The following is a 72089-nucleotide window of genomic DNA, read 5'->3' on the forward strand; positions in this document are numbered from 1 at the left end:
AAGTGCACCCACACAGACACACATTTAATACACCCTACATGGCACATACACTAGAACACAAAACTACCAAAACTAACACAAAACACAAGAAATAAAAATACACACGACCCGGGAACACTGCTATCAGCGTCTACTATTAGCGTTCTATTGTTTCTGGTCGGCGTTCGTGCTCACGGTTGGTTCGGTGTGGCTGCGGCGTTATACGAATCCAGTAGCCGGCGTCGAGGCGGCGTTCGACGTGCTTGGGCTGGCGTCGCTGGTGGCGTCGTATAAGCTCCCGGTCCAAGCACCCGTGGAGGTGACACCGGTGTTGTTGGCGTTGGGGGCACCACCCGGTGAGGGTGGCAACAGCGCTGGAGACAACCCTGGCCGTAGCAGGGGGTAGCGTCCTCCGTTGATTCCCCGGAACGGGCTGAGCACAGCAGGAGTTCGACGATGCGAAACCGTAGAACGCGAGCTCACCGGAGCAGTAGCCGGCGTCGCTCTCTTCCAGCCGAAGCGTCCCTGACCCGCCGGAGCCTCTGCTTCTCTGTTTTTATCTCCCGTGCATCGCTGTTCCTCGCCCTTTTATAGCCTCGGCGTTAGTCCATGTAAGCCATGTCGTCGTCTTCTCCTTTTCTTCTCCACCAATAATCTCTCTCCAACTCTCCGAATGCTTCTTCATCTTCTTTATTCTTCCGTTAAACCACGTCGGCCTCTTCACACCTCTTTCCTTCATAATGTTACTTTAGATTCTCTTTTATATGTGACAAGGGCCCCCTCTCTCAAAAATTTTTCCATGAAAAACTGCTCACGTAATACTCATCTTCAAGCCATCCAGCCAACCTACTATCTTCTGTGGCGATTCTCAACCCAGCACACAACACACTGCCGATCTCCAGCACACACCAAGAGCACACCACTAACATAGGACTAATAATAATATTAATTGGTTTTGGGGGAAATGAAATGGCGCAGTATCTGTCTCATATATCGTTGGACACCTGAACCGCGCCGTAAGGAAAGGGATAAAGGAGGAAGTGAAAGAAGAAAGGAACAAAGAGGTGCCGTAGTGGAGGGCTCCGGGATAATTTCGAAAACCTGGGGACCTTTAACGTGCACTGACATCACGCAGCACACGGGCGCCTTAGCGTTTTTCCTCCATAAATACGCAGCCGCTGCGGTCGGGTTCTAACCCGGGAACTCCGGATCAGTATTCGAGCGCCCTAACCACTGAGCCACCGCGGCTGGTCTAAAATAGCACTCCAAAGTGCGTTTTGAGAACACTAACACACCACTGCCGTTGTGCGTAGGGTCCTTAAAAACATGTTGGTGTTCACATCACACTCCCTTGAATAATCACATAACACCAACAACAGCAACAACAAGATAATGCCGTGATTCATTATCGCAGCAACAACAACAAGATACATCCCAGAGATACCTAGAGCTTTTCAGTTGGCTCTATTTGTATACAGGCCTAATTTGTAACATATGACCTCCATTTTGCCTGGCCTAACCGAAAACTTCTACCCCTTGATTTCGAGTAGAGCTGTGATCGTCTGTCTTCATTTACATTGGGCTTCATTAGTACCTCATCCCGTCCTGCATATTTCGTCCCACTGCACGCGGGCACCTCAGAAGTATCACCTGTCTCCTCGGCCAATACCGAACAAGCTTCGTTGGGGGCATACCGTTCGCGATCTCTTCGAATTTTTTCCACATATTTACATGGAAAACATTCTTAGTGTTGTTTATCAATAATTCATAGTCCATGTCATTTTTCTTCCGCGTCACAAGGTACGGGCCCTTGCACTGCATCAGTAACTTATTATAATCCGTGGGTAGCAGGATGGGAACCCTGTCGCGCGGAATCAGACTCCTGTGAGTGACTTTCTTGTTATAGTAGCCCTTATATCGTTCGCGTTCTCTTTAGAGGCCTTGATGTGCAAGCCTGCATGTTTCCTCCAACTTATCCCGCAACTCCAGAATGTATGTGTATGTTGTCTTGAGATCTGACGCAATCTGTTTATTGGCCCACAGCTCCTTGAATATTGTAAGTGGAACTCTAGCGGTTCTCCCATACAACCTCTTGAAGGACGAGAAATCAATACTCATTTGCTGTACATCACGGTAAGCGAACAAAAGAGCTGGAATATATCTATCACAATCAGCAGCTCTCTCCTGGCACATTTTCTTGATCATGGTTTTGAGGGTGGCGTTGAACCGCTCTACAAGCCCATTACACATGGGTTAGTAAAGCGTTGTCAGTAACTGCCTTACTGACAAAAGGCGGTTGTCCTCCTTTATTAGTTCGGATGTAAAGTTCGAGCCTCGGTCACTCAAAATTTTTCTCGGGGACCCATAACGCGAGAAAATCTCCACAAGACACTCAGCCACTAGGATTTTGTCAATAGCCTTCAATGGAATAGCATCAGGATAACGAGTGGCCAGGTCAACCAAAGTAAGCACATATCTATTGAGTCTGCCGAAAACTGGAGATATTGAGCCCACATTCTCAATAGCCACTCTTTGAAACGGTAGATCGATGGCTGGCATCTTGCCCAGGGTGAGTGACCAACTTTTTTCTTCCGAATTGTGCGCTGGCACACGTACAATGAGCGAACACAGCGTTTAACGTCACTCGGGACACCTGGCCAGAAGAACTGCTCGGTGATCCTAGACACCGTTCTTTGAACACCCTGATGTCCGGCCATAATGTCATCATGTCCTAAGTGTAACCCGGTCTCTCTCATATCTTTCGGTAATTCCAGCTGTTTAACCCGCCTTCCTGAGCTAAATAAGCATTCTCTGTGCAGAAGACCGTTTACCAATTGATATTCAAATGATGTAAGGCTCCTCCTTTTTTTTCACTTTTTGCCCGACACTTTGGAAGCAGGATTTTAAGCTCGGGCCTTCTCTTTGATAAATTGCAATTTCGCCCTCTGTTACGCTCAGGGACATCAGAACGGGAGTAGAGAGCGGACGCTACGTTGCCCGGGCTGTCACTTGAGCTCTTGTCTAGACTGCCGACGACAAACTGAGAGCCTGATCACCCGCCTGAGCTGCCGTGGCCTCTCCTCCTTTGGGTGGTCCTCAACGTCGATCATCCTCCTTTCGTGATGGGGGCCGCGACACTTCTTGCACCCGTAATGTTTCCCAAGATGAGATCGTAGACGGGTTGCTATGCGCAGTTTGCCACTATCTTTCCAGTACAATATGGCGTGGACACTAGAATGCTGGCTTCAGGAAGGTACCTTACTGTGCTATCTGCAAGAGTGACGACCGACGCTTCCATTGTAAGATCCTCGTCCCTCACCAGGCTTCTCTTAACCAAAACTGTGTTGGCTCCGCTGTCTCCAAGCTCCAAGCACCAATATAGGACGGTCTCCTATTTGCCCAACCACCACCGGCATTGTAGCTTTAAACTTGGTTGTTCCACTCACCGCCTCATTTTCCAGGGGCGTTTGCTTTCCTTTCAGCTGTAGAAATTCAGGAGGTGTGACAAGTTATGCGCGAGAGTCCACAACGCATGCAGCTCGGTCCTGCGATCTGTATCGGTAGTCATCCAGAGTATGACCCCTCCTCTTACAACCTTGGCACACAACCTTTGTCTTTTGAACAACGCTACATGCGACAGTCAACTGCACAGTGTCGCACCTTGTAGCTGAGAAAACATCTTACCGAAGCCTGAGATGCACCGCCATATGCTCTTGGTTTTGTCGCAACTGTCTCTGGGACCTTTTGTGTTTCCTCCCCTACCTCACTCAAATTTCGTAGCCCTTGATCCTTCAGAAACTGGTCTGTAGTGTCAGCAAACTCTTCTAGTGAACACAACTTTCTTTCAGGAATAGCGCTAGCTTTGAGCTGCAACAGGCTATAAATTGCTCTGTGATCAGCTTCTGAGGCACCCTTCAAACTGTATTCAGTGTTTGACATGTCAAGCCTCCTATCAAAATAGTTGGTCAGCCTGCAGGAAAATTGCTTAGCGGTTTCAGAATCCTCAGGTTTCGCGGTGCGAAATCTCTCACGAAACCCATCTGCCGTAACCCTGATACTTTGGAGGAGTGCCTTCTTGACATTCTCGTAGTCCATGGATTGAGCAGCAGGCGTCCTTCCAAACACATTCAGAACCTCCCCGACTAAACACATGCTCAATGGCTAGGCCCATTCACTACGGTCCCAGCTTTCCCCCAAAGTTATCCGCTCAAATAGTTGCAGATATACGTACAGATCATCTATATTGTCATCAAAAGGAGCTATCAGCTTTCTTGGAAAAACTCTGACCGGTCTAGGATATCCTGTACCCATTAAGTAACCCTGATCATTGTCCGTTACGTCCTCATATCCTCCCGCGATATGCGCCTGTTTCCGCAAAAGAAACTTCTCGCATTCTGTATTTCTTTTCTCCTGTTCTTCTGCCTCGCCAGCTCATCTAGCCTCTCGCTCCTCTGCCTCTCGAGCTCTTCTCGCCTCCCGCTCTTCGGCTTCGCGAGCGTCTGCGCGTGCTTGCGCCCTTTCCCCTCTCAGCACTTTTGCCTCTTCTATTTCTTTCTCAGAGATGCATCGCCTCTTCCTTCCTTAACCCTAGCTTGAGCGTCAGTTCTAACGTTTTTGTCAAATCAATCCATTCTGCCGTCAAGAAATCGGAAAAATCCGAGACAAAGCAAAAAAGAAACAAGGAACTTAATCCTGGAACAAGCTCGCCACTTATCTTTGTCACGGATCTCCCCGGAGAACACTCGGACCAGAAGTATGGACTAGGCGACAGGTGTATGCACTGAGACGCACATTTATTACGCCCTACGTGACACACACAATAGAACCCAAAACTAACAAAACAATAAACAAGAAGAATAAAAATACACACGACCCGGGAACACTGCTACCAGCGTCTACTATTAGCGTTCTACTGTTACTGGTTGGCGTTAGTGCTCACGGTTGGTTCGGTGCGGCTGCGGTGTTGTATGGATCCAGTAGCCGGCGTCGAGGCGGCGTTCGACGTGCTTGGGCTGACGTCGCTGGTGGCGTCGTATAAGCTCCCGGTCCAAGCACCCGTGGAGGTGACGCCGGTGTTGTTGGCGTTGGGAGCACCACCCGGTGAGGGTGGCAACAGCGCTGGAGACACCCCTGGCCGTAGCAGGGGGTAGCGTCCTCCGTTGATTCCCCGGAACGGGCTCTGGCACAGCAGGAAGTCGACGATGCGAAACCGTAGAACGCGAGCTCACCGGAGCAGTAGCCGGCGTCGCTCTCTTCCAGCCGAAACGTCCCTGACCCGCCGGAGCCTCTGCTTCTCTGTTTTTATCTCCCGTGCATCGCTGTCCCTCGCCCTTTTATAGCCTCGGCGTTAGTCGATGTAAGCCATGTCGTCGTCTTCTCCATCTCTTCTCCACCAATAATCTCTCTCCACTTCACCGAATGCTTCTACACCAATCACCTCTCTCCAACTCACCGAATGCTTCTTCATCTTCTTTATTCTTCCGTTAAACCACGTCGGCCTCTTCACACCTCTTTCCTTCATAATGTTACTTTAGATTCTCTTTTATATGTGACAAGGGCCCCCTCTCTCAAAAATTTTTCTATGAAAAACTGCTCACGTAATACTCATCTTCAAGCCATCCAGCCAACCGACTATCTTCTGTGGCGATTCTCAGCCCAGCACACAACACACTGCCGATCTCCAGCACACACCAAGAGCACACCACTAACATAGCACCAATAATATGGTTTTGGGGGAAAGAAAATGGCGCAGTATCTGTCTCATATATCGTTGGACACCTGAACCGCGCCGTAAGGAAAGAGATAAAGGAGGAAGTGAAAGAAGAAAGGAAGAAAGAGGTGCCGTAGTGGAGGGCTCCGGGATAATTTTGAAAACCTGGGGACCTTTAACGTGCACTGACATCGCGCAGCACACGGGCGCCTTAGCGTTTTTCCTCCATTAAAACACAGCCGCTGCGGTCGGGTTCTAACCCGGGAACTCCGGATCAGTATTCGAGCGCCCTAACCGCTGAGCCACCGCGGCTGGTCTAAAATAGCACTCCAAAGTGCGTTTTCAGAACACTAACACACCACTGCCGTTGTGCGTAGGGTCCTTAAAAACATGTTGGTGTTCACAACACACTCCCTTGTATAATCACATAACACCAACAACAGCAACAACAAGATAAATCCGTGATTCATTAGCACAGCAACAACAACAAGATACATCCCAGAGATACCTAGAGCTTTTCAGTTGGCTCTATTTGTATACAGGCCTAATTTGTAACATATGACCTCCATTTTGCCTGGCCTATCCGAAAACTTCTACCCCTTGATTTCGAGTAGAGCTGTGATCGTCTGTCTTCATTTACATTGGGCTTCATTAGTACCTCATCCCGTCCTGCATATTTCGTCCCACTGCACGCGGGCACCTCGGAAGTATCACCTGTCTCCTCGGCCAATACCGAACAAGCTTCGTTGGGGGCATACCGTACGGGATCTCTTTCTTCGAATTTTTTCCACATATTTACATGGAAAACATTCTTAGTGTTGTTTATCAAGAATTCATAGTCCATGTCATTTTTCTTCCGCGTCACAAGGTACGGGCCCTTGCACTGCATCAGTAACTTATTATAATCCGTGGGTAGCAGGATGGGTACCCTGTCGCGCGGATTCAGACTCCTGTGAGTGACTTTCTTGTTATAGTAGCCCTTAAATCGTTCGCGTTCCCTTTAGAGGCCTTGATGTGCAAGCCTGCATGTTTCCGCCAACTTGTCCCGCAACTTCAGAATGTATGTGTATGTTGTCTTGAGATCTGACGCAATCTGTTTATTGGCCCACAGCTCCTTGAATATTGTAAGTGGAACTCTAGCGGTTCTCCCATACAACCTCTTGAAGGACGAGAAACCAAGACTCATTTGCTGTACTTCGCGGTAAGCGAACAAAAGAGCTGGAATATATCTATCACAATCAGTGGCTCTCTCCTGGCACATTTTCTTGATCATGGTTTTGAGGGTGGCGTTGAACCGCTCTACAAGCCCATTACACATGGGTTAGTAAAGCGTTGTCAGTAACTGCCTTACTGACAAAAGGCGGTTATCCTCCTTTATTTGTTCGGATGTAAAGTTCGAGTCTCGGTCACTCAAAATTTTTCTCGGGAACCCATAACGCAAAAAAATCTCCACAAGACCCTCAGCCACTTGGATTTTGTCAATAGCCTTCAATGGAATAACATCAGGATAACGAGTGGCCACGTCAACCAAAGTAAGCACATATCTATTGAGTCTGGCGAAAACTGGAGATATTGAGCCCACATTCTCAATAGCCACTCTTTGAAACGGTAGATCGATGGCTGGCATCTTGCCCAGGGTACGGGACCAACTTTTTTCTTCGGAATCGTGCGCTGGCACACGTCCAATGAGCGAACACAGCGTTTAACGTCACTCGGGACACCTGGCCAGAAGAACTGCTTGGTGATCCTAGACACCGTTCTTTGAACACCCTGATGTCCGGCCATAATGTCGTCATGTCCTAAGTGTAACCCGGTCTCTCTCATATCTTTCGGTAATTCCAGCTGTTTAACCCGCCTTCCTGAGCTAAATAAGCACTCTCTGTGCAGAAGACCGTTTAAAAATTGATATTCAAATGATGTAAGGCTGCTCTTTTTTTTCACTTTTTGCCCGACACTTTGGAAGCAGGATTTTGAGCTCGGGCCTTCTCTTTGATAAATTGCAATTTCGCCCTCTGTTACGCTCAGGGACATCGGAACGGGAGTAGAGAGCGGACGCTACGTTGCCCGGGCTGTCACTTGAGCTCTTGTCTAGACTGCCGACGACAAACTGAGAGCCTGATCACCCGCCTGAGCTGCCGTGGCCTCTCCTCCTTTGGGTGGTCTTCAACGTCGATCATCCTCCTTTCGTGATGGGGGCCGCGACACTTCATGCACCCGTAATGTTTCCCAAGATGAGATCGTAAACGGGTTGCTATGCGCAGTTTGCCACTATCTTTCCAGTACAATATGGCGTGGACACTAGAATGCTGGCTTCAGGAAGGTACCTTACTGTGCTATCTACAAGAGTGACGACCGACGCTTCCGTTGTAAGATCCTCGTCCTTCACCAGGCTTCTCTTAACCAAAACTGTGTTGGCTCCGCTGTCTCCAAGCTCCAAGCACCTTTATAGGACGGTCTCCTATTTGCCCAACCACCACCGGCATTGTAGCTTTAGACTTGGTTGTTCCACTCACCGCCTCATTTTCCAGGGGCGTTTGCTTTCCTTTCAACTGTAGAAATTCAGGAGGTGTGACCAGTTCTGCCCGAGAGTCCACAACGCATGCAGCTCGGTCCTGCGATCTGTATCGGTAGACATCCAGAGTATGACCCCTCCTCTTACAACCTTGACACACAACCTTTGTCTTTTGAACAACGCTACATGCGACAGTCAACTGCACAGTGTCGCACCTTGTAGCTGAGAAAACATCTTACCGAAGCCTGAGATGCACCGCCATATGCTCTTGGTTTTGTCGCAACTGTCTCTGGGACCTTTTGTGTTTCCTCCCCTACCTCACTCAAATTTCGTAGAGCTTGATCCTTCAGAAACTGGTCTGTAGTGTCAGCAAACTCTTCTAGTGAACACAACTTTCTTTCAGGAATAGCGCTAGCTTTGAGCTGCAACACGCTATAAATTGCTGTGTGATCAGCTTCTCAGGCACCCCTTCAAACTGTATTCAGTGTTTGACATGTCAAGCCTCCTATCAAAATAGTTGGTCAGCCTGCAGGAAAATTGCTTAGCGGTTTCAGAATCCTCAGGTTTCGCGGTGCGAAATCTCTCACGAAAACCATCTGCCGTAACCCTGATACTTTGGAGGAGTGCCTTCTTGACATTCTCGTAGTCCATGGATTGAGCAGCAGGCGTCCTTCCAAACACATTCAGAGCCTCCCCGACTAAACACATGCTCAATGGCTAGGCCCATTCACTACGGTCCCAGCTTTCCCCCAAGGTTATCCGCTCAAATAGTTGCAGATATACGAAGCGTTCTGACCCGCCGGAGCCTCCGCTTCTCTGTTCTCCCCCCCCCCCCGTGCCTCACTCTCCCTCGCCCTTTTATAACCTCGGCGTTAGTCCACTTAAGCCTTGTCGTCCTCTGCTCCTTCTTCACTTCTCCACCAATCGTCTCTCTCCACTTCAGCGAATGCTTCTCCACCAATAACCTCTCTCCACCTCACTAAATGCTTCTTCTTCATCTTCTTTATTCTTCGGTTAATCCACGTCGTCTTCTTCATACCTCTTTCCTTCATAATTTTATTTTGGACTCCCTATTATATGTGACACATGTACCTTAGGCGCAATATCTGCTGCGAACTTTCTTTAACATTTTTAACTTTTGAACCTGAATGGTTTAAAAAGAAGGCAGAAATATACAGATGATTTCTGATTTCTGCACGTTTTATATGCTTCAATTAAAGCTGCATTGAATCGGTCACAAAGATCGAACAGCATTAAGAACTAGAACTGGTGGAAATAAAAAAAAAGCAGAGATTAAAACTATTTTCCGACAATTCAATTCATACTAAAGCAAATCAAGAACACTATGTGAAACCGCCTCTAAAATGTGGTTCACGAAAACACCACAGTAGAGCACTACATCCTATAAATGCACACACGGTTGTGTGCTGGTACTCCTTTTTAGCAGATGTTATTGAAATGCGGAATAAACTGCCTAGTAATGTTACGGCAAGAAGTACAGGTGTCGATATGTTTTTGCAGAAATGGTGTGCAAATTTCTAATTCTGCTACCCGATTGAACATTTTTTCTAGAGATGCTGAAATATTGTCACGCGTGAAGGCGGGATATCACTGATTACAAGAGACAGCGTTGGGCTTCGACGAACGTCTTGACTGCAGCCCCAGATCGCTGTCACTTCCACTTCCTATTTTTGAGGCGGCGCGTGCTTGAGGTCAGAGCTAAGCGAATATGCGGAATGCACTGTGTCACTGCCCCCCTGAAAGAAACAGCATTATCCCGATGCGTAGCCACTGTGTTTAAAAAAGTTCACTAGGGGAAGCATGATGTGCGCGTGAAATTCCAACTCGACCGCTACCACTTGTAGTAAGGCTTGAGACAAACAACGTGTACCACCTGAGTGTCCAGAGATCGCCGAGACTTTTGAAAGCCGTCAGGAAGGACCTCATGGTTGAGGTCTCCAAATGGCCTGATGATTTTGTAGCGCCGCCTCTCCCTCGTGCGCCGTGTCGTCGCATCGCCAATGAATGTGGTTGTGGTCGTCAAGTGGACAGCAACCTGTAGCGCATTCTGGCGTCAAGCCTTCTGCTTAGGCACGTGGCCTGCGCTCTCAACGCGGGACGCCTTAGGCGCTCTAATTGCCGCCGCGTTCAGCCGCTACTCTCACTGCGTTCGCAACTTACCTTCAATATCTGAAGCGCCATAGTACTTGCCCGCTCTTCAGCGGAATAAGCCAGCTTTCGTGGCCCAGCACAACCGAATAAATGACGAGGAAAACGCTGATATCCGAAGCACAGTGGACGAGGCTACCAGTTACAACAAACAGTTGGACAGGCTACGGCGGTGGCCGAGTTTTGTAGCGATAGATACACTACGGTAGCACTTACAGCCTTCGGCGTGCCTGCGGCACGTGTACGTGGCGGCGCCGCCAGGGTCACGTGGCTGGTCACGCGGTTGGTCAAGTGGTGTGGAGCAGCTGCCGGCCGCGCTGCGCCGTGGCTGCTCACGTGGTCCGTCACGTGACCTGGCACGTGTTTGGTCACGTGGTGAGGAGCAGGTGCTCCTGCCGGCGGCGGGGCGCGCTGGCGAAACCGTGCTGCAACAGCTGTGCGCATGCGCCGTGTAAAGTGGGACGGATAATAAAGGAGGAACGCGATGCGAAACGGAGCGGCGAAAGACCGACTTTCCAGTTCGACTGAGCAAGTTCCACTCGGCCAGCTGCAGCTATCGTGTCACTACAGGTTTAACCAGAGCTAAACCACCACCAGTATTTGATGAGCGCATTCAATCCGGCCGTCCAGTGTTGACCACTGTATGGCTGCGGAAAACAGAAACTCGTCGTAGACCCTCTTTTGTGACAACTTTGAATGAAGAAGTTCTCTCCTCAGCTCTAGCAATATTCAACTTGCACCGCAATTGAAAGAGGTGCAGACATGATTGCAGAAAAATGCCGTAAAAACGTGATCGACCCTTTTTCGAATGAAATCAGCTGTCGCTTGCCTGCGTCAACCCTAATATCACTCTCTTCGTGTGTTGTCTTTTTACATTGCGGTTTTTAGATATCAACCTGTTTTTAAAGCCAGATCATACTTGTTGGATGTACTCGCCACGAGCCCGAAAAGACCTGTTGCCATATGAATCCGCAGATTCCAAGCCGGTAAAACGGGCCATTGCTACATTCTGCCTGAATGGAGCCTTGGAGAGGTCGTGTGTTCATCTGGAGCATGACAGCCTCAACAATCAGGTTGGTAGGTTGCTGAGGGCTGGGTTTCCTTTTTCAGTTGTCGCCGCTGTGGAGGAAAAGCTACTACGGAGGTTGAAAGCGAGAGCACCCCAGAATTTTGCGCAGTACCTTTATTTTGCGCAGTACCTTTACTCCATTGTATTGGTTTGGCTTGGTTCTGAAATTTTGGGGTTCGTTAGGAATGATTGGTGGTGTCCACGCTGGAAATAATGGCGGTCCAGACATTCAAACAGGCGGTACCCTATGATTTGTTTCCTGGTCGGCGTGCGAACTTGACGAGGTCACAAAACTCTGAAACGCATTGACAGATTGCGGGAAGCACTCATACCCCTAGAGGAGCAGTGCTGCAGGGGTCAGGCTATGCGCAGCTTCCCTGCAGGTGGCTATTTGAAACACAGCCACGAGAGGAGCTTGTGAAACCCAGGTTGCGTTTCCCGAGCTCCCGTGAGGCTCATGCACAGCGCCATGGTCGGCAAGTGGCACCTGCATTGAATCTGACAACGGTAGCTAGTTTGCTCGCAATCCACTGGGCAGGTTGCCACTTCCAAGACAAGCAGTTTTTAAGTACGTCATAGTATCACGTGATCTCTTTCGACTGTATAGGAAATTCCGTCAGCAATTGCAAATTTCGTGTTGCTGTATGATTGGTCATAATTAAATAGTTTTTAGGCGCAAAAAAGGACAAGACACATAGGGTAGGTAACAGGACGAAGCGCCAAGTGCTCTTAGATGATTGTTCAATTGGGATAACGTGACTAACAACCATCCTGTTCCAAGTATCTGTCCGTGTCTGAGTATAGCGCTAGTAAACGTGTTATCCTGAAATCCTGATGTCGTCCGCTGAACAGTCAGAGAATTTCGTTACAAAAAATCAGAAAACCGCCACACAAATCCAATCTTCTGTTATATTAAAAATTTATATTTAATTGACTACAATATAAATGCACTTTTTCAATTCAGGCGCCTCATTTTTTAGTCAAGTCCAGCACAGTACTGCTATTTAGGATCATTAGCGACTACTGTTTGGTCATACTTTAACACTGGAAGCTCAGATTGCGCAAATCAGCGGATTGAATGCTTGTGCACTGAACAGGTACTGTCACACCACAAGCAAGAACACCAAAGTCGTGATTCTACAGGGGGTACCAGCTTACAAAGTGCCGGGCGTAACAGCTTCGTAGTTGGCGCTGCAGGGGCCAGTGAAAACAGCCCCCTCAGACCGACTACCCACATGTTAGGGCCGCTGTACGATCGCTTTCTTTCCGCTTGCGCACGCGCCGCTGCGACAGTGCGTAAGGGCTGCTCAAGGCCCGAACAATGGGGCGCTTGAACGCATCTCCTTCTGCGCACGAAGTTGGTCAACTTCAACTTTTTGACGCTCGAGCGGATGGTCGCATCACGATATTGGCTGCTGTCCCGTGACGTGGCAGAGCAGCGGTGCCAGGCCCCGCCTCTTCAGCAAGATGGCCGCCAACGAAGCGGAGTGAGAAGCCAGGCCTAGTAGGTGGTAGCTCTGCCAACAGACACATAATATTAGCCTCATGCAACTATTACGAGTGTTGACAGCGAATTCGAGCTTCACTGTGTACAACAGCTGCAAGTGGCAGTTTATCCCAAGTGGTTTTGTCGCTGTCTACACAGGGTTGACCGAGCAGCCTTCAAACCTACGCTGTCTACGCAAGACGTAACAATGCGGGTGTCGCGAAATGTTTGTTTGGAACCGTTTGTGATAGTTACAAGTCTTCTTTATTCGCACGAGGATCTTCACGAGGAGCAGCGAGAGGCAGCTCCTCAGGGTGAATTTCCTGTGCATACAGAAAGCTTCAGAGCGCTATGACAAGTGTCAGTGTAGTGAAAGTGATTGCAGTCGCAACGAGTTTTTTGTGTCACTCATTTATATCGCCTGCAAGCATAATTACGTTTGAAAAGCTTACCACGCATGCCTTGTTTTCCGAGTGCTGAAATGAACTTAGAGCTATAGAGTAGATCTTTGTTCGCGTGCACGCGTGTGTACTTATTTCGAGAACTGCCGTGAGTGCGACGTGACGAAATGAACTTCGTGCTCTGCAGCGAGTCGCATTCGTGTCAGCGGTTGCAGTGATCGCGAGCACAAGACCTTGTGCTGCGGCGTAGCCATCACCGTTATCGATTGTAGTTCGTGTGTACTGTGTTAGAGGACAGCCGTGAGTGCGACGAGACCATTCTGAAACGCGTGTTTTTCTTATGCAAACCACCTCGCCTGCACAGCCGTTGGGCTGTTTTCTGCGGGTACTACAGAGCGTCGCCAGCATTGTGTGGTATTGTGGCCCTTAAAGTGCAGTTTGCGACTATGAGTGGCCGGATTACGATGGTATGCCGGCGGAACTGTGAAATTTGCGTGAAAACATTAGTGTGCATGGAAGCTCTCACATCTGGAGCGTCTTTTTTAATTTTCGGCCGGCTAAGACACCCCACATCTGCAATAAATATTTTCTTGAGAAATTGAATGATTCTAACTACCCCTGCATGTGATCATGGTCTGAGCCAAAGCAGGAAAGTTAATCTTGAGTTGTAACATGCTCTCACAAGATCAGGAACACTTATGTGCGAACGCAAACCATTGTCGTAACACATTCACTGGTGTTTCACCATGCAGAAGTATCTGATACGGGCCCATTAGTGCAGCTCTTTTTCCTGAGCTTTTCATTTTGTCTAAACGCAAAAAAGAAAAAAAGACCACTGCAGATGCTTACGTTTCTCAAAGGAAGCAACCAATAAATTGTGCCTTACTAATACACTATGATCCTGGATCTAAACTGACAATGAAGTTTTCCATAAAAGCGAATCGTAGTTTAAAATGAAAAGCATTTTCAGTAAGCTGCTGTAATCACAGTTTAATTTTTGCTTTGCAGCGTGGAGTGAAGTTAAATTTGCGACAAATGCTTGCAATAATATGTGCATAATCGTGCTTTCCATCGCTAATTCCAAAATGCAGCGATCTCAAAGTGCTCCGTGAGCCATGACAAACAGGATAGAAACTGTACCCGTTGAATCAGCACCTGATCCCATATTTATTGTTGCTTTCCCTACACTGCTGTCGCCGAGATGCTCAGAAACTTGGCTTAAATGGAGTCGAACAGTTGTTAACTAGCGCTTCCTAAGTAAGTTTTACCAGCTTGTGTACGACATTCTCGAAGTCTTTAGAAGCATATGCCATCAATGCACATGCACACATGCATATGCTGCGCTCATTTACCTCTGACGGCCTAAAATGAACATTATTTGCCTGCTGGATGAAGGCGATAGTGGGCCTATGAGAATGTATTTGTCAGAAATGTAGAATCTTTCCTAGATTTCCTTCAGCTTCATTGCATTTTCTGCATTTTTAAATTTTTTTTGCTTGAATGTAAATGCTTGTTTGCACAATCCCCAATGCTCAGCTATACGTTTCTGTGGATACACATCCGTTCAAATTTCTCGTATGGTTGTCACAGGGCGATATCTGTGCATATTGCCAAAAGCACGTTAAGGTTTATTTTTATTTTCCAAGATGTGCTTTGCGCTATTGCACTGTAGTTGGCCCTGCAATGCTGACGTTGTGCAGTATCTGAAAGTCCTGCAGTACCGGTGCAGCCATCGGCCTGTCCAGGATGATATTACATTTAATCTCAACCCATTTTCTTATTACTTGGATTTTATTTGCAGATTCCCTGCTAAAAACGCCATCCGCATGTATCATTTTGTCGTTTGGTTCAGTTCGGGGCGGCAGAGATTCAGTAATATTCCACTCGACGACCAATCTCATTCTTCTGAAAATTTTCTTTATTGCCAAACTCAGTAATAGGTCCTTGACAATCTCCACAGGTATCTTACACAACACCGGCGCTACTACAGTTTTTTTCCTTGCTATCACAGCCTGCTCCAAATTAACCTTGTGCAAATTGGGCCCCAAAAACGTTTGGTTGTCTCAGCACTGACATCTCCAACCCCGCGGTATTCCTGGCTATTCGTAAAGCCGTAAATGAAAATAATATTTTGCTGATGATAACCACACTCCTTACCTATAGTTTAAACGACCCAGGCAAAGCCTTACAAAGTGTTTATACTCAAAGAGCCACAAACCAGGAGCGAAATATTGATTATACACATCCTGGCACTCCTCTCTTTATGCTGCAAAAAAGGATACACGCAACACAAACTTTCAAGACGTAGTAAATATTATGAAACGCTGCAAAAAAAGGCACATAATGCAGCAAAACAAAGAAGCCATACGACAGCAGTAAAAGGTGTCGCGCAGAAGTGCTTCAGCGCAGAATTCAAGCGATTTCGCTTCTAGCTCGTGGCAAAATAGGCGCGGCGTCCATAATTGCTGTCCGACAAAAAAATTATTTAGGAGAGCCTGTTGGACTTTGCTCACTATGCCGCTGTAACTACCGGGTGTGAGTGGAAGCATGTTTCAGGGCATGTGGCCTAGAAGTGTTACCGCCAGCGTCGGCAGCCTGAAGCGCTCGACTTCAACGGTCGTAAGTTTCTTGGCGCACGCTCAGCCGCAGTCGTCCAACGTGGGAAGAACACTGCGTGGTAAGAGGCAGACAGATACGGAACACAAACCCGTTCTTTTGAGCGCGCTCTTCACGCAAAAGCCTTATGGGTTCAACCAAGTTGTATACTTGAAGTAATACTAGTTTCCCATCCGCACGCTCACCTGACCTCCTAGCTCTCAGCACACAACAGAATCCTGCTTGAGCGTTCGATCGAAATACTTGCGTAGAGGCGCTTGCATTCTGTTGCAGTCGAACGTAGTTATAACTAAGTCTTAGTGGCACCACGATTTCTGCATTGCAGCCGTGCTTTGTTATAGCGAAACGTAACACTGCTCACAACTGCCCCATCCAACGAGTTTACCTGTCACCGTGTATTCCGACGACCACACAGCTGGCGTTAAGTCTGCCGTCTATGTGCGTAGCGGGAGCGCAACAATTCTCTACTACCGAGTACCCACCATGGCGCAGAATACAAACATAAGTAATGCATCACACTTATCAAATGCGCGCCTTTGTTAACCGCGGCCGGCATGGGCTTCACGGCCCTGAAAATTTATTGCAAAAATAATCTCGCAAAGAACATGAAGAGATCTACTGAGAATATTTAGCGGTGTTTTCTAGCTGCTCTTGGTCACACTGACCGCCGTAAAGTGGACGTCCGGCGGGAATTTCCTCAATACAATTCGTTCTCGTTTCCCTGCTCGCGTAGCACACAAATCTTATTTTAGTACTTCTCCGCATAACAGCGCTATCTGCTCAACAAGCCCTATGCCGGACCAAACGCTATCCACTGCGACCGATATAAATGCTTTGACGATCCGTGCCTGCTGGTCCATAGAATTTATTCTGAGCTTGCATGTTGCACCGAATGCCATTAAGAAACTGCTACAACGTTGATACCGTCAAGCCCTCCAAACGCACAGTCAAAACCTTCATGCCACCGAACTGCACACGCTTCCCGAGAATCAGAGCTTATTCACAGTAGGCCATATGCGGGGAAGATATTGTACAACGGGGGAACTGAAATGACTTTACCAAGTCTGTTCATCTACCGAGGCGCAGCAGACGACGCGCCACGCCCCGTGGCAGTTTCCGTAGGGCCACGTAGGCGATTTTCCACTGTGGTGAGAGCTCCGCCACCATAATCGTGCTGAGAAGTGCTCCATGTAGCCCCTTATTGAGGCTGGAAGGGTTGTCAGTATATTTTGTGCGCTTCTTCGCGAAGAGAGTAATGTAAGGGAGAGAGGGTAAAAACATAAAATTTTGTTACTTAGCGAACCCTAACTTCTAAATATGCATTCCCAAAAACTTTTTATTTAGCTCGCATTCTATACAATATGTGCACGTCAACCAATAGAAGGTTGCGTAGATTTTTTTTTCTACGAAGAGATTAAAATTGCAACGTCCGCCTAGCTAAATAAAAAAGGCATCGAAAAGGCGTAATATCCAGTACGCAATATTTTTCAAAACTCTGCAGCGGAACCAACCTTGGCTCCGAGATGGGAGTACGCTTTTGCTACTTAAATTTGGTTGTCACTCTTAACGTACGCGAGGTTTCAGGATTTTGGCGCCAAGGTTTCTTAACAAAGAAACATTTATTTCAGTATATTGCAGGACCACACATATGGCTCATGCGGGGGCACGGGGGAGGGGGGCCGTAAGAGGAATCATGTAAACAAAGAATGGAATCAGAAGAGCCAGTTCATGAGGCTTTAATGAACAATACAAAAAAGGTACAATACTCACATGCCTCTAACAAACGCCTTTCAAGAGCTCTGCTAAAATTAGAGGACTGTAAAATGGTCCACGGAACAGAGTACCAATCGGACACGGTTCGTGAGAAAAAATTATGCTTGAATGCCTCACTTCTTGCATAGGTTGGTTCAAGCAAATGGCTTCAAGACAGGTGCGTTCGTCTTTACAACAACTGTTTGAGAATTTCGGAATGAGGTATGTTCAGTTTAAGTGTAAAAGATTATTCATAAACAGTAAAATGAACGTTTGTTTTCGTACACCAAATGGTGGCATATTATTGGTTTTCATTAGTGTTGTACTTTAATCTATCCATCTGCACCTGCTATAACTAAAACTAATAGGCTTCTAATATATCATCTTAAGCTCGTCAATGTCTTTCTGTAGAAAGAGATCCCATAATACCCTAGCATAGTGTGAACTTGATCTTAAATTTGCTGTGTGTGCAAGAAGATACAGCTTACTTAAAGCACCTCAAGGCTTCTGCTTTATGTAGCAGAATATAAAAAATTCCGAGGAACATATGTTAGAAATATGGCATGTCCATGTTAAATTTCTTGTAAAGAATACGACTAAATATCAATGATGCGCAACCTCCTTAATTGAACTATTTAGCAGGCTGCATGAGAAGGAACTGAAATGTTTTTTTACGCGATACTCTCAAAAAGGAACAGTTTTATCAAGGTTAAATTGTATACCCAATTTTTACGCACCGTTTATGGACAGCTGAAACAGTATTTTGCAATATGTAGTCATCATTATTTTCATTTCAGCTCCTTAATAGAATGTAGTCATGTGCAAAAAGCCTAACAGAGACATTTTTAGAAACGGCAGCCGAAAGATTATTAACATAAATTAGTAAAAGCAGCGGCATACGACGCTCCCTTGGGGTATACTTCAGAATAGCAGCCATTAATCCACACCTACTCTGCTGTGTGTTTTTAGTAAGCATTTATCCAATTTTTCAAGGCCAGCAGGCATTAAAATACTTTCAGATTTGCAAATGACTTTACTGTGTGCAACTGTGTCAATTGCTTACCGAAAATCAAAAACAAGCACATCTACCTCCTTCGATTTTTCAAGTACATCTACAAATTCATTAACTGCGTCATGGTGGACATCCTTTCTGAAGCCATGCAAAACAGGTGTTATAATGCAATTATCCGCCAGAGAGGGGTTAAGATAGCGAGAAACTATGTGTTCAAACATGCGACAAAAGGGCATTGAAATTGGTCCATAATTTCAGAAGCAGGGTAGACGTGGAGAAAAGCACGACATTGTGTATACATATAGCTCTGGAGAGACTAAAAGATATATAACACTTTTGTGCCCTGCTCTAAATCTCCAAGCGCCTTTTCCGGCTCTCTGGATTAGATCCAACATACATGCGTAATACGCTGAATGACGCCTCACTTGCAGAACACAAGAGGAAATCTCCGGAGAGACGCAAACAGCGCCGCTACCGTCGTCTTTTTGGGATCACAAAGGCGTCCACAAGAAACCGGTACAGAAAATGAGACAATATGCAGGGGACAATTAAGCCATGATTTAAGGGTTGCTCTTGATACCGTTAGGGTTTAAAGCCCGTATATGAGGAATAGGACATCCTCTACTTTACATGCGTAAAACCCTGGCAATACTCATACGACTCCTGCAGCAGTTGCGCTGTGGTGAAGCAATGCGCCAATGCCCTGCGATGGCAAGTGCTATCACCGGTGGCGCTTCTGAGACCCAAGTTGCTCTTCACGAGCAACCTCTCGCCCCCAGTCATTGATGTAACTGCCACCTGCCAGAGTCGGAAGTTTCCTCACAAACCGGTGGGCAGTTGGTGCTGACGCTTCGAGGTCACAGGATCTAGGTGGCCCACCTTCAACCAACTTAGATTCCTTCTCTGCGGATATTTGTACATATTTCGCTCATGTTCAAAGACGCCGACGCCAATTACGACCACGGCTTTTCTGCGACTTGGGCGGAGTAAGCTCAGTCTGGTCTGTCTTGCTGTCACATAAAACATGTGGACTATATGCTGCGCATTTCGCGCGCATTCATTGAAGTGTAAGTTACCTATTTGCTTTAGAAGACAATCTCATTTTGCCCTGTCGGGTTGGTAAAAATTGTTTTAAAATAATACATATGAATAAATTTCACTATGTTGCTCTGCAGCTGGCCTTTTCAAAATTGGTGGGTGTTAGGCTAGGACAAAGAGAGATAACTATGCAATATCTTTTTTTTCTTTTTCAACGCGTAAATAATGCTGACATTGATATGACATATGTGCCATCGGCCACCTGCCATCGGTGGCAGCTCAGATGGCAGATGCTGCCATCGGCTGGGCTTGTGCGACCCAGGCAGCTCTTCCCGACCAAGTTCTCGCGACAGATCTCTTATTTAACTGCCACCTGCAATGGCAGTGAATTTTCTCACAATGCGTTAGGCAGGTTTTGAAGTCGCCAGAAGGTCAGGCGACCTAGGTGTTCCACATTAGTTGCTTCTACGATAACTTTGCACTCACAACGCGACGACGACTCCAGATTTTCCGCAGAACTGGAGCCTTGAAGCTATCGTGTGTAAACTGTTTGACAGTGGACTTGATGGTATCGATGGCCTCATCGTATTCACACTCCCATGCGTGGTGAAATATGAAAAAAAAAATTGTTTACCACACAGCGGCTATCATCAACGCCTTCCGTGCGGCTTGAGCATTCTCTAGGACAAATTTTTATTATGGCAAGAACTGTGGTGGCCCTCATGCTCACGAGCTGTGCGGCGAAGCCAACTTGACGGGTACTTCCCAAGGATTCACTGCTGCGTTCCTTCTTTACAGCAGCCCGTATAGGCTCCAGCACCTTCAAACTGATTTAAATATCCCGAATAGGTCTCTCTGTCTCCTAAGCGATATTATCTATCCGTGCGAGCTACGGGAGAAACGTGGTAAGACTCAAATTTTTGGTAGCAGTACACATATATTCGGCCGCATATTGAGCGCTTCTTCAAAATATTCAAACCCTCTAGCAGTGCAAATTCTGGGTATAATCTCAGGACTCTTTTTCTTCTCTTTGGTTATGGCCATTCTCATTTAGAACTTTCGCTATTTCATTGGTGAAAAAAACATTGCGCTAAGAAAGCGTTCTGGGTGGTGACCCTCAAGAAAGTATTGATGACTTAAACCGCACCGGCTTCTTGTCACGGCCAGCGGTGGGCAGTGAGAAGTCGTCGGTCTCTTCGCCCAGCAGGCAGAACGTCTGAAAGCGCTGCCCGAGCTCATAGCAGAAGTGAGTCATGGGCCACAAGACGGCGCGCACAGACAACGTTGGAAGGCCCTTCTTCCCAACCTGAGGAAAATCAAGTTCACTCGTGTCAGATTGCGCCCACGATTTCGCCATACCCTGGGATGGTGCGAGCTAAGTTTGCAGGCTTTTCCGAGGGGGACAGAAGCACTGGGACAGCGATCGGCAGCCGCATTCCCTTTTTGCTGTAACTGCCTTCGTGGCCATGACTCGTCGGTAGGGTAGGTTGCAAGGTCGTGAGGCAACAGGAGGAAAGCCGTCTAGGCAGTTGAGAGCCACCTCTCCCCCCCTCGCATTTTATCAGTTCGCCGGGAGCCGGCAATGGCTGTTAGCAAGCCTGGAGGCCATTGTACAATAGTTCGCATCAGCAAGCCAGAGTTGGGTCCCCTTCCTTTCCTAATTTCGAAAAGAATTGCGGGGCCCATCTTCCACGATCCAAGGGCAACGATCAGGAGAGGGGGTGCGTAGGAGATATGCGGGTGTTGTGTGCGCAACCTGCCTCGGATTTCTCTGTTTTTGTATTCGCACAGTGCCTGTCGTTCATTTGTCAAACGACTCGTGCGTAAAATTTCGAAACATTTGATTTAAGCACGCGTTTAAGTAAATACAGGAGAAGTAGGAAGGAGACAAGGCTGATGGATATTTCCAGGGATAATTGAATAATGTGTTTTATAAGGCACCCGGTTTGATCCTGTAGCCGCTGACCTGCGACCGTCCAACTAGGTTTGCAGTGTCTTTTGCAAATATCGTATCTGACGGTAATGTTGTAAATAAATGTGTACTGTCCGAAAACGGAAGATCTCATCCCCACACCGCAACGTGTCGCTGAGTCAGGAACTTAGTGGTATAATCACCAACACCACCAACAGCAAGCGGAGGCAGAGAAGAAAACGAATTATGCGCATACATTTGCGTCGAACAAAAAGTGATCCAAGGCCTCATCTAAAGCAAAGTATGATTACTTATGAATGGCGAAGTGCAAGAAATATAAACTAATAAGGAATTGATCTCAGGTAATTTTTTCAACCAACATGAAACTTCAAGTCTTTTGCCCCCTCGTTCTATGCCTCATTAATTATATCACGTTTATATCGGTCACGAGTGCTAAAAAACATAACAGCATTTCATATGCTCGAAAAACACGATATCAGCTGCACTGCAAATGCTCCATACCGCCACAACACTCATGAACTCTTTTCTCAATTCAATAATATTCATTATACAGCAAAATTACAATTACCGACGATACCTGCTGCACATTTCAAGCTTATGTTACAAAAAACTCCTCAAGAAATTATGTACTCGTACATTGCAAACCCACACATATCGAAACAGGTCATCTGAGGACTGGTTTGTGCCTCGGCAGCACAAAATTATCTTCTGCAAGCATTTACGTACATTGTACCATTTCTTCTAGATAAGCTGAAAACACATTTTACTAGTTTAACTCACGTAACTCGCCTAGCGGTACAGGGCAAATTTCTTACTAAGCATTTTTATTAATCATAATATAATAATATTATTAATTGGTTTTTGAGGTAAGAAAATGGCGAAGTATCTGTCTCATATAACCTTGGACACCAGAACCGCGCCTTAAGGGAAGAGATAAAGGAGGGAGTGAAAGAAGAAAGGAAGAAAGAGGTGCCATAGTGGAGGGCTCCGGAATAATTTCGACCACCGGGGGATCTTTAACGTTCACTGACATCGCACAGCACACGGGCGCCTCAGCGTTTTGCCTCGATAAAAACGCAACCGCCGCGGTCGGGTTCGAACCCTGGAACTCCGGATTAGTAGCCGAGCGCCCTAATCACTGACCCTCCATGGCGGGTACTAAACCTTATTTTGTAGCGGAAATTCAGTTTATGAATATGAGAAGTGGATGTGTTATGTTGTGCGTCTTTTCACCTGGATCTCCATGTATAAGACACTACGTAACGTTCGCATGCTAGCCGGATACTCAAGCCATCATGCCGACCCTGCATAATGAAATCCGTTATAACGAAGTCAAAGAGGATCCGCTATTTCATTTATACAACCACTGCTTCTTTACTGTCATACATCACCTCGGCAGCATTGTCGCATGCCAACAGATTTCCCTGTGCCGACTGAGCATAACATACCTGGCGTTTAGTCTACAGCTGATATGAGAAGGCGTGCTGTGCCCATTGTATTTGTGAATCGAAAACACATGCCCCGTCCAGAGCCGTGCAGAACAGGTGCTTACTACGAAAATGCTCTCAAACGCTTTCAGTTACCGTTGCCCGTGTCGATTTCAGCGCTCAGAACACAGGCATAAAAATTTATCTTTTAACATTATGCCTTTCAACGAAACATGGACACGTGCGCTGAGCACCTCTAATCGGCTGATGAGCGGTCATATGAATTTCCCAACAAAAGTGGCCACCGAGCTTTTGCTCATGGTTAATCGATATACTGAGCTCTAAATAGCCAGGGATGTTACTTGGCGTTCATTATATGTCTTCGTGGCAAAATCACACTGAATAAAAACGACAAGCAAAAACACTGCGGTCGAGAAGAACTTCCATGCAGGTTTGGAACATCAAGCAGCATGTGCACACCAAAAAGAGCAGTGGAAAGAAACACTTGAAGTCTGGCAACACTCATGAAGGCACAGTTAAAATTAAAACAAAAACAATATAAGAAGCAGACAAGGAATTACTTCCATCTGGTTACTTAATTTCCTTAACGCTGATTACTCCTGTGTTGCGTTTTTTCTCTTTGCTTCTTAAATACTTTTCATTCCATATTCTACGCCAGACATCTAATTTTTTTTATTTGGAGTGCCTCAAGCCAGCAATAGTACCTGGCACAGGCTAGAGGCCAATATTAGTATTTTGTTTATTTCTGCATTCTTCAAAATATTAAAACCCTCGAGAATTGGAAATTCTCGCTATAACCTCAGGCCCATTCTCCTTCTTTTTGCTTATGGTCGCTCCCGCATCATTCGGTACTGTCACCATTTCACTGGTGCAAACAAATACTGCACAAAGAAGCCGTTGAGCCTGGCAATCCACGAGTAAACGTTGATGACTTAAACCGCACCGCCTTCTTGTCACGGCCAGCTGTGGGCAGTGTGAAGCCGTCGGTGTCTTCGCCCGGCAGGCGCCACGTCTAAAGTGCGGCCCCGAGCGCATAGCGGATGCGCCCCATGGGCCGCAAGAGGGCGCCCACAGACGACGCTCGAAGGCCCGTCTTCTCCTCCTGATTCGGGAAGTCAAGTTCACTCGCTTTAGATTGCGCCCTGGATTTCACCACGGCGCGAGATGGGGCGGATACTTTTGCGTCGAACAAGAACAAAGTGATTGAAGTCTTCATCGAGCACAAAGTATCATAAATAAATAAGGAATAACTAAAGGCTATCACGTTTTGCTTCCATTATACGTCTGAGGACCATGAGGTCAAAGTTGCTTAAGCTAAGGGTTGTGGGCCCATTACTCTTGTACCGCCTTCCTCCTTTCAGGTGTTGCTGATGAGGCAATGCTGCAAGGTTTTGTCAGGCCTGTTTTAAGAAGACAATGGAAAAAGATAAAATAGAAGAACCAAATGTTAGGCTTTTATTCCCACTTCGTCGGGGTCAATATCGCTTCTCGGGAAACACAACACACCTTGTTACCACCATGTTAAATATACTGCTTAACACGTGTGTCGGCCACCTTGGGCAGATGAAAGTATTTGCAGCGTCAATAAAGTTATCCTGGACGCCTTCAGATTGGGTACCGTGCATTTGCACGACGACGTGCCTAAAGCAAATTTAAAATAAACTCAAGTCAAAGCATCATAATGTGTTCTACCTTGCAAATAATCTAGCAGAAACAATGTAAACCTTGACCAAATCTTTAGAGCAGAAGTCGATTTCGGGTTATCACGACCCATCGTTATTTGACGAGTTACTCATGACTAGACATGAACCACGTTCCCAAAAATTTATTGCCGCCTTCTGTTCCCAAGTACATACGTTCACCCTGGCCCATATCAGCTGCATGACCATCATCCTGACTTGAAAATACACCATTATCCAGAGAGCGCAATTGCGGCCTTTCCTTACAGCCACACTGGGCCTGCATGTGAGTTCCACGAGGAGAGCGTCGATCATCTAAAGCAGCCGCTGCAGAGTCCGCAGCGGGAGGCCTATCTGAAGCAGTAGGCTCCGGAGATGGTGCTCAACCCAGTGGAGCTTCGGACTCATCAAATGACGGCCAAGTGAGGCGGTGCCAGAGCCGGAGAACGCCCACAACCAGTTCAGGGCTTGCCACTGGTCGAGCAGACCTGCGTTGCGTGCGTACGCACGTGACCCTTGGGGTATGCAGTGATAACGGTAGGCAACGCGTAAAGGGAGCCTGCGAAAACGTTGCAGTCGCCAAACCAGATCAGTACAGTGTCAAAATTTTCTCACACTTCGCGAGCCGTAATGGCCTAAGGCTTATTCATTGCCGCATACTACTGAAACATTTTAGAGCATCCTTCTTTGTTATTTCCGCAGTGATTAAGACCAGCGAGCTGTGACCTAAACTGTATATTGACTTCAAATGTTTCGCGTCTAAGCTTTTATTCCCTTTTCCTCTCTGTAGACTAGACACTGGGTGCAGACTCTAACCGGAAATTTTGGTAATTCCAAGCTTTCTGGAAGATCGGTGAATCTGTGCTCGACCTAATCGCAAAATCACCCTTTACCCACGCCTTCACTAAATTCATGTATATAGACTTTTGCACGGAGTCTCGACCTGGGACATAGTTATACCGATATTTCTTGTGAGTGAAGTGGCGGGTCAGCCGCCAGTATTGCCCGAGTGCAGTAATGTTGAAAGTCCAAAATTTACAATGCAAAAGATTCCAAACAAAGGAACACTAGACACGCTCATAGTATAGTAGCAAGTGGTTCTATTAAAATAATATTAAAAGGAAAGGAAAAGATTTTTGCTAGCCCTGGCATCTGCCATAGATACTGAAGCACATGAGCTGGGCAGCGGAAATAAGATAGCAGGCAAAATGGAGAAATGAAATAAAAGAGGTGAGAGCAGCGGAAGAGAGGATGGGGGAGAGGTAATATAAACAAGCTATTTACGCAATAAGAAATGTGTCCATGTTGTGCGCGTGATTAGTTCATGGTGGAGCAATAAAAACTCACGCCCCACTACAACTTTAGTGGGGCGTCCACTTGTTAATCGTTCAAAGTAGAAGTCGCGGATCGTTCGGTCACTGCGTGTAACTACCTGGCGGAGAACAGACGAGATGTCAAGCCCGTCTGTTCGAGGAATGCACTGTGGCTCACCAAGGTTCTCTCACGGGTGCGCGCATTGCCCTGCGGCCACAATAGCGTCTTGAGGGAGTCTAATAGTATGCCTAGCGCCCTAAAGGCCGCAAGCATAACGCTACGAGCATCGGCGAATGCGGCACAGTGAAGAAGGTGCTCTGGTGTGTCCACTACACCGCATTCGTCACACACATCACTCCTCGCGATTCCGCGATGCTCCAGCCGTTCCCCGGACCACCCGCAGCCAATGCGCTGTGGAATCATATAATTATGACCTGTGCAGCCTGCCACATCACTGGAGAGCATGGCTGATCCGGAAAGGAAACAGCATGAAATTTCTTCTATCACTGAACAGGAGGTGGGCTATTTAATTCATAATGTTAAAATATGCTATCAGCAACGAAGAAGGAAAAAAACAGCACTATAAGAGGACAGATTTTTTCGGGTGCGTCTCCTTGTACGTGTCTCATTTGTTTGCTTGTTTGTTTGCTTTTCTTTTGGGCGTTCACCTCATTATTATTAGCAAATTAATCCTACCGCGTTTGTGCACGCGGTAAAGTGCTCAAAGAAATGGAATGCAAGACTTTTCCTCCTCGTAGTTATTTTCCGCGTGTCGAGTCCTAGAGGCGCGCGCCCACCTTCTAGCTTCCTCTTAGCTGAGATAGAGTATAAGTCGTTGTTTGTGGGTTTCGTTGCCGAAGTTCTGCGAGTGCACTGCATTTAACAATGAAGTCCACGAAATGTTATGGTAGCAGTAATCAAATATTAACTCTATATGCCCTGCTTCCGTCCATATTAAAGCGTCAGCTTTAAGGTCGTGTTCAGAGGAAAAAACGGCGTCGACGTTGTGGCCAGAAACCCACGTCACACGTGTCGAGATACTCACGCGGCGTATGTCAAGAAACCGACGTCAGTGTGTATATTTGGGGTGAAAAAATATAAAAGAAGACGTAATATGAATTATAGACTTGCGTATCTTTCAAAAAATTTATGCGGATAAAATCATTGTTTTATGTAGACTAAAAACTTCTACTATTATTTCAGTCGCGATTCAAACCCACAAGCCCTCGGAAGCCAGGTAGGCATGCTACCGGTTTAATCGCAGAGGGGGACAAAAGTCTCTCGGCGATGTGTTCCTCAAACAAAGTCAGTAGCTCTACTATTAACCGGGGGCTGGTGACCCCACTTGGGGAGGTGAGAGTCAAAATTTTGCTCTTTCATCTTTAGAAGCGTGGTCTCCAGCTGCTGAATAATAAGAGAGATTGGCTTCCTCTCAGGAGCATGTGGTCCACAATTTTTGTCCCTGACTGTATTTCTACGAGGCGATTTTTTGCAATGTTGGTTTTTATGTTTGCCGGTCTTTCACATAATGTAGTCTAATTTGGATGCATGTTAACGAGAATGCATGTCTTTAGAGAAGTGCTATTTACGGAAAAATTATTAAGCGAGTGGCGATGTGTATGTCGGAGTTTCATTCCTCTTTCCTTAAAGGGAATTAGTGGCACACACAGTGAACACCCATTCATTAATAAGCGACGGGCTATACATCGACGGCGGTGACAAGGCTGGGGCGGGTCGCCCCTGCGTAGAATGCGCGGCGTAGCAAAGAAAAAAGAAAAGGCGTCAAACTTCTCAAGCAGTGAATAGACAATTAACAGCGTTAATGGGGATTAAGTTGAATTAAGAGAGAAGTAAGGCTGGGGCGGGTCGCCACTCCGTAGAATGCGCGGCGTAGCAAAGAAAAAACAAAAGGCGTCAAACTTCTCGAGCAGTGAATAGACATTTAACGGCGTTAATGGGGATTAAGTGGAATTAAGAGAGAAGGAAGGGGGATTTACGGTGTAACTGTGCGGTGCGGAGTGATGCCACATGAAATGTGAAATGAGTATACGGCCCCTTCCGCTTCGAAGCGTCGATCCTACGTCATTGGCAGTTTCCTGTAGTGACATCACGATCACGTGAGACACATGGAGCGACAGCGCACCAAAAAAAAAAACAACGTGAGATGAGTATGCGACCCCTTACTCTGTCGCCGTTGCCGAGTGCAGATGCTGTGTTCGCCCGCTGATGCAGTGGGGCTCAATTGCGCATTGTGTGGGCGTGTGGCATCATATTTAAGCCGTCTTTGCCATCCCATAGCGCAGCTTTAACGTCCAGACCACACGCGAAGAGTGGCAAAGGGAGCCAAAGAAAGGCGACGAGGATGAAGAGGCGTCAATAATTCCGCATTACCCCAATATGCGTTGCCGCAGTGATCTCGAATATTTTGCACTTTTCTTATAGGGAACAATATTAGACAATGCATAATATGGTTCTGAAACTGACAATACTATTTATCAACTTCCAATATGCTCGGCTCATTTCTAGGTAGTAGAATACACAAGATGGTGGCTTGGGTGACAAACAAAACGAAAGAACGACACATGTTTTTAGCCCAGGAGTCTCGCAAACCTGGCGGCGCTTCTGAACGGTCACCGGGCACTACACTCCAGTTGTCCATGAAGCCGAACAGATTGACAGAGTAGTTGGACGCCACAAAAGCCAGACCCGCTCGGCCCGCCAGCGTCACAGCATCCAAAAGGAGCAAATGGTTGTCGTCGTTCGCAAAGTACAAGCCGCGGAAACGCACCAGCTCTGTTCTCAGGTATCTGCCAACTGGCAGAGTCCAAGCGGTCACATGCTCGTTGTCCTTATCGAGTGACGGGAACTCCATAGAGCAAAGCTGCAATGAACAACGCCACATCAAATCCACGTAAGTTACTTTTCTGGAAGTAGGGGCCACGTGGTGTGAAGTCATTCCGTCATGCACAACTCTCAAGCAATTTATTACCCTCCCCCTCCTGCTTCTAAATAGTCAGAAGATTGCTGGGAAAACAGACTGTAAGCATTGATTATGCGAGCTGTTGATCGGGAATTATTATTGTATCCGAGGATGCGCCGAGGGTGATAGTGCCCCCCCCCAATAAAAAAAATCAATTGCAATCCCCCCCGCCCCTCGGAAAGTCGAAAATTCCTTTGGCCCCGCTCCCCCGAAAAAAAATCCTGTCTACGTGCCTGGCACCGTCCCTAATTTTCTGCGATCATTCTTTATCAAGAAATACGCTTTACTAAATCATAAATTCATGAGTACAAAAACAAATTCTGTCGGATAATTTTTCATTAATCAACTTCCTCGTTGGTTGTCCATCCCATCAGCCATTTCAGCTCTGCTCGTATTGACATGCCGTTAATACAGCGCATTGCTGGTAGCGAGAATCTTGGCAAAATGAGCGACATCCCTGGGCGTTCACATCTCCGTCGGCAGCGCGACAGTCTTGCAGTAGTCGCTAATTGTGTAGTTTAAGAACATAAAGATCCATGTATGCTAGCAGAGCACGAAGAAAAGTGAAAAAAGTTAGGTTTTTTCGCTCCCACCGGCCCTTGCAGATGAGACGATATGGCATTTTGATCCTGAGTAATGAGTACCAGGGGAACTCTCGGTCACTGGTAATGCATTTTTTATGGTTTTATGGATTATGGGGGGTTTAACGTCCCAAAGCGACACAGGCTTTGAGAGACGCCGTATTTAAGGGCTCCGGAAATTTCGACCACCTGGAATTCTTTAACGTGCACTGATATCGCACAGTGGTTATGCATTTTTGATGAGAAGGAACGCGAAAGCAGTCGTCTGCTACGAGTGAGGTGCACACCGTAGGCATTATACCGAAAACCATGATCACAGCTTCCCTTATCGTCAGTGCGAATTTGTAGCATGCAAAAATCAGTAAATTCACAGCGTACACTCTAAACACGAATACGCCTGAATGAGAGTAAAGAGGGGGTAAGATGACCTGTAGAGCACTCCCTTTCGTAAAAGGGTGTGCGCCAGAGGACTGTTTACCCCCTTTTTATTCTTTTCTGTTTATAGCGTACATGGAAATATCGAGACACACTCTTCATGCGCCAGTAAGTGAGGGATGACCCCGCACTAAGGGAGGAAGATTTCAATAGGCATACCCATATACTCAAAATACAAGTCCTGCAGGGTTTCTCAACACGATGCATGTTGCGTAAATGACGTATTGAGTCCCGCTACCACTGGAACAATTGAATCGCGCATTGCTCACCTTTAATCGTTGCAGCGAAGCAATTGAAATCCTCTCCTTAAAGCAGACGGGAACGCCGATGTGTGGAAGCAGTTCCTGGCTCATCGAATCAAGATGACCGCTGTTCTCCGCACGCTCTCACGCGCGCTTCTTCTACTTTCGTTTTTTCCAGTTGGCGAAGAAAAGGCACCCATAAAAGCAACAATACAGGATACAAAATTTGGATGTCGAATCCAATCAACTAACATGAATGATGTGATGACTTCTAAAAAAATTTCTTGGAAATCTACTGTTAAATTATGCATTTCATCGATTCAGCAATTGTCCTTGTCTTGCTCAGCCTGTTCGGCAGTGCATGTGTCTTTTGCACTATTATTTCTTCCGAAAGCTATGCATGGGTGAAAGTGCAGGAATAGAACAAAAATGAATATCTCGTCGAGAGTAGATATCAGCATAAAATGAATTCCTGCAGAGCCGCCAAGATGGCTCAGTGGTTTGAGGCACTCGGCTGCTGACACGAGAGATGCGGGTTCGATACCAGCCGCAGCGGTCCACTATCAATGGAGGCGAAATTATTGAGGCCCGTGTACTGTGCTGTCTCAGTGCACTTTAAAAAACCCATGTAGCCGACGTTTCCGGACCCCTTCATTACGGCGTCCCTCAGTGCCTGAACCACTTTCGGACGTTAAACTCCCAAAAACAAACCAAACTACTGCTGAAGAGGCTTAGCCCCTTTTTGAGTGGCTCGTGGACGCCGGCACACATATTGGAGTGTCTGGAAGGATTTCTCAACTGCCACTTTTTTCAGCTGGGCAGACCACCCGACTTCCTTCGCCACATTTTGTGCGTAGCAACCAGCGTGAAAAGCGCCGGCAGCGTTCAGAAGTAGAGGAAATGAAGCGAACACGTGCTCACAGAGAAAAAGAACGCTGGTACGCTCCCATCAGCCAGAGGCTAGCGCTGGCGCTCCCTCGTGCGCTGTGTCGACGCATCTCCAATAAATGTGGTTGTGGCCCTCAAGTGGGCAGCGACCTGTAGCGCATTCTGGCGTCATGCCCTTTGCTTAGGCACGTGGCCTGCGCTGGCCACGCGGGACGCCATAGGCGCTGCAACTGCCGCCGCGTTGAGCTGCTACTCTCACTGCATTCGCAGGGTCCCTTCAATATCTGAAGCGCCATGGAACTTGCCCACTCTTCAGCGGACTATGCCAGCTTTCGTGGCCCAGAACAGCCGGATAAAAGATGATGAAAACGACGATATCCTAAGCACACTGGACAAGGCCACCAGTTACAACAAACAGTAGGAGGGGCTACGGCGGTGGCCGAGTTTTGTAACGATAGCTACACTGCGGTAACCTGTCGAGCCTTCAGCTTGGTGGCGCCGCCAGGGTCACGTGTCTGGTCACGTGGTTGGTCAAGCGGTTCGGAGCAGGTGCCTTCGGCGATGCGCCTTTGCTGGTCACGTGAAGAAGCCCGGGACCGGACACGTGATCGGTCACGTGGTGCAGAGCAGCTGCTGCTGCCGGCGGCGCGGTGCGCCTTCGAAGCCGTGCTGCAAATGCTGTGCGCATGCGCTGTGTGAAGTGGAACAGAGATGGAAGAGGAACGCCCTTCGAATCGGAGCGGCGAAAGACCGACTTTGCAAATCGACTGAGCAATTTCCACTGGGCCAGCTGCAGCTATCGCGTCACTCCAGGTTTAACCAGAGCTAAACTACCATCAATATTTGATGAGCGCATTCGATCTGGCCGTCCCTTGTTGACCACTGTATGGCTGTGAAAAGCACAAATTCGTCGTAGACCCTCTTCTGTGACACGTTTAGATTGAGAAGTTCTTTGGGCTTGGGCATTTTATTTTTCAATCTTTTTTCTTGCCCCGCCATAATTTTTGTCCTCAGCCCTATAGCGATAATATTCTTGCAGACCGCAAATGAAAGAGGTGCTGACATGTATGCAGAAAAATGCCGTAAATACGTAACCGACAATTTTGGGATGATATCAGCTGTCGCTGCCTGTGTCACAACTTAAAACGTTCTCTATGTGTGTTGTCTTTTTACAGTGCACTTCTTATCTTACAAAGTAATATTTTGGGCAAAGATCTCCCAATTTCAGTATGAACTATTTGCTCTGTTTCAAAATAAAGTCGAAAAAGAACCGGGAGCTGCCCAGTTGTCTTAAGCTTTGTAACGCGATGATGGTCAGTGCTCGGTGCCGACCTAGTGGCAGCGCATGCTACAACATTCGGCCTGGCCTGCTCCCCACCAATTACGATTTACTCATTATTCGACCACATATATGTAGGACAAACCTAGGCCTTCCGCCTCCAGTAGAAGTCTTGTTGGACGCCACCCACATCCCAAAACTGGAAAACGTCCGATTCCTTGGTGCCCTACTCCACAGTAACTGCAAGAACACCGCCACGGTAGCCAAACTCACAAACACCGTCCGTCAGACCCTGTGGCCCATACGAGGAATGTCCAACCGACCAAGGGGCATGAGAGAACGTGACCTCCGTCGCCCAGTTCAAGCATTCGTCGTCAGCCGCATAGCGTACTCGCTCCCTTGTATCTTCCTCACGAGAGCAGAAGAATAGAAAATCAATGCCCTGATTCGTCACGCACACAAGACAGCACTCAACCTGTCTCGACGTACCTCCAACGAACAGCTCCGATACTAATGGGCATACATAACACACTAGCCGAGTTTACAGAAGCTCTCCGCAAGGCACAACTTGATCGCTTTTCCTCAAACCCCACAGGCCGCAGCATCCTTGAGAACCTAGGCTTTACTCCAACCAGCACTCTCCGACCGACATACCCCACCCCCGGGGCCAGGCGAAAACCTCTAACAGTCCAATGACTCCCAAAAATCGTGCACTCAGTCCATAACCAAGCTCGACGCGCAGCAAGAGCTTAAGCACTACACAAATGTTATTTTTTTTCATTTTCATTTATTTACCCTCAGGGCCGTTAGGCGTTACAGAGGGGAGTGGGAATAACATACAAGTACAAAAAACAAAACAGCAGCTAAAGAATTTGAATATAGTTACAGCACACAATGGTTTAATGTCAATAACAGCACTAGCAAAAGGCAGCATTACAGAAAACAAACCACTAAAGAAAACAGCAGCTAATAAAATAAAACATAGATATAGACAGAGACTTATATAAAATTAGTAACAGCATTACGAAAGGCCACAGCATCAGTAATTTCAGCAATATCGTGGGGAAGGTGATTCCAGCTGACACAAGTTCTGGGCATGAATGTATCGTGAAAACATCTCGTGCGACAAGGAGGGATCCAAACTTTGTGGCGGTGATCAATGCGTGCTGAAATATATGATGGTCTTTTTGACAACCTCTCTTTAAGATAAGCATTATGATAAATTTTGTGAAAAGTACCTAATGAAGCTATTGACCTGCGATGGGAAAGAAGCGGGAGGGAAAGGTTAGCTTTCAAGGCAGCTACACTACTAGTACGATGATAGTTGGAAAGTATGAAACGACAACCTCGGTTTTGAACTGATCCTAAGTCAGAAATGAGAGATTGGACCCCAGGGTTCCACACCGATGAAGCATATTCCAATTTAGAGCGGACCAAAGTTTTGTAAAGTAGTAGTTTTAATGAACTTGGTGCACATGAAAAATTTCTGCGAAGGTATCTAAAGATGCGGTTAGCGTTATTTATAATGTAGTCAACATGAGGTTTGCAAGACAGGTTAGAAGAGACATGAACACCCAGACATTTATAAGACGACACAGTTTCAAGAGTGATGCCATTAATGCAGTAGGTAGAGTGTGTAGTAGAAAGACGAGAAATGGGCAAATGCTTGCATTTAGTAATGTTTAGCTTCATATTCCACAGTTTACACCAATCCAGTACCTTGTTAATATCGGACTGAAGAACGGATGTATCATTATCGTCATTAATTTCGCGGTAAATAACACAGTCATCGGCAAAAAGACAAACGGAAGACGATATAGTAGTTGGTAAGTCGTTTATATAAATGAGAAAGAAGAGGGGCCCAAGAACGGACCCCTGAGGCACACCAGAGCCAACAGGCGAGGAATCTGAATTGACGTTATTTGCTGTTACGAACTGACTTCGGTTTGAAAGAAAACAATACAACCATGCACGTAATGTGAAATCGATGTTAAGGCTGTTTAGTTTAAGAAAAAGAAGCTCATGTGAAACCTTGTCAACTGCTTTAGAAAAATTCATAAATATAGAATCAGCATGGGATCCGCGATCTAGAATGCAATGCAAGTCATTTCTGAAGCATATGAGTTGCGTTTCGCATGAAAATGATTTACGGAAGCCGTGTTGGGCATTACTGAAAAAGCAATTGGATTCTAAAAAGGTAGCAAGATGAGAGTAGATAACATGATCCATGATTTTACACGGAATGCTGGTGAGCGACACAGGGCGAAAGTTATCAGGGCAATGTTTATCGCCAGACTTGTGCAGCGGAATCACCCTCCCAACCTTCCAGTCATTGGGAATACAGCCTGTTTCCAGAGACTGGTCAAACAGTTTGGTAAGGATCATTGAACTGTACATCTTTGTATTAACCAGAAATTTCGAATTAATGTTACCGACGCCATCGGAGGAAGAAATTTTAAGGTTTTCAATTATTCTCAGGATGCCAGTTGTGTCAAAAAGAGTTGGATCCATGGGAAAAGCGTCCTAGACCGGACACTCCTGATTGGTAAGGCAAACATTGCCAGAAAAAGCAGCAACAAAAGCACTATTAAGAACACTAGCGCATTCATTAGGTGAATATGCAACGCCGTCAGAAGATGTAAGTAGTATTGACGAACTATCTTTCTGGTTCACAGTGTTCCAAAACTGTCTAGGGTTATTAATCAGCAGAGCAGGCAAAGTATTGTTAAAGAAGAAGTCCTTAGCATTTTTCAGAGCTAATTTGTACCCAGCGGCCGCAGAAAGGTAACCGTCCCGTCGTTGTTGCGAATTCGATGATTTGGCCGAGCGAAACAAACGCTTTTTCTTATTGGATAGCCTTTTTAAAATGTCATTAAACCATGGTGATTGTCTATTACACCGCAAAAGTCTTAGTGGCACAAATGTAATAGTGAGACGTTGAACAGTGTCCCTAAACAATTCCCAGTTAGTGTGGACAGAACGCTGTGAAAATTCTGGTCAATAACTGTTGAAGAAAAGAGCCAATTAACGATTAATGACATCATAGTCCGCCCGTTTGTAATCTCTAATAGGCTTGAAGATGCTCCGGCGATTAGGAATTTTAATTTTTACATCGAAATGAAGCAAGGAGTGATCACTAAGACCAGGTATGTAGGAGATTGAAGGGATAAGTTCCGGCGCGTTGGTTAACACAAGGTCTAATATATTGGAAGATAATGGCGTGACTCGAGTTGGTTTAGTAACTAGCTGCGAAAGGTTGAAATCCAAACAGGTTCGCAAAAAGTTATCGCATTCGGTAGAAAAGGGGCGAGGATACGGCGATGTATTAGTCCACACGATGCTGGGATAATTCAAGTCACCAGCAAGAAGGATTGCCGCACCCGGATAACGTACTGAGATCATGTTAAGAGCATCATGCATATCTTCCACGACAGTTGCACATGAAGACAGGAAACGGTAGCATATGCCCAGAATCAGTTTCCTCAAATGAACACGGAGTTCAACCCAAACCAACTCCAAGGTGTTAGAAAGACTTATCGGTGAAGACACAATATTATCGGCGATGGCTATTAAAACACCTCCTCCACTTCTGTGACCTCTATCAGAACGATAAACATTGTAGCGCTTCTTGCAATCGAACAGTTTCTTGCTCTCTATCTTTGCAGAGAGCCACGTTTCGGTCAGCAATACAACATCGGCATCACATGAGTCGATGACAGAGTTTAGATCTTCCCGCTTTGGTATTATGCTTCTGATGTTTGTGAAAAGAATTGAAAGTGCTGTCTTATCTCCAGTCGCCCGTCCACTGTCTCTCCCGTATCTCTACGGCGAAGCGTGTGGCGAGCCAGAAGCAGGAGCAGTGCGATAAGGGGCCACTAAAGATCCCGGTGGACCAGCTAGCTCGAAAATGCTATCGCGAATAGGGTCAAAGGCGTAGCATTTGTTGTGTAATGGGACCGACAGGCGCAGCGCAGCGAAGAAGCGGACGAGTTCAAGCGGGACAACGAAGAAGCAGACGAAGTGCAGCTGGGTTTTTCGAACGACGCCTGTGAGTGTGCCCGTCGTGTCGCCGGTCAACCAAGACCAACCGACCTGTGCTTCAAATAAACGCCTTGACAGTTGTTACAATGTTTTTTTTTGTTGTTGTTGTCCTATCGCTGCCTGCCTTGTAGGGAGGCTGCGGGCTTCAGTCAAGTCGCTTGTTGTCAAGCGGCTTTTATCCGCAGTCTCCCTCATCACTGATGGAAATAAACAAGTTATTATTATTATTACAATACAATTGTTATACCTCAACTTATACTTAAAGTCAGCATCCTCCGCGAACTGCACAAGCTTCTTTCTAGCGCCACGTGTCTGCAAAGAATGATCTTCACTTACAGTGACCTTTTTATTTTTATAACCAACACACGGAGGCTGTCCTTGTAGATACCGCAGAATAGATCACTCAGCCGGCCGTGGCCATCAGCGAATGGGGCACAATTTTTCAGCCCTAGCAGCTCGTTCAGTCCTAGCGACCACCTCGCCAGAAGCCGAAGAAGTTGCAATTGCCCTTGTGAGCTCCTTCACCACTGCGTCACTCATGTTTAGTCACTCAAAAACCGCAATCAGAAACTTCGCCAAAACGAGAGGAAGTAGAAGTGGAAGGAGGACGCCCCTTGAGTGCAGCTCTTCCACTTTACTGCAGTTTTTTGCTGTCGTGCGCGAACCGTGTTCTCGTCATCCTTCGGGATGGCGGGCGCACATCCCCTGCGTCCTCCCGTCGTCGCCGTCGAAAAGACTGCGGCTCTACCTGCTGGTAACTCCACTGCCGCGAACGTCGCTGATGTAGAGCTTCCAGATTCGTCTGATGAATCCACGGTGAGAGAGAGATGGAATCTGACAGGAGCAGCTTCGCGCTTCTTGAGCCTCGCCGCCTGAAAAGGAAGTTGCGCCGGACATGAACAGCGGGTGAGCTGCCTACGAGGACTTTTGACAAGCCAGGAGTTTTCTCAGTGACCTGCGTTTCTACAACGCAGACGGCTAATCTGAACACCATTAACAGGCAACGGCTAACCGAGTTTTTTGACCAGGTGGTTCCGGAACAAGTCTGTGAAGTCCGAATTAATTCATGGAATATCCTTACAGTAGATGTTAAATCTCAGGTATCAGTAGACAAGCTGAAAGAAACTGCTCTCATCGCTGGCAGCCGGTCCGCTCCTACATTGCTCACGGGAAGCGGACTACGACTGGAGTTGTCACTGATGTTGACCCGGAGATAGATGACAAGGACCTCCGGAGGCTGTATAAATCTACGGCCCGGATAGCTGACATTCATCGTTTCGGAAGCTCCAAGTTTGTAGAGTTAGTTTTTAAATTGACGCTCTCCCATTCCACGTCAAGGTGGCCTATCTGAGACACCCTGTCCGCCTGTATGTTCCAAGGCCTGTTCAGTGCCACAAGTGCAACAAGATAGGTCATGTGAGTGTTCTTTGCAAAAATGAGGTATCCTGCCGTCGATGCGGCAGGATGCACCTGCATGACACCTGCACGATGGAGACTATAACGTGCGCCAATAGCTCAGGTGCCCATGAAGCCACAGCTAAGGACTGCCCTAAGATTAAAAACGAAAGACTCATCCTGAAATAGATGGTGAAGGGCAATTCGACCCACCAAGAAGCGGCTGCGCGTATGGGCCGCCAGAAACATCGTTCCCGGCGGCATCGTCCGGATCCACACAATACTAGTCCAGCTGCACCAAATTCGCAGGAAGTATCCGCTCAGCCGGCACAGCAGGATGAGCCTAGAAACGATAACAAGACGGCTGCGGCATTGTCCCTTGTTACCGCAGTGGCTCAGTATGATGCGTTTGTGTTAACGTCCTCTGATGCTGAATGGCCTACTCTGCCATTCAAGGATATCGCCACGGAAAGAGAAGTACTGGTTCCCACTCCAGCTTACACTGCTGGCAAGCCGGAAGGTCAGAATGTGAGCATTCTGTTAAAAAGGGTTTTGTGTTCAATGCGCGTGCTGCTTTCAGCCATTAACACGTCAACAGCAAAAATTGTTGTGCAGTTTTTGGATGACCTTGAGCCGCTCTTGGCGGCATTGCAGTAATTCACTATGGCACATCCAAAGCCCACCTCTTCTGTGACATTACATGTGCGCCGCTGTGTAGTGTTGCAATGGAATGCCCGTGGCCTACGCGGTCGTCTCAGTAACCTTCGGTAACGTGTCCACAAGTACCGCTTCTCTGTGCTTGTTATATGTGAGCCCAACATGTCGTCTCCTTTCCGCCTTTCTGGGTACATGCTGCTGTGGTCTCGCGAAGAAGACGAAACACGCAAAGTGTTAGTTTGCATATGCCAAGACATTGCGCACGTCCGCCACTTCCTACAGCCACACAACACAAAACATTACACCTGTTTGACAGTCACGCTAAAAGGACGGGTATTTTTTATAATCGGGCCCTGCATTCCACCTAGATATGCGTTTTATGCGTCGTACCTATATTCAGCTATCCAGAGTTTCACAGCTTCTCATATAATTGCGGGCGATTTTAATGCTCATCACCCTCAGTGGGGCGGCGCTGTTATGAATAACCGAGGCCGGAAACTGTTTTACTTTATGCACTCACAGAATTTCGTCAATATCAACAAATGCTAGCCTGCGTTTCTGCATGGCACGTCGAACAGCAGCTGCTTGTATCTGGCGTTTGTTTCAGCAAGTCTCCAGTCTTACATCAGCTGGTGCAGGTATGTGGAAACACATTGTAGTGACCACATTCCAAAGTGTATATGTGCCAAGTGGTACGCACCTACACTTCGTCTCGCGTGCGATGTACAGACTGGCCTGCCTTTAAAACATCCGTGGAGACTTGCTGTGCCGATCTCACAACGCAGTCCAAAATAGAACGCTTGGTTACGTCCTCTCTCGGTGAGACCACGCGGTATATATGTGCGCCTACGCCAGGATGGATCTGTTATTGACGTGAATTTCGAAAAACTACGCGCAGTCCGTCGGCGCGCCGAAAGGAAATACAGAACAACAAAATCCACGTATGATCTCGCCCTTTGTCGCCGAGCTCAACGACAAATAAAGCGCCAACTCGCGAGATTAGGAAGACAACGTTGGAGGCAGTTCTGTTCATCGCTGGACTCTCGAAAACCGCTGTCGTGTATTTGGCATGTAACCAGGAGCTTGCATTCACCCCCACAAGAACTGTATTCCTTCCGAGCACAGTTCATTTACCAACGCAGTAATAATGTGGAGGTAGCAGAAGAATTCTGCAAATTAGTTGTGCTCACAACTCTGGTAGCATCAAACAGTTTGGAGGCTTTTGAGCCACCTTTACCAGACTACCACTACAACATGCTATTCACGATGCCTGACCTAGAAGCTGCTCTTTCCTCGTGTAGGTGTACATCTGCACCTGGTCCTGACGGAATTTCGTTCCCGTCTCTCACTCCCGTTGGCATGGAAGGCCGAACTGTGCTGCTCAATTACTACAATGATACATGGGCTTCCAGTATCGTTCCAGAACAGTGGAAGATTAACCGCCTGGTTGCTGTTTCGAAGCCTGGAAATCCTCCTTATGAGCTTACCTCATACCGGCCAGTCGCACTAGTAAGCTTCGTCGGTCAGGTTATGAAGCGAATGGTGCTGGCGCGGCTCGAATGGTTTTTATAGCAGAATGCTCTCTATCCGGACATGATAACCGGGTTCCGGCGGGGACGTTCTTCGATTGACCGCGTAATCGACCTCATATCGACAGTGGAACATGACAAATCGTAGTCGCCGACTCGTCACTGCTGTCTTCTTGGGCATAAAAGGGGCCTACGATAATGTACTACATGACGCCATCCTTGATGCCCTTGACTACATAGATGTTGGCGGCCGGATGTGCTCGTGGATTGTGAGCTACCTCAACGGCCGGTCCGTTTAGATGTCTACAACTGATGGAGAGTCTACCCGTCATCAGGATTGCAGTGGAGTTCCTCAGGAAAGAGTTCTCAACCCAACCCTATTTAACGCGGCATTGATTGGACTGGTGAGTGAACTTCCCACTCACATTCACATCAGTGCCTATGCTGATCATATATGCATCTGGGCTTCGGGTTCGACACGCCCGCAAATGCGTGCGAGATTACAACGTGCCATGTCCTCTACTTCAAGGTACCTACGACGTCAATGTTTGCACTTAGCAGCTGAAAAATGTGCTGTGGTCGCATTCGCGGGCAAGTCTGTCTGCCGCTACCCGGTAACACTTCAAAGGGTTGCAATACCATATGTCTCCCACAAGAGATTTTTGGGCATTATTGTTGACCGCGATATCTCATGGTTGATGCATAGAAATATGCTAAAGACTCATTCTTTTTTGCCATGTCCTTCGCTCCGTAGCGGGCATTAAATGGGGCCCAACGGTGCGCACCTTGCTAAGACTTTAAGATACTCTATTTAAAGACTACATTCGTTACAGCCTTCCTGTACTGCCATGAGCATTTCCTGCTTGCGGGCAATAGAGTGTCCATGCAAAGGCGCTCAAGATATGCCTCGGATTACCACGTTCTGCCTCGAACAACGGCACGATTGAGGAATTTCCTGTGTGCCCAGTATCGATCTACTTGTCACATGTACCACTTCGTGTATATTAACGCGTGCATACACAGCACCGCTGTCACCCGCTGACGAAGATATTTGCTGAGCGACCGGCCCGCAGTTTTGCACTTGCACTGCGCTTCCTCCGATCCGAATTGCCATCAGATATTGCCTGCCGCATTATCCTTTGCAGCCACCATGGGTTATGGCCCAGTCTTCAGTATACCTGCATGTCCCTGGCATAATCCAGAAATCTTTGATGGCGGTTAGCGGACTGAAGCAACTTGCTCATGCCTACATCTGGTTAGAATACCAAAACTGTGCATGTATACGCGAATGGATCTGCGTCACCAAAGGCATCGACACCAGCTTTCGCGATGCCCGCTCAGCAGACAACCCGCAGATTCATTTTAGGACACAAGTCTACTGCAACCGCTGCAGAGCTTTCGGGCCTTAGGGAAGCGATCCGCCACATCTGCGGAGAACCGCCTCAGGTGTGGTGCATTTTCTTTGAATGTAAACCTGCGCTACATATTTTGGGATACTTCCTACCCCACTCCGCCTATTAAGCTCTGGTTCATGATATCATTACTCTCCTGTTATTTGCTCAGGAAAAAGGCCACCATATAGTGTTTCAGTGGATCCCTGGACACTGCGGACTCAATGGAAATGAGACCGCCGATGCTGAAGCAAGGAGCGCCTACAGCATTAGCCTGCGTACAGCTGTGCCGTTGTCTAGATCGGATGCCAATTGTCTCCTTTCGGAATCAATGAGCAGTGAGACGGCTAGGTACTGGGCCCTACCAGACACTCGACACATACGCCTTAAATGGCTAGATCCGGCGATGACCTTTTCTGTTTCTCGCGAAACACCACGCTCTATTGCATTCGCATTCGCATAGCGTCACCTTCAAGCGCAAATACTTGCACTTAATAGGACAAGCGGACTCCCCGGAGTGTACCACATGTGGCCTGCAAGAGACTATTGAAAATGTTTTAGTGGCGTGTCCAGCATATACACGTGAAAAACTTATGCTTGCATCTTTTTTGAGGTCTATGGACACAAGGCCCCTCTCGCAGGATTTGATCCTCGGCGCTTGGCCAGATAGTTTGAAAATTGTACAGGCAACGCGAGCGCTCTCACGCTTTTTAAGCGACATGGACCTTGCCTCGCGTTTGTGATGTAACAAAGTGTGCATTTTTTCACCTGCCTCCTCACATCATCATCACCCCACATCGTTACTCTCTTTTTTCTCCTCTTCCTGTTCCCCAGTGCACAGTAGAAGGCCAGATATCTTTCAGGCCAACCTCTCTGCCTTTCAAGTCAATAAACCCTCTCGCTCTCGTCAAAGGGAGGACGCATGCCATCACCTATAAAATTCTCAATTCCTCTAACCTGCCCCCCCCCCCCCCCCCCTATAGCCCTATTGAACTCCTATAACATACCACGAGATCTCATTCTACTACAAAGAGCAATGACTCCAATATTCTCCGCCTCGCAAATGGCTCACAATACAAGGGCCGGTGACGTACCAAGAATTCTCCTGGGGCTGTTCTCATCAGAGTATACTCTACACAGAGCCCCAATAACTGATTTCATCCACATACTCTTTATAAGCACCGAGTTGCAGCCGCCATCAGAGTGGCTACTCACTGACCACGACCGATATGAGGTCGCGGTGCCCAGCTCCACTCATGTGTTCAAAAGAAGCTGGTGGGCCGGATTCCGCCTAGCGTCACCGACTGCCGGCCTTCTGAGGAGACCAAGAGCCAACCCAAAAAATAGTGCGTAACATAATGGTCAATATTTATTAAATTTACGAAGCACCAGCTTCAAATCCCGCGCGAGTATAAACATTTTACAGCCCAGCTCTTATGAGACCGCTCTCGCATTTCGCGTAGTCGTAGGCGTTGACGGTGTTACCGGTTGTCCCATTAGCAGACCCACGGCCACCTGGATCGGCTCGCGCGGCGGGGTTGCTCCGGCCGTTCCATTCGGATGGAGAGGGCGCAACTGCGGAGAGGGGCGTGCACGCTCCTTTTGCCGCACAGCGGCGCGCGTTCCAAACACCTCGCTTCCCCTGCTATGGCTTCGCACGAGGCGATTTGCGGCGCCTTTTACGTTTTGCGTGATGTAGAGTGGTGGAAAACCACGATGAAGAAATTTTACACAAGAACACCAATGCCTCCTGCGGCTAGGTATTTTTTTACTAAGCTCCAGACGCTACGGCCGCATGTTGCCCGAAGTGGGCAGTCATGATGCCATGCGAACCGAGTGCTCCCCGGAAAACAATCATATCTCCGGGTTTGGGCGCAGCAGGTCAATGAAAGCATGAAAAGGCATTGCTTCTTTACAAGGGAAGTGCCACGACTGACGAGTAAACGCAGTAATAATTTTTCTCTTGTAAATTTATGGAAGTTTGTACATGACGTACTAGCTCGGTCAGAACGCGTTCACTGGTCAAAAAACGGCCTAGAAGGAAAATGGCAATTGTACTATGATGAAAATGGACAGGCGATGTTGCACGCTGAGCTGGCAGTTTTATGTTCATTAGGCAAGCTCGTCACGGTTCCTCCTGTACGAAAGAACCTGCTGACCTGAGTCGACAGCCGTGGAGAGGAACGTCCAGTGGCTCTGATTAATCTGTATACCTGAATATCATGGCTGTATTCGTGGTAAAAATTACCAGCATCACAAAGTCAGTGTATGCCGGAATTTTTTTAGAATAAAAAGTCACCTTTATGGGGACAATATCACCACTTGTTTTACTAGCACATTCAAGTATTGAAGTAGCTGGGCGATGATTTTCAAAGTCTTGAGGATTAGCCTGAAAAACACAATTCAGTGTTTGGTCGTTTACAGCAGGTAAGAGCAGATAGCTGCTTTCTTCATGGCCCTCGGTTGTTTTCCAATTTTCCTCACTATTGCAGTTCATTGGACTGAAAGCATCGTTTTTTTTATGAACTGCGCAAGGTTTGTGCTCCCGCTCCAACTTTCGCAGTTTTTTTTTGCTATCTGCGGCTGCATATAGCGCGAGTATCCAGGAAAAATACTGGGTACAGCAGTCCGTTTCAGACGCCGGATCTTTACGTATTCAGAACGGTAGTCATTGCTCAAGAAGTGCAAAGAGCAGACGACACTGCTGGCGGACTTATCATTCGGAGTAAAATCTTTCCTCGATATAGCTTTCAGCCATTCGTGCCGGAGAGTTTCATCAGCTCGGAATTCATGGAAGCTTAAGCCACGCTTTTTTGTGCTGGATTTGCAGCATGGCACGCAGCAATGTGGCATGTTCCTGAAAATACAGGAAATTATACATGTGGTCAAGGTCCCTGATTATCAAAATAATGTTTTGTCTGAATCGAAGTCACTCGAGCAACGCAATAATACATAACACATGGGTGGTAGCAGCATTAATTGCCCCTTCAGCAGCAGCACTTGAGGGCTGGGAAGCCTACTCCCAACACCACACCAGTTTGCTTGAAGCTACACAATGTATAAAAATAAAAGCAATGCCTGGAAGGGCCCCGAGTATATAATTTGCCCAGCACTAGGCTAGAGAAAATGTACGTCAAAAGAGAAAACCAGAATAGTCAGGGACCACGTTGAAAGGAAAGCTTGGAAACATTAATGTTTTTTTAAGGGAAAAGAGATAGAAAGAAAGGATGGCGAGCGTTGTAGGGGCAGCGTTTCGGCACTGCGGCCGCTCACTCGCCAGAATAGTTATTTCAATACACGTGCAAGGCGGCACATCAAGTAATGGATCAACGCAGCCTTAGCCCCGTCTCGATCGTATTATGCTACAAAAAACAACGTGCACTGTGTAAACCTGATTTGAGGATATACACAGACGTACCTTGATTTCCTTGCGGTTTCTAATGGCTGTCAACACATTTTAGAGCGAAGTTGACGGCAGATTGCACACGTGCACCCTCCGATGTATGCGCTTCTCTAAGCATGTGCCATGCCGCCACGCCGTCGGCAGGAGTGGGAGGACAGCGCCGCTCCGCGGCGCGCGAGGGAACTTCTCCGATCACACCTCTCCAATGAGCTGCGCGCTGAATGGGACGGCCGGAGCGAGCCCCGCAGCGCGCGCGTGATCGAGGCGGCCGTGGCAGCCCAAACCTCACCTGACAACTGGCTGCCACGCGAAGATTCCGGATGGTGGCTACAAGCGTATCATGCCACCTGCCACAGGCATGATACGCTTGTGGCAGACGTCTGTCAATTTTTTTCTGCTGAAACAGTACATAGTTTAAACAACGCGGAACATTTCGGAACAGTTCGGCTTCAGTTTTGTTCCGTGTTCGAAGTCCGGTTGGCTTCGGTATACTAACTCAGTTCGCCGAAATCTGATTGAATCCCAACTCCCCCTCCAATCTCGGGCGAAAAATAATTGGCGTTTGTTTAGCTCTGGTTAAACCAGCGCCTCTTAAACTTGTTTCAGGCCTGCGCGTCACGTGTCATTACGTCAGCCACGCCATGACGGGCCGTCCGAGGTTGCCGCGCCGCTTCGAACGTGTTTTCTACCTAGCAAGTCTGTATGCTCTGTCCAAAGCTAGCGCTTCGGTTAATGAAGTCTTCAAGCTTCCGTGTCGGTTGATGAAATCTTCCTAGGGTTAAGTAATTTTATTAGCACTGCCGCTTTGTGGGTTATAAGCACTGTGCTCGGTGAGGAAACACGCATTAATTCTGGTAGGGCGCTGCCTCATACGTTTAGTGGTATGAGTTTATTTACATGTATACCAGGATAAGCACACAAGAGAGATAAACACTACGTAAACAGGACTTCAATTCGAAGGCAGTGTAGTCATTGTTTGCGCTCTCGCGTCGACGTTTGCAACAGGAGCCGCGTCATTGCGTTTCCTGCAGTAGTTGCTGATATTATGTTTGTTGAGCACTTGGAAATCAAATTAATTACCAAACCTGGGTCGTGCCCATTCAAGCATGTCAGAAGGTCGTCGAATCCTGGCAGCAATTCGAGAAGGAGTTGTCTGATGACATTCCTCTGATTTTCGTGTTGCAGGAACATTGCGGCACTTCTGTGGCATCATCATTGTGCCATCATATTTTTCTGATGTTTCGCAGTCCCCAACAAGCTGCTCTCGGCAGGAATCGCACTTAAGGGCTTTAAGTCCAGAATGAGCACAACACCCACCTACATAGCCAAACATAGGCGCGCGTGAACTCAAACTCTCCAGATCTTCTGAGAACATAGCAATTGTGAAACAATGTGCAGCACTTGACAAACAACCCTCCTTATCGTCGTCGATGTCACCGGCGCACACCAGAGGAAGTGTGTTTCGGAGGCGAATTCTGCATTCGCACTCATAAAGCTGTCGAATGCTGATGTGGTAGTTAACGCCAGACATTTGTCTCTACTGATCATACCTGTTCTCTAGGCCGTCTCTTGGCACTTTTCGAAATAGCACGTAATTAAAACCGGGCTCACAGATGCAATACGTCGAGAATTTAAGCAGAGCATATGCTGGATACCTCAGAGCATTCAAAGTTTCCTTTGTCAGCGTGCCGTTGTCTTGTTTGTAAAATTTTCATATGTCAAGCCAGGTCACGAAGGCGTTCAAAAATGACAGTTTGGGGTCATCATTCAGGGATGAAATTGGCTCCTCGTATACGTCGCGATGGTGATAGCGCCTGTGTAGCGTCTTCAGATTAACTATCTTCCACCAACGAATAATTCTTCTGATGAAGCTGGCAGTTTCTTCCGCACGTGAAAGTACGGGCAAATCGCACTGCGTGTTCAAGGCCTCAGCCGCAAAGGTGTTGAAAATCTGAAAGGGTAGTTTAACATCTTGCCTTTCTAAATTACTTTGGTTTAAAGCCTTCGAGCACAACTGATAGCTGAACTTCAAGAGCTAAGAAGTTCAAGTTTGTTAAATTCCCAGAGATCATTGAATGGAGCCAACTGTATAATGTCAGGGTGGACCAGACTGCGCCAGTGATGGGACCTCTGGGTCCGGGCAGCATATCACGCTGCACTGTCCTGAGAGAAGACCTTTCCAGGTTCTGCTTTTTGGATGGTATCTAAGCTGCAGGCAAAACCACAGGAAAAGGATCGTGCCGTCGTCGACTTTTCTGGGAAGATAACAGCGACAGCGGTCATCCCTCAGCAAATATTATATATGCATATTGCCGCGTCTACCACAGTAGCCGCTAGGTGGCTGTTCGGCACGCAGCTCCTGCAGTAGGGGGACAAAACCGTAATTATCGGTTAAGAAAAAGGTTAAAGAAACAGGAAGAGCTCTGTCGAAAACTGGGATGCTGACGAAATTTGCACTGGGAACATAGAGGATCTTTAAGCAGGAAATTGCCAAAGAAAATATGTATGACAATTGTAGGGCAAGCTCCTTGTTGTGTGAGGTAAGGACGGGAGTTTTGCGCAATATGACATATAGAGTCAGGGACCACGAGATAGACACGCTGGGCGTTGCTTCCGGAGAGGAGGCGGAAACGGCGGAACACACGGTACTTTTCTGTAAAGGGATTCACCCTGCAGCGGAAAGCAGCGGGGCTGACTTACCCAATGCATTGTGGTTTAAGGACAGTAAAGGGAAAGTAGATTTAAGTGGGTAGAAGTAATCAAGCTATGGTTATCTGATTGGTGGCTAAAATCAAGACAAGAGTAAAATTTCACAAGTCATGGCTATGTGTCTTCAATCACCACCCAATTTAAAGGGTTAAGCCTTATCCATCCATCCATATATCAATCCGTCGGTCCGTCCGTCCGTCCGTCCATCCATCCATCCATCCATCCATCCATCCATCCATCCATCCATCCATCCATCCATCCATCCATCCATCCATCCATCCATCCATCCATCCATCCATCCATCCATCCATCCATCCATCCATCCATCCATCCATCCATCCATCCATCCATCCATCCATCCATCCATCCATCCATCCTGCGCCATGCTGTTCGCTTGAGAAGAAACTGATGTTCCGCTCAAATTGTTTCTGTGTCCAGTCGCGTCTTCTCAGAGCTTCGCGGTGTTGGCGTTTCTCAGCCGACTAGATGAGAGCTACCAGCACCAACTGCTACGTGACACTGGTGAAGGTTGCGGGATCGACGCCCTATGTCCAGGACCCCTCGAGAAAGCCGGTCATTGAGTCCCGACCATCTTCCGCTTGTCTGTGCGGCCGTTCACACCAGCAGCCGCCCCCTCCTACGAATAGTCTCAGTGTTTGGTCTCCTCCACAAAGAGACACCCAGTCATCGACCGGGTGAGCATACCAACATGGCGCAGGCCAGCGCGTCACCCATGAAGCTTCAGCGACCATGTGTGCCAGCCAGCTGAAATGGCGCCACTTTCGAAGACATTGAAAACTGGCTTTACCAGCGTTACGATACCACCGCGAGAGGTATCGTAATGCTACGAAATGGCCTGGCCGATGTCCTTATAACAAATGTCGGAACCGAACGGCAACACATCGCTAAGGGCACCGCGGTCGCATACTTCGAGGGAATCGCCTAAACTCATGACTGCCTTGCAACTCCAGAGCGGAACATAACCTGTCGCTCACCCCAGTTGGTCCTTGTTGTGATCTCATTCTTACCTCCACCCGAGAGCGATATAGTAGTAGGCCTTCTGCATCAATTCCAAGACTGTTTCTCGTCTACGCCGGCAGTAAATCAGAGGCCTCTCGCTAAGCACTCCATTATAACAGACGAAAGTACTCGACTCGTACGAAAAAACCCATACCGTGTCTTATTGCGGGAGCGTGAAGCCAAAGCTCAGCAAGTCCAAGAAATCCTGCAGGTTGGTGTTATCCTGCCATCTAGGAGCCCCTGGGCTTCGCCTGTGGTTTTGGTGAAGAAGAAAGATGGCAATCTGCGATTTTGCGTTGACTACTAGATCTTTAACCAGGTTACAAAAAAGTTTACCCATAGCACGCAATGACGACTCTCTTGACTGGCTTCGCGCGGGCGCTAATTTTCTTCGCTGGACATTAAAAGTCGTTACTGGCAGATCGACGTTGACGAGCGGGGTCGCGAGATGACAGCGTTCGTGACGCCGGATGGGCTTTATGAGTTTAAGGTCCTTCCTTTCGGTTTGTTTTCGGCTCCGGCAAAATTTCAGAGAATGATGGAGCTTGTTTTGTCGAGCCTGAAATGGCATACGTGCTTGGTATACATGAACGACGTTGTTGCAATTTCGCCAGCGTTTGAAGAACACCTCCAGCGCCTCTTGACTCTGCTACAGGCTATAAGATCTGCCGGCCTGACGTTAAAGCCCGAAAAATGCCACTTTGGTTATGAGGCCCTCCTTTTCCTGAGCCACGTCGTCAGCCATCGTGGAGTCCAGCCGTATCCTGTTAAACAACTCCTGTCGCAAACTTTCGCACTCCTGCGGACCGGACAACGGTCCGGCATTTTTGGGGCCTTTGCGCGTATTACCGGCGATTAATTGCCAAATTTTCCCATCTTGCTGCAGCACTGGCGCATCTTACAAGGTAGGACGCCCTGTTCGCGTGGACCGAACACCAGCAGCAGGAATTTGATGAATTACGGCGCCACTTGCAAATCCCGTCTGTCCTTGGTCGTTTGGAGTCTCATGGCGAGAGTGGTCTACACAAGTGCCAGCAACGTGGGCCTCGGTTCTCTACTCTTCCAGTGGCAGGACGGCACCGACCGCGTAATAGCATACGTGAGCCGAACTCTGGCTCGTGCTGAATCTCATTATTCTACGACCGCAAAAGCATGTCTCGCCGTGGTATGGGCAGTAACGAAATTTCGACCTTACCTGTACGGCCGGCATTTGCAAGTCGTAAGCGACCACCACTCTTTCTGCTGGTTGACGAACTTACGGAATCCCTCTGGCCACCTTGCGCATTCGAGCTTACGCCTTCTAGATTTCGACATGACCATCGTGTACAAATCATTGCGCCAGCACAAAGATGCCGACTGCTTGTCTAGATCTCCAGTGGAGGTTGCGTACGACGACGACGATCCGGACTTTCGTCTCATCGCAGGCGTCGACTATTTCGCATCGACTATTTCCACTCAGAAACGGGAGGACCCGGCGCTGAAACCACTCATCTACTTCCTGGTAGCACGGTTGTCACTAAGGTTCCCCAGCCCTTCGCAAGAACGCAGTCCCCCTTTCGCATGCGCAACAACGTGATGTACAAAGCCAACTTTTCTTCAACAGGAAGCGACCACCACCATGTTGTTCCTGCGTGTCTCCGTGAAGAAATCTTGCAGGCATGCCATGACGAGCCCACCGCCGGTCACCTCGACTACGTCCGCAATCTGGCTCGGATTAAAAAGAGCTATTACTGGCCTAAGCTTGCGGCGACAGTGCGATACTATATGCGCACGTGCCGCAATTGCCAACGACGAAAAATACTCCCTGTCAAGCCAGCTGGACTTCTACATCCTGTACAAGTGCCCAGCGTCCCGTTTGAACTAGTTTGCATGGACGTTCTCGGCCCTTTCCAAATTTCATCTTCGGTAAACCGGTCGATTATCGTCGCCACTGATTACCGTACACGCTACGCTAAACCCAAGGCTCTCCAGAGCGGCACAGCAGCCGAAGTTGCGAAATTTTTTGTGGAGCACATTATTTAGAGGCATGGGGCCCGGCACCTACTATCACGGATAGAGGCACCGCTTGACTGCCAAATTCGTGGAATTTCTCTCGTCTGCATGGCACTCCTTATAGGAGAACAACCACCTACCACGGTCAGAAAAATGGGCTGACCGAGCGCCTTAACAAAACTATCGTCGACATGCTGTCCATGTATGTTGACATTGAGCATCGGTCTTCGGGCGATACCCTGCCGTATTTTACTTTTGTACATAACACGGCTCAACAGGAAACCACGCGCAGGACGCCCGTCTATCTGTTGTACGGCCGTGAAGTGTCGAATACGATGGAAGCAATGCTGCCTCATGATGACCGCGAACCCGACGTTGGTGCCGAGGAGTTTACGCTTAGCAAGAAGTTCGACAACTAGCGAGAGTGCGCATCCTGAGCCAAGAAGGCCGTGACGCTCTATGTTACAACCGCAGCCCCAGACATATGACGTTCGTCCCGGACGACAATGCCTGGGTATGGACCCCCATCGACGTCGTGGTCTTCCCAAAAAACTGCTAAAGCTACATTTCGGCCCCTACATAGTTCTTCGTCAGCTAAACGACGTAACCAACGTAGTTCTTTCGGATGGAGTTTCGCGACGTGCTCGCCCTGTGCAGCGGCCATACATTGTTCATGTCGGGCGGATGAAGCTCTTTTTTTCACGAAACATGTAGTGGCTAAGTGCCGCGAGTTACTCATTTCTTTTCTTTCTCTATATTTTTTTGTTAAAGCATCGGGCTGATGCTCTTTCCGAGAGGGAGGGTAATGCCGCTTCTACAACAATATCCTCTAGGCGGCTATTAAGCACGCAGCTCGTGAGCCCCGAAATTTGCTTGAGGAGAAACTGACGTTCCGCTCTGACCTTGTCTGTGTGCTGTCCCATCATCTCAGAGCTTCGTGGTGCTGGCGTTTCTCTTCCGTCTAGACGCGAGCTACCAAGACCAACTGCTACGTGACAATATGTATGTTACCAGTACCTTTCATTCTTTCCCGGGTTCTTCATGCGGCTTCCTATTATATTATTATATACCATATTCATGTGGCCTCCTATTAGCCATATATTCATCTTCAAAGGTTTCCCAGGAAAGCGCGGGGGTTACATTGTCACGCTGCCTCTCATCCATTTTGTACATAAAAACTCCATCCGCATGTACCAGTTTGTCGTTGGGTTCAGTGTCAGCATTCGGGGCGGCAGAGATCAAGTAACATCTCACTCGACAACCAATCTCATTCTTCTGCAAATTCACTTTATTGCCAAACTCAGTAATAGGTCCTTGACTATCTGCACATGCATCCTACACAACACCGGCGCTACTGCTGTTTTTTATTTTCCTTTGTATTACAGCCTCCTCCTACATCAACCTTGTTCAAATTGGGTCCCAAAAAGGTTTGGTTGTCTCAACACTATATCTGTAAACCCTCTGCATTCCTGGCTATTCATGAGGCCGTAAACGTTAATATTTTGCTAATAATAACGCGACTCCTTACTTTTATTTTAAACGACCCAGTTAAAGCCAGGCTAAAGTGTTTATACTGAGAGCTACAACCCGGCCGCGAAATATTAATTCTACACCGCCTGGCACTCCTCATTTTACACTGCAAGAAAGGATAGATAGAACACAAACTTTCAAGACGTAGTAAATAATATGAAACACTGTAAAAAAAGCAAATTACGCAGCAAAACATGAAGAAGCCGTACGAGAGCAGCACGAAAGTGTCGCGCAGAAGTGCTTAAGTGCAGAATTCAAGCGATTTCGCCTCTAACTCGCGGCAAATTACAGCGCGGCGTTCATAATTGCCGTCAGAAAAAAGTTTCTTTGTGAGAGCCCGTTGGACTCTGCTTCCTCTACCGCCGCAGGTACCGGGCATGAGCGGAAGTGGGTTTCACGGCATGTGGACTCGAAATCTTGCCGCCAGCATCCGCAGCCTGAAGCGCCCGGCTTCAACGGTGGTACGTTTCTCGTCGCTCACGGCGCGCAGTCGATAGCATTCGTCCAACGTGTGAAGAACACTGCGTGAAAAGAGCCAGACAAATACGGAACACAAACTCATGTTTTTTTGCTCGCCCTCTTCACGCTAAACCTAATGGGTTCGATCAAGCAATGCCTCCTGAAGAACTTGCCTAAAGCATCAGGGGTTTTTTCTGCCCGCCGTAGAGCGCGCATCAGTCATATGGCGGCGCTGTCAGATGACCCTCTAGCAGACGACACAACAACAGCATAGAATTTTCTTGTGATTGCTGCTGCAGCAAAAAGTATGACTTCTGGCGCGCTATTTCTTATATTATTTTTGTGGTGTGTTTAGTGTTACCGTTTCACAAGTGATGCGTCGATGACTGCAGTAGATGGAGGGAGTAGCGAGCGAAAATGCGTTACTGTTGCGTTCCGTTTTGCATGTCCAGTAAACGAAACAAGAAGCCCGGCGTTTCCTTCCATGAAATTCCTGCCAGCTTAGAACTCCGGGAAAGAAGACTCAAGGTAATTCGAAGAAGAAAACTGGCAGCCAAAGACAACATCAAATTATTCTGCAGTTTGTAGCTTGCGTCTCCAGCCAAGGAAATCCTACTGTAGACATTTTGACTGCACCCACAAAGACAGGGGCGGAGTCTTAACCGACTTCAGCGCTCCTAAGAGTGTTACAGGGGCTCAAGAAATTCGTCGATATCATGCTCACAGACAGAACGCATCTTCAAAGGCCACTGGCCACATGCTCGCTCTAAAACTAGTGTGAACAAAATCGCGGGTTTGCCTGTCCTGACCTGTGAGAACAAGAATAGCGGCCACATGGAAGCCCTGCTGCATATTAAATGCAAGTTCATCAAGCCGTTGCTAAAAAACCATGCACTTGACATAACAAACAAGAACGCAGTTGCAAAGATGTACATGTGCAACAAGATACCTCTTTCCCAAAAATTCTTGTAACTGCAGTGATAATAATAATAATTTGGTTTGGGGTAAAGGAAATAGCGCAGTATCTGTCTCATATATCGTTGGACACCTGAAACGCGCCGGAAGGAAAGAGATAAAGGAGTTATTGAAAGAAAAAAGGAAGAAAAAGGTGCCGTGAGGGAGAGCTCCAGAATAACTTCGACCATCTGGGGGATCTTTTACGTGCACTAACATCGCACAGCACACGGGCGCCTTTGCGTTTCGTCTCCATACATCGAAACGCGGCAGCCGCGGTCGGTTTCGAACCCGGGAACTCCGGATTATTAGCTGAGCGCTCTAACCACTGAGCAGGTAGAAAAGTATTCCGTCGCCTTCATCGCCCGGGTTCGAACCCGACCGCGTCGGCTGCGTTTTTATGGAGGAAAAACGCTAAGGCGCCCGTGTGCTGTACGATGTCAGTGCATGTTAAAGATCCCCAGGTGGTCGAAATTATTCCGGAGCCCTCCACTACGGCACCTCTCTCTTCCTTTCTTCTTTCACTCCCTCCTTTACCCTTCCCTTACGGCGCGGTTCAGGTGTCCAACGATATATGAGACAGATACTGCGCCATTTCCTTTCCCCCCAAAACCAATTATTATTATTATTATTATTCATCGCACCAACGCATGCCAATTTTCCTTGTAAGTGCGCACGTGTCTGTGCCTCCGAACACAGTTTTTTTTTAATATCCACACGTTGCTCGTCATGTATGATATTCCCTTTGTTCCAGTTGTCATTTCATCAACGCACGTACGTGCTTGTCATTTAGATAAATCCGGACAGTCAGGCCTGCTGTGTTACTCCCGACGTCACTGTGCGCGTGTGAATCACACAGGAACCTAGTGAGCTGAGTTTCTAGCGAAAAGAACAGAGAAGAGTGGCATGGGTTTATTTGAAATTTGTAAACGTTATTCAAGGAGGTACCGTTCGGCGGAAGCTCGTCGGCAAAATGGCCACAAACAGCGCAGCTAGGGTGCCCTCCAAGATCTGCTTCACCCGATCGAAACATCTCTCGCAATGCTCCGTAGCAAGAATGTAACAGACGCGCGCTTCGCGCAAACTTCTAAAAACAATAGATAGTAGGGTTGTTCCCCCAGCGGGCCAGCGACTCAACAGGCAAATTACCGTGACGTCTCCGGCTTCAATTAATTGAGCGCCATATGCAGTCCTCATTTGCCGCGGGTCACCTGGCTACATTTGAGAGCCGAGGTAATTCCAGACTTCCTCCTGTACTTCTTTTATCTCATGGTTTATTTTCTCTTTTTGCTTCTCCGAAGTAGCTTATTTCTTGCCATTGGCAACAGTACAATATATACAACCATGTATCGTGCAGTGTAAATGCTTATTTTGCGGTATTTCTAGCCACTTCAAGGAACTGTTGCAATATGGATGTTTCGAACCTCTCCTTTCGTTGTAAACCATCCAAAACTTACTGGTTATGCAGGAGACAAAAGGTCCTAACAGCATGATAAAACAGGGTGCAAAGCACGCTTTTAGATTTAAAACTCGAAACTGATGATCATCTTTCAGTTATATGTGGAGTTAGCTTAGGCATTTTAGGCATTTGATGCACTCTGAGACATCCAAAAACGTGTTTTTTGTCGTTAACGAACTAAAGGTTGTCGCAAAAAGCCAGAAAAAAGAATGAAACAGAATGATCGGGCGTCGCGCATCACAGTCTCCTAACCATTGAAACCGAAATTGAGGGTAATCTTTTAGCGCCGCCTAGCGGCTAGTCTGCGCAATGTTGAGGCGATCTCGGGGCCCATTTAAATCCAGGAGACGCTTCAGGGATGTTCTTCAGGAGGCATTACACCAATTTGTATCTTTGAAGCAATACTAGTTTCCCATCCGCACCCTCACCTGGCCTCCAAGCTCTCAGCACACAACAGAACATTGCTTGAGGGTTCGATCGAAATAGTTGCGTTGAGGCGCCTGCATTGTGTCGCAGCAGAACATATTTATAACTAAGTCTAAGTGGCACCAGGATTTCTACGTTGTAGCCGTGCTTTGTTATATCGAAACGTAACACTGCTCACAACTGCCCAATCCAACGAGTTTCAATGTCACCGTGTATACCGACGACCACACAGCTGGCGTTAAGTCTGCCGTGTTTGCGTTGCGGGAGCGCAACAAAACTCTAATACCGAGTACCCACTATGGCGCACAATATAAACATAAGTAATGCGTCAACATATCACATGCGCGCCTTAGCTTACCGCGGCCGCCATGGGCTTCACTGCCCTGAATATTTATTGGAAAAATAATCTCCAGAGAACATGGAGAGATATACTGCGAATACTGAGCTGCGTTTTCAAGCTGCTCATGGTTATACTGGCCGCCGTAAAGAAGACGTCTGGCGGGGATTTGCTCAATACAATTCGTTTTGGTTGCCCTGCTCCCGTAGCCCACCAGTCTGTTGTTTTAGTTCGTCTCCGCATAAGAGCGCTATCTTCTCAAGAAGCCCTGTGCCGGACCAAGCGCTATCCACCACACCCGATAAAAATGCTTTGATGGTGGGTGCCTCCTGGTTCATGGAATTTATTATGCGCTTTAATTTGCACCGAATGCCATTGGGAAGCTAGCACAACGCAGATACTGTCATGTGCTCCAAGCGCATTGCCAAAAACTTCATGCCACCAAACTGCACACGCTTCCCGAGAAGCAGAGCTTATTCCCAGCTGGTCATATGCGGGGAAGATATTGGAGAACGGGGGAACTGCAATGACTTTGCCAAGTCTGTTCCTCTATTGTGGCGCATCAGGCCACGCGTCACACACCGTGGCAGAATCCGCAGGCCCATGTAGATCAGTTTCCACTGTGGTGAGAGCTCCGCCTGCATATTCGTGCAGACAAGTACTCCATGTAGGCCCATATTGAGGCAGGAAGGGTTTTTCGTATATATTGTGCTGTTCTTGGCAGAGCGAGTTATGTAAAGGAGAGTGAAAAAAAAATGCGACATTTTGTTACTTTGCGACTCCTAACTTCTAAATGTGCATGCCAAATAAATTTTTATTTAGCTGACAGCAGCTGCCAGATGTGCACGTCAGACAAATGGAAGGTTGCGTTGATTTTTTTTCTACGAAGAGATAAAAACTGCAACGTGAGCATTTGTAATCAAGAAGGCATCGAAAAGGCGTAAATTTCAATACGCAACAGTTTTCAGAACTGGGCAATAGAACCAACCTTTCCTCCGAGATTGACGTAAAAGATTTTACTTCTTAAATTTGGGTATCGCTCATAGCGTACGTGAACTTTCAAAATTTTAGCGCCAAGGGTTCTTATCCGAGAAGCATTTAATTCAGTATACTGCAGGATCACACATATAGCTCATGCGGGGGCAGGGGGGGAGGTGGAAGCGGTTGGTTGGTTTAAGAAAATGCCTTCAAGACAGGTGCGTTTGTCTTAAATATAACTGTTTAAGAATTTAAGAATTACGTATGTTTAGATTAAGAGTTAAAATGTTATGCAGAAACAGTAAAAGGAATATTTGTTTTCGTACTTTGAATGGTGGTATATTATTGGTTTTCCTTAGTGTTGTATGTTAATCTATCCATCTGTACCTGCTATAACTAAAGCTATCCGGTTTCTATTATACCATCTTAAGTTGGTTAATGCCTCTCTGTACAAAAAGATTCCATAAGCCAGAAGAATACTGTGAAATTAATATAACAAATGTTGTGTATACAAGAAGTTACAGCTTACTTGGAGGACCTCTAGGCTTCCGCCTTAGGTAGCACAACTTGTTAAATTCCGAGGAACGTATGTCAGAAATACGGGCCATCAATGACAAATAGTTTCTTAAGAATATGATTAAATGCCAATGACGCCTAGCCTCCATAACGGAATTATTTAGCAGGCTGCTTAAGAGAAAACTGAAATACGCGATACTTTCAAACAAGACAGTTTTGTCAAAGTTCAATTGTATACCCAATTTTAAGGCACCTTTTACGCACCGCTAAAAGAATTTTTCAAGATGTATTAGTCATTCTTTTCGTTTCTGCAACTAAACAGAAAGCAGTCATCTGCAACAAGCCTGACAGAGACATTCTTAGAGACAGCAGCCGAAATATTATTAACATAAATTAGAAAAAGCAGCGGCCATGACGCTCCCTTGGGGTTACGCCTCAGATTAGCAGCCAATAATCTCAATGTACTCTGCCCTGTGTTTTAGGGAGGCATTTATCCAATACCTCAACGTCAGCAGGCATGGCAATACATTCAAAGTTGCAAATGAGTTGACTGTGTGGAACCGCGTCAAATGCTTACGGAAAGTCTAAAATAAGCACACCTACCTGCGGCAATTTATGAAGTACAACTGCAAATTATTTAACTGCAGTATTTATCAGCGTAAGAGCGCACTTCCCATAAAAAATGTCCTATGGCCGGCTATAGAAATGAGTTGACTGTGTGGGACTGTGTCAAATGCTTACTGAAATAAGCACACCTGCCTGCTGGAATTTTTGAAGTACAACTGCATATTCTTTAACTGCTGTAAATATCTGCGTCAGAGTGGACATATCCTTTCAGAAGCTTAGTCGAACAGGTGTTTAAATGTTATTATCCGCCAGAAGGGGGGTTAAGATAGCGAGAAACTATGTGTTCAAACCGCATGCAATGAGAAGTTATCGAAATTGGTCGATAATTTCAGAAGCAGGGTAGAGATGAAGAAAAGCGCGACATAGTGTGGCTTTGGAGAGACTAAAATATTTGTAATACTCTTATGCTCTGCTCAAAAGCTACAAGCGCCTTTTCCAGCTCTCAGGATTAGTTCTAACTTGCATAAGTAATACGCTGGATGACGCCTCACTTGCAGAATACATGAGGAAATCTCCGGAGAAACGCAAGCAGCGCCTTTGCCATACTAGTCTTTTTGGGCTCGCATAGGCCTCCACCAGAGAATTTGCAGGGGACACTTAAGCTCCGCTATATGTGTTGCACCAGATAGCGTTAGGGGTTAATGCCCATATATGAGGGATTGGACATCGTCCACTTTGCATTCATACATCCCTGATAGTCCTCATAAGACTCCTGCAACAGTTGCCCTGCGGTTAAGCTAGGCGTTAATGCCCTGCGATGGCAAGTGCTATCACCGGTGGCGCTTCTGAGAGCCAAGTTGCCATTCACGAGCTACCTTTCACCACCAGTAATTGATTTAACTGCCACATGCCAGTGACGGAAGCTTCCTCAAAAGCCGGTGGGCAGATTGTGATAACGCCACGACGTCACATGACCTAGGTGGCCCACCTTGGACCGATCTAGGTTCATTCTCTTTGGATTTTTTGTGCATATTTCGCTCATGGTCAAAGACGCCTACGCCAATGACGACCACGGCGGCGTTCCTGCGACACGGGCGAAGTAAACTCAGTCTGGTCTGGCCTGCTGTCACATACAACATGAATGAATGGATGAATGTTTATTTCAGGCAGACAAGGCACAAAAAAGTACATGTCTGCCGCAGACGCTCACAAAAAGACACGGATGCCTGACGTGGGTCAGCCTCTCAATGCACACAACACCTCAGCATAGGGTGAGAAAAAAAAATATGTTACATACACTGAAGAGCAGAAAACAACGTACAAAATAATACAGGCATTAACACAGAGTGGCCATGGACGGTTAAAAAATATAACGCAGTCATTCAAAGCAATCGGACATGATTTAAGAAGTCAAATTCTGCCTAAAGTCACAAGTATGCATTCAACTTTTTTGCCTTAAGACAACTAACGAAGATGATTGATTTACTAGCGTCGTAATGACAGGGTGCCGATTTAAAAATCTGGTATAACAAATGGTCGCTCTTGCATGCCGTAATTTGTATTTTACTTGAGTAAAACACGTTTTTGGGCAAGTTGGTAACATTCTTGATTCATATTGCAGCGAAGAAGCACACACACACAGGCAGCGTTCGTCCGTGTTTTTTGCGTGTTTCTTCTCTGTGTGTGTGTGCTTCTTCGCTGCAATATGAATCAAGAATTGTATTTTACCCTTGTTGTAAGTTGTGTGCTTTGTGTTATATTGGCGTTCGTTCGGGAGGAATTTACGAAGAAATTCTTTTTCATTAACCTTTATTAGGTGGAATATTTTAATTGCAGTTTTCCTGTCAATGAGGTTTCCTATTGATAATATATTGTTGTTCTTGAAGAGCGGAGCGGAATGACTCGTGAAAGGAGCGTTCTCAATAATGCGCAATATGCGTTTCTCTAAAACAAATAACTTATCTATATTGGTTATTTCCACGTTAGCCAACCGGATAAGCTGTATTGGAAGCGTTAATGCACTAGATCATAATATAGTTGTTTTTTAATTGTGGAGGTGCTAGATTCCTTAGTTCATTTATAATACCGATGGATCTCGCAATGCAGGTTTTTATGTTGTCGACATGATTATACCAGTTGAAATGTTCTTGAAACACAACTCCAAGAATTCAATGAAATGAGCAGCGCTGGATGACTTCATCATTGCACTTTAATGCTATGGTGGCATCGATATGCCTACCACGAGGCCGAAGAGAAGTGTATTTTGTTTTCTTAGTGTTTAATTTTAATTTGTGTTAATTATAATTAGTGTATAAATATAATTATAATACTTTCGGCAACTACCGCAGTTGTTTTTGGTCATCAGACTTGAGGCACAGGAAAGACACAGTACCTGCAGTCGAGAATGCGCCGCCGCGGCGGCTGGGTGTTTAGAGCGCTCGGCTTCTGAATCGGAGTACCCGGGTTGGAACCCGACCGCGGCGGCTGCGTTTCGATGAAGGCGAAACGCTAAGACGCTCGTGTGCTGCGCGATGTCAGTGCACGTTAAATATCTCGAGGTGGTCGACAATATTCCGGAGGCCTAAACTACGGTACCTCTTTGTTCCCTTCTCCTCTCAGAGCCTCCTTTATCAATCGCCGGGCGGCTCAGTCGGCGGCTGTCAGCGGCTCGGCGGTGCGGCCGCTCCGAATCTCACCGTAGCTGTGCCACGTCACATGGTGGTGTCATCACCCTCCCGTTGTTGCCAGGCTGTTTTCTCGGAGCCGAGTTTGCTCGCTCCTCCTAAGCCACTAAAGCCTTCGCTTTGAAACTTTATTAATGAGGGAATTGAAAGTTGCTTTTCGGGGAAAGGAAATGGCGCAGTATCTTTCTCACATCTCGCGAACACCTGAACCGCGCCGCAAAGGAGAGGATAAAGGAGGGACTTAGAGAAGAAAGAGGTGCATAGAGGAGGGCTCCGAAATAATTTCGACCACCTGGGTATCTGTAACGCGCACTGATAGATAGATAGATTGTTGCCAGGAAGAAAGAAAAGGAAAGTGCAGAGGCCTGCTCACTGGCTCAAGACGAGCCACAATCGCTACCACGTGCAGATAGCAGGAGAGTTGAAAGATCGGATAGAAAGACAGGATAGTAAAGACGCGCTAAAGACAAGGCCGATTCCGGAGGTAGTGCAATACCGGGCCAACCGGTGGCGGGAGTGAAGCAACCTTCAAACTCTCCGCCACATTTTCAAAAATAAGTCCTATTGGACCCGTAACAGATACTCTACGGGGTCCGGATATTATTCACACAGCACACAGGCGCCTTTGCGTCTTGGCTCCATCGAAACGCGACCGCCGCCGTCGGAATCGAAACCGGGTACTCCGGCTCAGTAGCCGAGCGCCCTAACCGCTGAGCCACCGGGGATGGTCAAGGAATACCGGCACGCATGCCTTTGGAGTACGACCCCATGGCACTCATGCGTTCAAGTTCCTAAGGTCCATAACACTGACAGCCGGGTCGCTGGCGATGGTCTGAACGACCGGGTCCTCTGAGGGATATAGGGTCTAAACTTAACACACCAGGATATTCAATGTGCACAGACATCGCAGAGCACACGGACGCGTTTTGAAATTATGGAGCTCTCCTCTGCGGAACCTCTTTGTCTCTTATATAACTCCCTGCTTCCTCCTTTCCCTCATTGCGCGCTTGACGTGTCCAACGTGACGTTGCACAGTTACATCATTTCCTTTCCTCAAAAACCAATTTTATCACGCTTATTCAATACAAGCATTTTCAACCATAGTAGTCGCGAAAAATAATATGATGTCTCAAATGAACTACATTTAGGCTTGAAACTGTTTCGATTGCAAGTATATTTCTTTTAGAAACTCGGCGCCGCCAGCAGAGAGGAAAATATTTTCGGCCATCAGAATAAGCCTCACCTATATACTCAAGAAATAATAGCAGGAGCCTCAAAAACCAACTAGTGCGCTGTAGACTGTCGTGCTCCTGAACATGAGAGCCCTTCGAAGGAAATGATCGGCTTCATTCGCACTCAGATCCGAGAAGGCATCACATATTTCGTCCAAATATGTTCTTATTGGTTCTGCATTGTTTTCCGTTCTTACCTATATTTGGGCATTTATTTAACTCATACCATATTACGGTCTTCGCATATAACGAACTTCACTAATGAAGGGGACCTCACCGTTGGCATTTTACGTCGAAGTCTTCGTTTTGCTACCCTTTCCATTAAATAATTAGCTTGCCAAACTTTCGTCCGACCTAAATCAGTATTCGCTTCAGCAGTATGCGACCGTCATCCGTCAAACCTTTCACTAAGACTTGAAAAAATGCAATATCAAGCTGTGTACATCATTTATTGCGTCGATTCTTTAGAATAGTGTCTTCTCTAATAATTCAGAGACTCCTTGTCTAATTTAGAATTGAGCACAAAATATCACGATAATGCCTGTTCCATAAGTTTTACCATTCATTTTTAGGAGCATCAATCATATCAGTAGCACATCGTCTCTCCAGCCGCATTCACCAGAGCAAGACAAATGAGGTTATATAAAAAGAGGTGAAGTGGAGGGGGCGCCCGTCAAGTGAAGCCGCCGCGACGCCACCTTGCGGGGGGCAGAAAGCAAGTCATTCTCGGCACCGCGTGCCCAGTGTGTGCATGTGTACACGAAGAATTGCTGCTTTTTCACATGCACAGCACGTAACACGACCGGAACAAGCATGGTTGGTTCATGCGTGGCTTACGGTTGCACAAATCATGTGAAGACAACGCCAGGGGTCACATTTCACAAGTAAGTTGCGCACGTGAAAGCTTATTCCGACCTGTCGTGCTGTCATGCTCCTTGCATTGCGGGGCGCACGTGCGCACCGAAAGGCGCCCCCATAACCGATAATGTCTTTACTGCTAGGTTTCCAAAGGATGCTGAGGTGCGTAGACTTTGGGAACGTTATGTTTGTCACGAGGGCTGGAAAGCAAAAGACAGAGACCGCATGTGTTCGGTTCATTTTACTCCCGAATGCTTTGACCGCACCGGACAAACGACGCAGCTGCGCCCAGGCACAGTGCCGGCAGTGTTTCCTGCATTCCCGGAGCGACCACAGGCGCCGCTAAGCATGATAAATGCTCAAGACAGTTGCTGCTTTACATTAAAACAGTGGGCTGACGGAGCCGCACGTGATTATTATTGTCAGAGAATTCAAACTACTCTAGCGGATGCCTGTTAAACTTTATTCAACTTTTGTCTCTGGTGAACTTGCCTCGGCTCTTTGTGCTTAGCCTATGCCTGAGGCTGGGCAATAAGTTAAAAAGAATGCACATAGAGTAGGCGAAACAAAAAAATAAAAGTCCGGCTGGCCGTCGAAGCACTGAGTGCTTCGGTCGCCGACGCTCTAGCCAATTGTGAGCAGGTACTGAAGCTACCACAGTTCAGAGGTGCCGCTGCTACGGCTAGGTTTGTGAGGTTGTTCGACCATTTGATTGACATTGTGAATTCCAAGAATCCCTTGGCAAAACCCTACAAGGCGCCTTTGAGAACTCAAAATGAATCCCGTTGTAAGGCATATTTTTCCGATTCTCGAGCGTATATTGGCGAGCTCGAGGACATAGGAGGACGGCCTGTTCTAGAAGGCGTTAAAAAAACGGATTTCTGGGCTTTCTTATATGCATGCAAAGTACCGAGAAGATTTTTTATGAGCTTATTTATAGAGGCCTTTTGAAGTACTTGCTGACTCACAAGATGAGCCAATATCAAGCAGATATTATTTTTGGCTCTATCAGAGGCGAGCCAGCCTCAATAATAATACGACAGCAGCCCAATTTATGCCTTCCTACAAGCGACATCTTGTCCAGGCGGAGGTGAAGTCCTCTGAATCTGGAAACGGTTCACAAGACGTTGTGTCTGTCTTGGGCGCGTCTGCTATTGCATCTCGGGACAGTGCAACTACAGCTTTCGCTGTGATGCGAAGGCATTTCATACTACAAGCTGAGGATCATGACTACACGCATCGAGTTGACTATCCTGAAAGCATCTCTCCATTTGTGAGTTCAGTGGTACCCAACATTGCGGGGTTTGTCGCGCAAAATGTTGCTGCAAAAAGTACCTGTGATCAGTGTGCTACAGCTGTTTATGCTGAAGAACAACCAGCGCTGGTGAAACAAAAGAACCGAGGTGGGCTTGCGTCACCTTCATAGGATTTAATCTCACTTTGGTAAATGGCAGAGAAGGGGCTCCGTTACTTGCAAGCAGAATCTGAAAGCATTCATACAGTTCATTTGAAAACAAAGCACCTAATACTGGAAGTGTTGAGCTTATCGCCAGAGAAAAAATAATTTTCTCAGTTTAATCACCATCTCATGGACTTGGATCCATTGGAAAATCATATCTACAACCTGTGCAAAGAAGTAGTGGAGCTGTACATTAACATCAGGATTCATCACATAACAAAAGAGAGCAATAGGTGTATTACAAAGAAAAAAGTGAGATCTGTACTTTCAAGGCTGATCATATTTAAGAACCAATGAAAATTCAGTATGTTGCATCAGTCAAGGCATTTACAGCGACTAGTACCACTGTTTGTATTCGCAAAACAAACGTTTGTAACGAGGTTATGTCATTTGGATGAGTGGCTTCATGCAAGCCATGCATAAGTGTTCGTTCTGAAGGGGTAATTATGCGCTGTTTAGTCTACAGCACAGCAGCACTCCCCGAATTCTTCGGCTTTCTATTGTTTTGCTATTAGTGAGTGTGTTATATTATTTTGCTATTAAATCTTGCCTTGCCTTCTTTCAGCGAACAAACACTATATTTTTTCCAATATACAAACGCTTTGATTTTCGAATTTCATGTTGCTGGTGATGGTGTGCAACCTCAATGTGTAACCCACCATAAATAAGGTTGGCCCTTCGATCATTTGCTTTTTATGTTAGCTGGACACAAACTCTCTAAACTTATTAGCGTCCGTTGCTTTCATCACAATAATTTTCATGTATCAGTGTGATAGTCAGGTTTCTTATTTAATGCAGTATGTGTTTTTATTTTCAATAGCACTGGAAGTTCTGTTCCTCATTTTGCCTTCTCAAAATACTGCATTTATTAGTAACTTTAATCTGTTGCATACGTTGCTATTTCTTGTGCTTTGAATTGCATTTCTTTATGAAAACTTTCAATATTGTTCAATTTCTATATTTCAAGAGAGTGCATGAAGATGAATAAACGCTAATTACTCTACGAATTCCTTTTTACTTTACGGCCACAGAGAGCTTGTTAAACCCGCTGCAGTAGGGCTTGGCTAAGAAATTTATCTGCTGATACCCAGGTCATGGGCTCTATCCCGGTTGCAGCAGCCGCATATTGGTGCAGATGAAATGGCAAAAGCCCTTATACTCGGATATTTGTGAGCGTTAAAAAACTCTAGGGTGCTCGAAATCGATCCTTAGACCTCCAACACAGCTCGCCGCATAGCCCACAGTGTTTCATTGAAATTTTAAAATTCGTTAAAGAAATAAAAACCGCAGGAACAGTTGGAGACCAGTGCTGCGAAGCGCTTGGCAAGCTGCTTCTGGCACCCCGCAAGATGGCCGCCGCCGGATTCACCTCAGCCCATTGGCCGGTATAGGAGACTTCCGCTCCAGCAGATTTTATATAACCTCCTTCAGCAAGGTTTTGTACCTTCCCCATGCAAGAACTACGTCTCATTTCCGATCATTTTTCGTCAAATCATCTCGGGAATGAAACGATCTGTCTCCTCAAGCCATACACCGTGCCAACCTTATCAAATTCAAGAAAAAGATCGAGGCCATCATCACGTAGTCTGCCATGCCCATCCCTCATGTCATGCCCCATATCCGGGGTCTTTGAGGTAATGAATAAATAAAGAAACTGCAGCTCACTGTGAAATCGGTGCCACGCCAGTATAGCTTTCGTTTAAAAATTGGTTCTGGTTTGGCTCCGCTATACCAGCGAAAGCTGCAAAGCGAAAGCTTGGTTTGGCAGTGCTTATACTTTGTGAGCCATTCCCTATCATTTTCTATATACCTTGTATGGCCAGTGCGTCAAGTATTCTTGCGGCCTACCTCCATCTGCAAGGCTTACAGATTTCAACCAAAAAGTGTTCGCTTGTGACCTTTACACGCAAGAACATCTCGCATTATACCGTATTCAAAAACAGCACAGCAATGCCCTACGCAATGAGCCATCGGTTTCTGGGAGTGATTATTGACCGAAATCTATCACGGACCCCTCATCTTCCATACAGGAAAAAGAGACTGACAAAGATTTCTCACGTTATGACCTTTCTGGTGGGAAAATCGTGGGGATTCTCAGTTTGTTCTCTGATGCAGCTTTACAGTGCCTTATTCATTAGATTTCTTTTCAACAACCTCCCTGCAGTTGGAAACATTAGAAAAACAAACATACAAAGTCTGCAAAGCGTTCAAGCTCTAGCTCTCCGGACTTGCCTACGATTGCCGAAATGTGCCTCTACTCCCGCATTAGTACTCATCGCCCAGGAGCGTATAATCCCTGCCTACTTAACAGTTGACGCACTGTGGGCACATTTTCGACACATATCCCGCGTTCCCTCTCACTATCTTACCAGTCTACCAATTACCAGGCCGCGCACATCGTGTACGAACGCCATTGATACAAATCGAGCGATTCTGCCATTCCAGTTTACACCCGCCTCTAGACCGTCCTCGCCGCTTTGGAGCCCGCACAATCCCCGTGTGCTTCTTTCAATACCTGGCATCAAAACGCAAATTTATTTTTTGCCGATAGAACTATAACAAGTCGCTCTTAAATATTCCCACCACCACCATGCAAACCAGGTGCACGTCTGCACCAACAGATCAGTGAACCGTACCGGTTGTTCGTGCTCCGTGGTTGTCACCGCCAGGACTATAGAAATTAGAGTTGGGATAGCTCACCAGACTTCGACGGGTGCAGAACTCATTGCTCTTCTTTTAGCCTTTGAACATATCCATCAGCAGTGCCCTCAATAGTGTTCTATAAACACCTATTCAAAAGGTGCCCTCCAAGGATTACAACCTTCTCTTCGCCATAGTCCATGAACAACTATTCGATGATATCGGAGAACTATATCACTTTGCCATAAATAAAGGGCACGACATTATCTGCCAATGGCTACCGGGTTACAGCAGCATAGCAGGCAATCACAGCGCGTATTAGATCAGGCGCATTGCTCACCACGACGGCGATTTGGTCCTCGTGGTGATAGTGGTTTTTTTATTAAAGTAACAGTAACAAGGAAGGGAAGGATTTTTGCTAGCCCCGGCATCTGGAATCGATACTGAAGCACCTGAGCTGGAGCAGCTGAAATAAAGGATAGCAGGAAGAATGGAGAAATGAATTGAAAGAGGTCAGGGGACAGGAAGAAAGGATAGAGGGAGAAGTAATACATACGAACTATTTACACAATAAGAAATGTGTTCAGGTTGTGCCCGTGATTAGATATTGTTGGAGGAGTTAAAACACACGCCCACAGCACTGTGTTGTCTACAACTGGAGTGGGGCGTCCAGTTATTAATCGTTCAAGGTAGAACTCGCGGACCGTTCGGTCACTGCGTGTAACTACCTGACGGAGAACAGACGGGACGTCAAGCCCGTGTGTTCGAGGAATGCACAGAGGCTCACCACAGTTCGCTCACGAGTTCGCGCACTGCCCTGCCACCTGAATAGCGTCTTGAGGGAGATGACGTTCGTCCCGGACGACAATGCCTGGGTATGGACCCCCATCGACGTCGTGGTCTTCCCAAAAAACTGCTAAAGCTACATTTCGGCCCCTACATAGTTCTTCGTCAGCTAAACGACGTAACCAACGTAGTTCTTTCGGATGGAGTTTCGTGACGTGCTCGCCCTGTGCAGCGGCCATAGATTGTTCATGTCGGGCGGATGAAGCTCTTTTTTTCACGAAACATGTAGTGGCTAAGTGCCGCGAGTTACTCATTTCTTTTCTTTCTCTATATTTTTTTGTTAAAGCATCGGGCTGATGCTCTTTCCGAGAGGGAGGGTAATGCCGCTTCTACAACAATATCCTCTAGGCGGCTATTCAGCACGCAGCTCGTGAGCCCCGAAATTTGCTTGAGGAGAAACTGACGTTCCGCTCTGACCTTGTCTGTGTGCTGTCCCATCATCTCAGAGCTTCGTGGTGCTGGCGTTTCTCTTCCGTCTAGACGCGAGCTACCAAGACCAACTGCTACGTGACAATATGTATGTTACCAGTACCTTTCATTCTTTCCCGGGTTCTTCATGCGGCTTCCTATTATATTATTATATACCATATTCATGTGGCCTCCTATTAGCCATATATTCATCTTCAAAGGTTTCCCAGGAAAGCGCGGGGGTTACATTGTCACGCTGCCTCTCATCCATTTTGTACATAAAAACTCCATCCGCATGTACCAGTTTGTCGTTGGGTTCAGTGTCAGCATTCGGGGCGGCAGAGATCAAGTAACATCTCACTCGACAACCAATCTCATTCTTCTGCAAATTCACTTTATTGCCAAACTCAGTAATAGGTCCTTGACTATCTGCACATGCATCCTACACAACACCGGCGCTACTGCTGTTTTTTATTTTCCTTTGTATTACAGCCTCCTCCTACATCAACCTTGTTCAAATTGGGTCCCAAAAAGGTTTGGTTGTCTCAACACTATATCTGTAAACCCTCTGCATTCCTGGCTATTCATGAGGCCGTAAACGTTAATATTTTGCTAATAATAACGCGACTCCTTACTTTTATTTTAAACGACCCAGTTAAAGCCAGGCTAAAGTGTTTATACTGAGAGCTACAACCCGGCCGCGAAATATTAATTCTACACCGCCTGGCACTCCTCATTTTACACTGCAAGAAAGGATAGATAGAACACAAACTTTCAAGACGTAGTAAATAATATGAAACACTGTAAAAAAAGCAAATTACGCAGCAAAACATGAAGAAGCCGTACGAGAGCAGCACGAAAGTGTCGCGCAGAAGTGCTTAAGTGCAGAATTCAAGCGATTTCGCCTCTAACTCGCGGCAAATTACAGCGCGGCGTTCATAATTGCCGTCAGAAAAAAGTTTCTTTGTGAGAGCCCGTTGGACTCTGCTTCCTCTACCGCCGCAGGTACCGGGCATGAGCGGAAGTGGGTTTCACGGCATGTGGACTCGAAATCTTGCCGCCAGCATCCGCAGCCTGAAGCGCCCGGCTTCAACGGTGGTACGTTTCTCGTCGCTCACGGCGCGCAGTCGATAGCATTCGTCCAACGTGTGAAGAACACTGCGTGAAAAGAGCCAGACAAATACGGAACACAAACTCATGTTTTTTTGCTCGCCCTCTTCACGCTAAGCCTAATGGGTTCGATCAAGCAATGCCTCCTGAAGAACTTGCCTGAAGCATCAGGGGTTTTTTCTGCCCGCCGTAGAGCGCGCATCAGTCATATGGCGGCGCTGTCAGATGACCCTCTAGCAGACGACACAACAACAGCATAGAATTTTCTTGTGATTGCTGTTGCAGCAAAAAGTATGACTTCTGGCGCGCTATTTCTTATATTATTTTTGTGGTGTGTTTAGTGTTACCGTTTCACAAGTGACGCGTCGATGACTGCAGTAGATGGAGGGAGTAGCGAGCGAAAATGCGTTACTGTTGCGTTCCGTTTTGCATGTCCAGTAAACGAAACAAGAAGCCCGGCGTTTCCTTCCATGAAATTCCTGCCAGCTTAGAACTCCGGGAAAGAAGACTCAAGGTAATTCGAAGAAGAAAACTGGCAGCCAAAGACAACATCAAATTATTCTGCAGTTTGTAGCTTGCGTCTCCAGCCAAGGAAATCCTACTGTAGACATTTTGACTGCACCCACAAAGACAGGGGCGGAGTCTTAACCGACTTCAGCGCTCCTAAGAGTGTTACAGGGGCTCAAGAAATTCGTCGATATCATGCTCACAGACAGAACGCATCTTCAAAGGCCACTGGCCACATGCTCGCTCTAAAACTAGTGTGAACAAAATCGCGGGTTTGCCTGTCCTGACCTGTGAGAACAAGAATAGCGGCCACATGGAAGCCCTGCTGCATATTAAATGCAAGTTCATCAAGCCGTTGCTAAAAAACCATGCACTTGACATAACAAACAAGAACGCAGTTGCAAAGATGTACATGTGCAACAAGATACCTCTTTCCCAAAAATTCTTGTAACTGCAGTGATAATAATAATAATTTGGTTTGGGGTAAAGGAAATAGCGCAGTATCTGTCTCATATATCGTTGGACACCTGAAACGCGCCGGAAGGAAAGAGATAAAGGAGTTATTGAAAGAAAAAAGGAAGAAAAAGGTGCCGTGAGGGAGAGCTCCAGAATAACTTCGACCATCTGGGGGATCTTTTACGTGCACTAACATCGCACAGCACACGGGCGCCTTTGCGTTTCGTCTCCATACATCGAAACGCGGCAGCCGCGGTCGGTTTCGAACCCGGGAACTCCGGATTATTAGCTGAGCGCTCTAACCACTGAGCAGGTAGAAAAGTATTCCGTCGCCTTCATCGCCCGGGTTCGAACCCGACCGCGTCGGCTGCGTTTTTATGGAGGAAAAACGCTAAGGCGCCCGTGTGCTGTACGATGTCAGTGCATGTTAAAGATCCCCAGGTGGTCGAAATTATTCCGGAGCCCTCCACTACGGCACCTCTCTCTTCCTTTCTTCTTTCACTCCCTCCTTTACCCTTCCCTTACGGCGCGGTTCAGGTGTCCAACGATATATGAGACAGATACTGCGCCATTTCCTTTCCCCCCAAAACCAATTATTATTATTATTATTATTCATCGCACCAACGCATGCCAATTTTCCTTGTAAGTGCGCACGTGTCTGTGCCTCCGAACACAGTTTTTTTTTAATATCCACACGTCGCTCGTCATGTATGATATTCCCTTTGTTCCAGTTGTCATTTCATCAACGCACGTACGTGCTTGTCATTTAGATAAATCCGGACAGTCAGGTCTGCTGTGTTACTCCCGACGTCACTGTGCGCGTGTGAATCACACAGGAACCTAGTGAGCTGAGTTTCTAGCGAAAAGAACAGAGAAGAGTGGCATGGGTTTATTTGAAATTTGTAAACGTTATTCAAGGAGGTACCGTTCGGCGGAAGCTCGTCGGCAAAATGGCCACAAACAGCGCAGCTAGGGTGCCCTCCAAGATCTGCTTCACCCGATCGAAACATCTCTCGCAATGCTCCGTAGCAAGAATGTAACAGACGCGCGCTTCGCGCAAACTTCTAAAAACAATAGATAGTAGGGTTGTTCCCCCAGCGGGCCAGCGACTCAACAGGCAAATTACCGTGACGTCTCCGGCTTCAATTAATTGAGCGCCATATGCAGTCCTCATTTGCCGCGGGTCACCTGGCTACATTTGAGAGCCGAGGTAATTCCAGACTTCCTCCTGTACTTCTTTTATCTCATGGTTTATTTTCTCTTTTTGCTTGTCCGAAGTAGCTTATTTCTTGCCATTTGCAACAGTACAATATATACAACCATGTATCGTGCAGTGTAAATGCTTATTTTGCGGTATTTCTAGCCACTTCAAGGAACTGTTGCAATATGGATGTTTCGAACCTCTCCTTTCGTTGTAAACCATCCAAAACTTACTGGTTATGCAGCAGACAAAAGGTCCTAACAGCATGATAAAACAGGGTGCAAAGCACGCTTTTAGATTTAAAACTCGAAACTGATGATCATCTTTCAGTTATATGTGGAGTTAGCTTAGGCATTTTAGGCATTTGATGCACTCTGAGACATCCAAAAACGTGTTTTTTGTCGTTAACGAACTAAAGGTTGTCGCAAAAAGCCAGAAAAAAGAATGAAACAGAATGATCGGGCGTCGCGCATCACAGTCTCCTAACCATTGAAACCGAAATTGAGGGTAATCTTTTAGCGCCGCCTAGCGGCTAGTCTGCGCAATGTTGAGGCGATCTCGGGGCCCATTTAAATCCAGGTGACGCTTCAGGGATGTTCTTCAGGAGGCATTACACCAATTTGTATCTTTGAAGCAATACTAGTTTCCCATCCGCACCCTCACCTGGCCTCCAAGCTCTCAGCACACAACAGAACATTGCTTGAGGGTTCGATCGAAATAGTTGCGTTGAGGCGCCTGCATTGTGTCGCAGCAGAACATATTTATAACTAAGTCTAAGTGGCACCAGGATTTCTACGTTGTA

The 72089-nt window shown here is 46.9% G+C and overlaps 1 protein-coding gene across 1 annotated transcript; it reads right to left on the bottom strand.

The window, feature by feature from the left end:
* Positions 1-24941: 24941 nt before the first annotated feature.
* Positions 24942-30486, bottom strand: LOC144103654 (uncharacterized). The gene is made up of 3 exons (XM_077636317.1): positions 30384-30486; positions 28907-28999; positions 24942-25363 (listed from the first exon to the last, which is right to left on the bottom strand). Exons 1-3 carry the CDS (start codon positions 30465-30467, stop codon positions 25187-25189), a joined length of 354 nt encoding a protein of 117 aa, XP_077492443.1. The 5' UTR covers positions 30468-30486; the 3' UTR covers positions 24942-25186.
* Between the last annotated feature and the right edge of the window lie 41603 nt (positions 30487-72089).

Source organism: Amblyomma americanum, chromosome 1, assembly GCF_052857255.1.
Source record: "Amblyomma americanum isolate KBUSLIRL-KWMA chromosome 1, ASM5285725v1, whole genome shotgun sequence".
In the NCBI taxonomy this organism is placed as follows: Eukaryota; Metazoa; Arthropoda; class Arachnida; order Ixodida; family Ixodidae; genus Amblyomma; species Amblyomma americanum.

What these genes read in the sequence shown, in the direction of transcription:
- LOC144103654 (XM_077636317.1), bottom strand. Translation starts at nt 30,467, where the DNA reads ATGAGCCAGGAACTGCTTCCACACATCGGCGTTCCCGTCTGCTTTAAG. An exon ending in CTTCGCTGCAACGATTAAAG is followed by an intron (nt 29,000 to 30,383) that starts GTGAGCAATGCG and finishes TGTTCATTGCAG; the next exon opens with CTTTGCTCTATGGAGTTCCC. An exon ending in GATACCTGAGAACAGAGCTG is followed by an intron (nt 25,364 to 28,906) that starts GTGCGTTTCCGC and finishes ACGTTTTCGCAG; the next exon opens with GCTCCCTTTACGCGTTGCCT.